The sequence below is a fragment of the Equus caballus genome, chromosome 1 (assembly GCF_041296265.1).
Source record: "Equus caballus isolate H_3958 breed thoroughbred chromosome 1, TB-T2T, whole genome shotgun sequence".
NCBI classification, from domain to species: domain Eukaryota; kingdom Metazoa; phylum Chordata; class Mammalia; order Perissodactyla; family Equidae; genus Equus; species Equus caballus.
The window spans coordinates 163,434,139-163,506,227 of record NC_091684.1 but is presented as its reverse complement, the minus strand read 5'-3'; positions in this window follow the sequence as shown (position 1 = coordinate 163,506,227).

The window sequence follows — 72,089 nt, the reverse complement described above, 5'->3', positions numbered from 1 at the left end:
AACTGGGCTGGCTTGCCTGGCCAGCAGTGGCAGAAGCAGGCCTTCTTGTGTTTTGGAAAAACAGCCATCTGCTCAGGTCTGGTTCAGGTAGCTAATCTATTTGTCAGGGCTCATTCCCAGTTTACTGTCACTGACATCTTCTCTTAAGATCAAGTGATGAACTTTCGGATGCCCAGCTGCTTGGGTATTTGGGCCTAACTGTTGAGGCTGAGCTGTCAGAAGTCTGATCAGGCCAAGCAAGAGGGCTTACGTGGGCCTCTTAGGTTTCGACTAAATAGTGGTAGGCCTTAACAGATAGTTTTTACTTTGGCAGCTCTCCCCATTTCCATCTTAATGACTTACAAAGGTGAGCTTATATTTATTTTTTGTATATTCTAACTCCAGTGTCTTTTTTGAATTATTAAATGATCCATAATTTGACACTTAATTCATACACATAAACAATATTTCCACAGTCCAACTGAGCAAGCCCTGGAGTGTGCTCACGGTTTCCTTTATACTGAGAGAGTTCTCAGAGTGGGTGAGGATTCTCTGTAGAAACCGTTCTCCTATACAGGCAGGAATTCCCAGTAGGAAAATCCCTGAAGCTCCTTCGAGACTACTCAGAGGTCCCCCTGTGCCCTTCGGGACGGCATTCCTTAACAGCACCCCCTATGGTCCTTCAGCTGCCGTGTAGCACCCCCCCAGGCCTGAGCCTTCTCTCCCCTGCTACCTACTCTCCACTGGTTCACATATCTCCCTCCCGTGATGGACTAAAGCCTCTCAGAACTAAGGGTCCACCTCATCTGTCAGAGAGTGGGTGCTCCGGGAATCTCCCTCCCGTGATGGACTAAAGCCTCTCAGAACTAAGGGTCCACCTCATCTGTCAGAGAGTGGGTGCTCCGGGAATGATGGGACATTGAGAAGTTGGCCCAGTCTAAAGATGTCAATGGTTGCTGACAAAAAAATGAAATGTTCTCCATTATTTGGCAGTTCTCCGACATACACCCCTAAGGCCATAGGACAGGTGAGATACATCCAGTGATTCTAAAACAGGTAAAAGGGTGAAAATCACTTGGTATGTTTTTTCCCCAAACTATATTCCAACCACCTCCCTCACCAACCCCTCTCCCATGTAAATCCAGACACGTGCTTGGAAAGGTTCAGAGGGACTAAACTACCAAAGGATCAGAACCTAACTGGCTGACAAGTGTTCAGGAAGCATCTTTTTTTAAAAATACTTCCTGTAGCTGTATGTAGGCCTCCCCAGAATGGACCTAAGTAAGTGGGTTATCTGAGGCCAGACCACTGGTCACGGAGTCATATCCATCCGTGTTTTAGATCAGTGGCTCTCAGAGTGTGGTCCCTGAAACAGCGGCATCAGCATCACTGGGAAATTGATAAAACTAGAAATATAAACCCTCAAGCTTCATCTCAGACCTGCTCAAGTGGAAACTCCGGGGAGCAGTCCCAGCAATCAGTATTTCGACACCCCCTCTCTCCCGGTGATCCTGATGCACAAGAACGCCTACATTCTGGAGATACGATCTCCCTGGCCTGTGTTCAGCCACGTGAAAGAACCACTTCTCAAGCTTGATTCTTCCTGCGAATCGTTTCACTAAAACACATTGCCCATTTTCCATGGTATGTTTGCTTTAATCGAATACTACAGGTGCATGAATGAAAAGTGCAAATGAGTTACACCGAAGAGTAAACCTAAAAAAAAGGAAATGACCAAAATTGAGACCATCTGCCCTGCTGCCGCCCCCACAGGATAAATGCACAGGCTGTTGTTAGCAAGACAGGTTTGCTCACACCACAACACCAGGCAAGGTATCCAAACAGTACCACTGTGTATTCAAACACAGAAGCTTCCGACGACTAAAGATACAAATGATATAAACTTACATGGTAAGTGATACATTTTCAAAACATATGTTGAGCTTAAAATAATTGATCTTGGTAAAAAAATATTAAGATGCTTACAGAAAGGATTCAACGATAGGATGATATTAATACCATCTGTGCAGTAGCCGTCATAAATGAATCAGCAATGCATATTTTTTAATTTTTTTAAAATCCTATAATGGATGCTCCTGAACAGCACTGTAATTTCCGTGAAAATGCTCTTGAAATTTACTATCATATTTTAAACACATTAATTCACTATAGTTTCGCCTATGTTTCCCCCTCCTTTTTCCTGGAAGGTAGTAAAACCACAAATCATGTATTTCTGATAAGTTTCATCTCTTTAAAGAGCGTTCTTCAGACGTATATGTTTTTCTAAATATATTACTGTTACTGATACATTTCACTATTTTGCTCCACATTGTACTAAACATTGTTTATCTTTAAAATGACACACACAAAAAGTTGCTATTCCCTGAAGCATTTTGAGCCCAAATCATTTCACAGATCGAATGCATTCAACTCTCGGCTCATTGCTCGAATTTCCTGTGTCTATTGAGAATTACTACCGGCCTTTGTGGTTTTGCTCCTAAAAAACTGTTAAAAGAATAAGAGATGGTAAAGGACTTAATTTTTTTCTCTATGAACAATTCTAGAACCTTGGAGAGCAGGCACTAAGCAGGGACAAACATCGTGAACAGAGAATTTAAATGAATATTAAAGTAAAGATATGTGAAAAATAGGTGGAATTAATCTATGCACTTAGAAGCCGAGGTCACAGCACCCTTGGCAGAGGGCTAGGTAGTGCCTGGAAGGGAACAACGGTGGGCTTCCTGGATGCCGGTATCCTTCTTTTTCTTGATCTGGGTGATGGTCGCACAGTTTTGTACAGTTGGTGAAAATCAGCACCATGCCTTATGCACTTTTCTAAAATATGATACTTCAATAAGACTTCAATTTTCAATAAAATTAGTGATACTTTAGTAAAAGTTTAAAATAATAAAGGCACAGGCCTGCGTAGTTTAGCCTCTGCTAAATTATGTGCTTCCAAGGAATATCCACAACAAAGCATCTGGCCAGAGGTAAGGCATGGGGTCACAACTTAAAAAATAAATAAATATTAGGAAATAAACTAGTAAACCTAGGCTGAGGCAATTACATAATTCCTCCTTTAGCAAAAGCTCCCTGGGTATTCCCTCCACGCCTGGCTTTATTCTGGGTGCTGTGAGGACAGAGGAGCAAGTCCCCGCCTTTGGTAGCTTATGTTCCCCTGGGGGAGGCCAGGCACCAGGCGATCCTCAGGTAAAACATAAATCCATGCTATGACATGAGGGAGAGACAAGTGCTGGGAAGAAGGAAAGGCAGGGTGAGAGAGCAGAGTGATGCGGTACGGTCAGGATGATCAGATAAGGCTACAAGGCCTCACGAGAGGAGGCCATCAGGCCTGAATGAAGAGAGGGAGCAAGCTGTGCATAGATCTGCGGGGAAACTATTTGGGCACAGGGAAACAAATGCAAAGGTTCGAGTGTTTCTCAAGTTGCTAGAACTTTCCTGAAGGCCAGAATGGCTAAAGCAAAGTGGACTGGGTAAGTGGTAGTTGATGAGCAGCCAAACCAAACAGCCGGTGGACAGCATCATAAAGAGCTTGGATTTTATTCTGAGTGTGCTGGGAAGCCATTGGAGAATTTTTAGCAGGAGAGTAGCATGATGTAATTAGAAGACAGAGGTTTCGCTTCTGCTCCCGGGCTGCAATGATATATAATTAAGGTTTACAATCTATCTCATCGTGCTTTATAAAACCATGTGGCTTGATCTGATTGGCTTCTTACCATCGACTATTTTTAGTTAGCTGGCTGAAAGAGCAGAAGGTTTTTTGAGTCCTGAGTTCAAATGTCAATTCCTCTGCCAATTCCTAAATTTTTAACCTTGGGCAAGAAATGCCGGGGGTGGGGGGCGGGGGGGGGGGGCGGGGAGGAAGCACTTGGTACACAGGTGCTAAACAAAAGGCAGCTAGTGCATTTTTTTTAAAGGTGAAAAGAAATCCAGAGGGAAGAAAGGACCTTTAAAACATACTCTTTTTAAAAAATTATGTCCTATAGCAGGAGAAGGACATAGAAATCACCAGAAAGCTTCTAACTAGGCTGTCTTAGTCCTTTTGGGATGCTATAACAAAACACCACAGACTAGAAAGCTTATAAACAGTGGAAATTTATTTCTCATAGTTCTAGAGGCTGAGAAGTCCAAGATCAAGGCTCCAGCATGGTCACATTCTGGTGAGGGCCTTCTCCCCGGTTCATAGCTGGCGTCTTCTTGCTGTGTCCCCACAGGGTGGAAGGGATAAGGGAGTTCTGTGGGTCTCTTTTATAAGAACACTAATCCCATCATGAGAGCTCCACTCTCATGACCTAAGCAACTCCCAAAGGCCCCACCTTCTAATACCAGCACCGTTAGGGGTCAGGATTTCAATATATGAATTTTGAGGTGACACAAATATTCAGACTACAGTGTAGGCCAATTCAGGCAGCTGTTCGCTGAGACATGCAGCACATAGTTATGATATTCTGATCCCACAGGTGGCGTGACTATACTTTATTCACTGGAAAAATAAAATAAAGGTTTTAGGGAAATCAGGGTTTCTATTAGCTCCTAAAAAACAAATTCTGTTTAGAAAATAAAAAGTCTATCCTGATAAACTTGGGAAACTAGTTGTCTTTCACTAGAAGAATGATCAAATAAATTAAGGAATTTATGCCTACAATGGAATACTATGCAGTGGTTAAAAGAACAAAGTCAATCTAGTGAGCTTGTAAAAACAACTTGCAGAACCATACGAACAACGTAAAACTATTTAAGTGAAAATCATTCGATATGCGTCTAAAGAGACACTTTGAAAAAAAAAGTCCATGATTTTTTCACCTTTTCTTTTCACCTTTTATACTGTTGTACTGTTTAAATACTTTTCAACTAACAAGTATCTAAAAGAAAAAAGCAACAAAACTTTAAACATTTTTAAGTATGTCATCAAGAAAAGTATAACTGGAGTTAAGAATCCAAGTCAAGTGAAATAATTTTTAAAAAAACAATATTTCAATATTCATTGAACACATGTGCCAGGCACTGTGCCAACTACTTTCTATGCATCACCTAATTTATTCCTCATAATAACACTCTAAAGTAGATACTATCCTGTAGACAGTGGAGCTGAGTCATGGAGCAATAAATAACTTGTCCAGATTCACATGCAGAGACTGACTTCTATCCAGGTCCATCTGTTTCCAAATAATATTCTTTAACCATAACTTCACTCATTCCAAACACAATGGAGATAAAGCCAACTTTCCAGGACCACTACCTTTGCAAATTCTCTGCTCTACCTAGCCTACTGGCTCTTCTGCACCCATATTAGTGACAACAATTGATTTGTTTTAGGTATCGGTATAAATTATGACCTGAAATTATGTCATTAGAGTTACTATCATCCTAAACTGTAACCCTACAGAGGGTAAGGATTGTATAGAATAGAAATAGATTTAAGTATTTCAGATGATGATTACAGTGTTGGTGAAATTAAATGAAATTTAAAACTGATCAACAGCAAATACAGCTTATAATATTTATACTAGGATTCAACAATTTTGCCAAACTAAGTGTAGTCTTTGTTTTAACTTGACCACTTACTTGTCGTTTAGAACATGTCATTCTGTCTTTCTGTCCTATGACAGGTCTTAGAGTATTTTACTGAATTTAAGCAAATAAAATGCCTTTAGCGAGCTTGGCGATTCAGTTCATCTTTACAAACAACATGGTGGCCAGGAACACTTTTCAAATAGGCACATCTTCTGTCCTGTTAAGAGACTGCCATGCAATGTGGTAGAGGATACAGAGAGAAAATGTCTTAGATGAAAGGGAAAGTTAGCATTTACATCTGAAAACTGTTTTCTTGCCATGTTGCTTGACAAGTGATGTGGATAATTTTATCCCCTAGTGAGGTTTACAATTTGCAGAACTAGTAGTTATGTTGATCTCATCAGAACCAAGTGAAAAAGAGTAGACATTACCTAAATATCATGCCTAAGTCGGAAATAATCTGTATGGCAAATGGGTTCCATTTTTTATCAGGAGATTTTTTTTACTCTGGAGGTTCTCTCCAGAGGAACTTGACTGATTCCTGGGATCCTCCCTACAGAAAGAAATCTCATTTTTTCTATTCATATAAATGTTTTCCCTTGATAATTCCAAATATTGTTTGGGTCATGGTTAGCTGGCTGGGAGGAAGGTGGTGTGGGCAATGACCCCATGTAGTATGTCAGACATTGTGTTAAGTATGCAACCCATTTTGCATACGTGTGTCTATGTTCCAAAGAAGAAATGTAGCCCCAAATCTTATACCTTAAAAATAAATTTGATACATAGCAATATTATTACATTTAAGATTGAGTCTATCATATAAAAACCACTTAGGAGGTTCATGGGAACGGGCACCTCCAGTTTAACTTTCACTGTTCTATTATCGTGTCACCTACTCCAGCCACCACCTTCAGCTGCAAGTCAGGACAGAAACCACATATCTCAGCAGCTTCAATTCATCATTCTTCCACCCAGTGACAGTACCCAACCTGACTATCATATAGTTCAGTTGACCTATTATGGTTCATGTTTCTCCTAATTAATATGCACAAAAACCTTCTGCATCCTTTTTCTCACTGTTAAACAAAACTTCTTGGAGCATCTTCATATGTGTGAGTGAGTAAGTATGTGTGTGTGTGTGTGTGTGTGTGCGCGCGCGCACGCGTGCATACTGTCAGGCGAATATTCTGCCAGCATCTTCTGCCATATTAATTAGTAACTTATCTGGGCATCACCAACTGTATCCTCTCACTTATGTAATAGAATCATTCTCATGTTTGTTTTTATTCCCCATGTTCTAAAATATTGAGTCATAGACAGATGCTACTACATCCTCGCTGGGTTCATACCAGTATTTTTCTAGACTACTCAAGTGCTTGTCTTAGAACATGAGTCAGCCACCTCTCATGAACCTTCCCTCCTTTTTCAGACCTTCCCTTCCTTAACCGCTGGACCAGACTCAGCAGACATTCATGCAATTGCTTCCCGTGAAGGGAATCAGATCATTTTTAAGCCAGAAAAAAATTATTTTTATTGTTAAAAAAAATTAAGTAAGTCAATCAATGGGAAATTACTGGTCACCTAACACTGTGGTTCTCAAACTTATAAGGAACAAAGCAGGGCTGCTTCGTTAGTTTCTTGGGACCCACAACCTGGAACTATGCTGACAATAGCCACGTGTGGCTACTGAACACTTGAATGTGGCTAGAACAACAACCAACTGAATTTTTAATTTTCTTTAACTTTAAATTTAAATGCCCCCACGTGGCTAGTGGCTACCATATGGGACAATATTGACATAAAATCATTTTCATCATCCCAGAAAGGGATATCTTGGAAATTTCAGTTCTGCAGGTCTAGCATCTGGCCCTGGAATCTATGTTTTTAGAAACTCCTTGGGTACTTCTGGAGTAGAGCCAGATTTGAGAACCATGGAAATATGTAGTGGAGACGCATAAACAGAATTGGAGGAAGTTGGGAAGGCATTTGAAAATGAAGTATCAGAATTGTACTTGTGCCGAGGGTACCAGGGCCAAATCCAGATGGAAGGGATATTTTCCCAAAGTAATCTAAAGTAGTGCAGCCACCTTGAGAGGAGCCAAGGTTTTTAACAGGCAATTAAAAGTACAGAGTGATTAAAAAGTAAGATCAAGAACAAGGAACTCAGCATGTAAGTTGTTCTGAAGTGAGAGAGTGTCAGATGCTAGGACTGGATGAATGGCGAGGGTCAGTGCTGGGGCTGTGAAGTATGGAGCACCCGGGTTACTTGACGCTTCCTTGAGGGAAAGAAGCAGGAAGCTGCAGGAGCCATGCAAGGTAGGCCATGGGTAAAGGGGAAGGAGGAGATTTTAAGTAAAATAGAAAGCAGAATATATATAGTAAAGAGAAGATCACTACCAATTGTCTGAGGTGCCACTTGGTATATATCACAGCCATGTGCTTATCCACCTTAGCTTACAATTTAACCAAGAAGATCCTCTTACTATATATGGCATCAACTGAATATGTTATTTTATTGGCCTGCAGTCTTTAGTCCACATGTTAATTTTCAATATAAAATATCTATTTTTGAGCCCAACAAAAAAGTACATATAGTGATAGCAAGTCATTGCTTTTCATAGTCACCACGTATCATAACAAGGGATACACAAGAGTCATAGCACCTCGACTTACTGGACCACTTCTTTGACCTCTCCCTTCCCACATCTCTTCCTTCCCCAGATGTCCAAATGGGATAGACGTAGATGATTAGAGACATAAAAACTGGGAGTTGCCAAAGTCCACTGTTTCCTCTATGGATAGTAGTTCTTAAGTGTGTCTCCTTGACTATCAGTTCCTAAATAATATTAACTACCTGCACCAGGATGAGGTATTAGTGCCTTCGCAATATGCTCCTATCAGCAAATATAAACGAAAAACTGCAGAAATGGAAACTCTGTTTGTCTTTTGAACTAGTAAATGAATTGCCCATCTAGCTCAGTGCCTAGTACATAGTAGACGCTCAAAAGCGTTTGATGGATGAGTGAGTAAACAAATGAATTTACTCCCAAGAGTATTGATTAGTGGTTATCAACCAAGAGATATAACCCAGAATCACACGGGAGTCTATTTTTGTTGTGTAAAGTATGCACACTCAAGTCTCTCTGAGATTCCCACACATCTTGGAGAGTGGAGGAAGGTGGCAGGTGAATCAGGATTAACAAGGGCATGTGTTTTTTGAAAAATCTTCCTGAGTCACTGTATGTCCTGTTCTCCCTGCCCCTTACCCTGTTGAGAGGCACAGTTGTCCACTATAACCAAAGTGACATGTTGTAGTAGTAATAACCACAGCAATAATATTGTTCATAAAATTTGATCTTACTGGGGCTGGCCCAGTGGCGCAGTGGTTAAGTGTGCATGTTCCTCTCAGCGGCCTGGGGTTTGCCGGTTCGGATTCCGGGTGCAGACATGGCACCGCTTGGCACGCCATGCTGTGGTAGGCGTCCCACATAGAAAGTAGAGGAAGATGGGCACGGATGTTAGCTCAGGGCCAGGCTTCCTCAGCAAAAAAGAGGAGGACGGGCAGTAGTTAGCTCAGGGTTAATCTTCCTCAAAAACAAAACAAAACTAAACAAACTTTGATCTTATTTATAACAATGCCTTGTATTTATAGCTTTGTTGAAAGACCATCACATATATCACCTCACTAGACAATCACAAAAGCTCCAATGACAGGATTAACATGATAAGTATGCAAAACTGATAATGTTTAGTGTTTTCACGGGAACTTTAACTTGTAATGCACAGAAAAATGAAAAAATAGAAAATTGGGTTTCTGAAAGAAAAACACATCCAAGGCAAGGCATTAAAAAAAAGGACCTTGAATAGTATCATATTACAATTTATAGTGTTTTTGCTACTTCCATCATTACTAACAATCTTTGCTGGTTAGCATTACTGACTTTCTCTTTCCAATGAAAACATCCCTGAATTAGATTTGAGAAATAAATTCTAGTCTTTATTCTGCCACTTATTATATGGAACTGTAAGAAAGAATACAATTCATTTTTTTGAGTGAAGCTAATATATAGAATTTTCCATCTAAAAACTAAGATGTTTAGTTCAGTCAATCTCTCTGGGCCTCAGTTTCCGGATTTATAAAATGGGAACAATTATATACCTGCCTAGCCATCCTCAAATAGTATTGGCATGATTAAATACAGTAGAAGTCATGTAATTAAATGCATTTTTATCCTATTTGAATTCAACTAAATGAGCTCAACTAAAGTTTAGAGACAGAGAGAACAATTTAAATTGTGCTGATGTTTTCATCTACTGTATCCTCCTAACTGTGACGTAGGGCCAGGAATTTGGGGCTCAGCTGGAGAGAGGGAAAACAAACTGTTTGGCCATTTCAAAAGAAAGTGTATTGGATTTTGGTACCAAATACTGGGCATGATAAAAATTCAATGTTGATGGTGTATCCCTCTGTTAACGATCTTGACATTTCATAATCATAGTTGTTAATCTATTTCTCAATCATAAACTCTTGACCAGTCTCCCCACACGTAGACACAGACGAATGCACATCTGCACAGTTTGCACACCATTCCATGAGGATTTTGAGTCTACTGAAGCCCATACTAAGGATACTCTAACTTCGAAGAAGCCACCCTTAGTCCTGTCCACAGCCCAAGACTCTGCTGATGGCTCGCTTGGAGTTGTCAACTATAATTCCAAGTGTAACAGCAAGAGATTGCCTAAGTAACTCTTCTCAGTCGAGGTATTTCTTGCCGTCTCCTAAGTAAAGCTTCAATGTCCCTGGTGATCTTTTACAAAAGCACACGCATATCGATCTCTGGTGTTTATTCATTACCAGGCAGGTGACAACACAGCTTTATTTCATTTTTCCCCTCTGATGCCAAAGCATAAACTATCTCTTTAATTCTGACATGTTTATCCATTCAGAAGAAGTATGAAAAACAGTTGAGGATCATCTAGCCATCTATCACTGTGGACTCTTCAAGCCAAGATGAGGTTGCTGTCCAATTTATAAGCCCAGGCAACAAGGGTGATCCCAGGTAGACAGCGAAAAAATGGAAAATCCAAACTATTCAACAGTGAAATCTGATGTTCTGCAATGCCACAGGCTGGGCCAGGAGACTTTCTTGCACAGGGCCACAGGAATCCAAGTGAAATAAAAGAGAGACCATAAGACAACTGAGGCCCACGTCTGTCTGAATGTGCTAAGAAATGACACAATCCAATGAAATATGGCTCAAAATGGAGCTGCGTGACTGTCTTTTCTATGTGAAAACTAAAATGTGTCTGTGCTTGCCCTAATTCATCTTTTTAAATCCCCATTAGCTTCTCTCAAGTCTATTCTTTGCTACCACAAAACAAACCATGTAACAGAATTCCAAATTGTCTTTATCCTTACCCATTTTCTTGGTAGCTTTCTCTACAATGATGTCTTCAGATGGGTCTGAGAAAACAGGTATGGGAGGATACACAGAGGGACACACCACCTCAAGGGGTGCCTAATATGAATGAATTCCATATTCCGGTACTTATTAGAGAATTGAAGGCACCTCTTAGAAGTTCATGTGATGATCCACTGAGGTTGATCTACTAATATAGTCATCTACTTAAGAGTGGCTACCTGATGACTATTACTTGAATTTTCAACATTGGAAAGCTCTTTAATATTCCACTCCCCATTCAATGAAAAAAGAATTTTCAACCAGTTTAGCAAGTCCTTTCTGCAAGACAAATGCACAGATCGTTAACTTTGAAATCTACCGGAAGCTAAAATATAGGTGCTCCTTGAACCCACGTGCAGGAAGCTTTCGATGAAATCACAATTAATTTTCCCCCCTGAAATACACAGTAGTCAGAAGCTGCTTTTTAATCATCGCTCTTTCTCTATTTTATATGAATACCAATGAATTGTGCAGTACTGTTTTAAAAAACATTTAGAAGGAAAACTCATCACCGGCTGCACATTATTTTTTTATAAATGTCATTCTACATTTATACCGGCAACTGCAGCAATCTATGCAAACCAGATTTGAATGGTTAGCAAAGCAGAGTATTTACAAACACCTTGGATACTTGAGCATTCACACTCTTTCTTCCTGCCACAGTGAATTTGAATTGGATACCACAGCTGCTGTCAGATCCAAACAGGAGTGCATCCTTCAGCTGCCGCCCCCTACCAAGAATGCCAGGCAAAATCTGCCCATCTTTTATCCACATCTCCTGCCCTGTAGCTCACAATTAGTATTTTCAGGGGAAAAGGAAAATCAAAAGACACCAGAAGTACAGCTTCTTCCCCATCACTGATGGACACAGAGCTGTCAGAAGCACCAACTGAACAAAATCCATCCTAAAATGCTCCTCCTGAACTAGCGCTTGTCTGCACCAACCACCACCACCATCATTTTAGTGTGCAATGTATATAATCAACAGAACCCATTGGGTGTTACTATGTTTCAAGGACTAGAACAATGCCTCGTAAGCCTTTGTTTGAAGCACTTTGCCCATCGGGCCTATAGCTAAACCCTCAAAGATCATGATATCACAGTGTGGCACTGTCGACGTTCTTTAAGAGCTACAAAGTAAAACAAAAGCCTATGTTCTGTTTTTCTTTCTACCCAGAGATCATAAAATTATTTGCCCTTACTAGTGAGAGATTCATGTATTACATTAGTCACCTTTGTATCTCCTGTACCTATTTTAATCTAAACCTGAGTGTTCAGGGAGCCTCTTAATAACTACCATTTTAGAGCAACTCATTATGGTACGGATTTTAATATCTCTTGTTGCCCATTTTTCTACCTGTAACAGGTAGTACTAGAGCTTCATGCACCAAAGTAGCATTTAATGAAACCTAATGTGCATCCCAATGAATCTCTCATGGCTAAAGAGGTAATACTGAAACACAAATATTTTCGTGTTTGGAGCAGATTCTCTAGAGAAAGGCACAAGCAATGCGAGTAATGAGTGACAGTTTCGTAAAGGTTAATATCTCCTTTAATCTATTTTTATAACAGAAAGGGAAAACACTGTATTAAGCATTGGGTATGCTTTGGGGATTACAGAAACAATTTCAACTATTATGTATATGTTAAGCCATAGGGAAAACAAGGAATCCTACGCATAGATTTTATTTCATAAAACACAGAAGTGTTTTAAATATATTTCTTCTTTCGTATTAAAGAAGTGCCTTAGGAATGCGTGAGCATGTGTATGTGTGTGCAAAAAAGAAGAGAAATAAAACTGCCCTTAATACTGGACCAGCAACTGTGATTGTCACGTCAGGTAATGAAACCATTAAATGCACGGTATTAAGAAGAGACAAGATGCAATTAGCCAAGAAATTACTCTGATCTTAGTGACATTTTCAAAAAATCATAATACAATATACATCGGAAGATGTGATTGACAGCCTAATCCAGTTTTGATGGGACGTAGTCCACACACTGTGAGTAAAGCAGTGCATGTCCAGATAAAGCTCACAGCTGCGAATCTCTGATATGTCCTCACAGTCTTGTCACCCAGGAAATTCCTCAGGTTTAAAAGATGATGAAAGTATCGACCATTAATGACAGGATCATCTCCTGCCCTGAAATAAAATGTACTAATCCCTTTTGCTAGGTCTATGAATTCCTAATATAAATTATATAAACTCTAGTAATTCATCTCTGTTAGCACAGTTGTGTTTGGAAATTGTACAGCAGTCTTTGCCCTATTTGAAATGCTAGATGAAAGCAAGACATGTTCGTTTAAGCTGCAGCATAAAGTAATTTAACAGAGGGGGCAGAATAACTTCTGTATAATGAGAACTACAGATGGAAAAGAAGGGAAGTTTAAAAGTTCTAAGGTGGCTCGATGGATTTATGCTTCATCGTTCAAAGAGACCAGAAACACAAATGTAAAATTTTTTAATTAAGCATAGGCCCTTTAACTTTGAATGGCTAAATAAATGACATCGAACAACTGTTGGTGACTAACAAATAATTATATGGAATTAACAATTATTAATCAGAGACCTTGCAATTCTCAAATAAACAGGGTATTAATGAATAGCTAAAGCAAGATGATTTTCACCAGTTTTATAACTGATGTTTGCATTGTGATTATGTTAATGAAACATTCCAGCGTAGACTTACATATATGTTCTGCATTAGATAGAGACAATGCATGCTATGAGATATCTACATATAAAAACACAGCAAGAAGAGTAAATAAAGCATGTTTGATCTTTGAAACTCTGCAATTATTCCATGGTAAGAAAGCTTTTAAAAGATAATGATGGTATTATCAATGTATTCATAATCTGGTTAATATTACTTTCATCATATTTCCTGGTTTTTTCTTTATTTTTAAATTTGACACTAAATATCACTTTAACTTACTATTGGAATTATTATTCAAGGAAAAGTGCAGACTGATGAAACTTTGCTTTCTGAAATGTAACTTGGAAGAAATGGAACACATACCTCAGGACATGACTAAATAGTAGAGTCTTTTTTTTAATAAATATACTAGATTTCATCTACGGGAAGAATAATTAAATGATAAAGAGACTGCCATTACTCAAAACACGTTGATAACTGCTCTTCGGAAACACCTTCAGAACACTTGGCAAATCACATGAATCTCTCCGATAATCATACTTTACTTTTAATAACAATCAATACTTTCACTCTTTATCTGTCTTATCTACTAGGCTTCAAATTACTTTGTTCTGTTCTCCAAACCCAAAGCCGTCTTTGATTGTTAAAGATTTACTATCACTAATATTCTTTAGTAAATTTGGATAACGCCATAATTTATGACCACCAAAAAGTAGACATAATCCAAATGTCTAGCAACCGGTGAACAGATAAAACTTGGCATATCTACCCATACAATGGAATACCACTCAGCAATAAAAAGGAATCGGCTACTGATAAACGCTACAACATGGAGGAATCTTGAAAACATTACACTAAATGAAAAAAGCAAGACATAAAAAAACACATATTATATGATTCTATTTATACAAAATGTCCAGCAAAGGAAAATCTATAGCAGCAGAGAGCAAATTAGAGGCTGCCTGGGGCAAGGGGTGGAAACAGAGATTGATTCCAAATGGGTACGAGGTTTCTTTTCGAGGTAATGAAAATATTTTAAAATTAGAATGTGGTGCTGGTTACACAACTCTGTAAACTTCCTAACCCTCATTAAATTGTACACTTAAAATGGTTGAATTTTATGGTATGTAAATTATGTCTCAATACAGCTCTTTTAAAAGGAGAGAGAAAAAAATTAAATGAGATATTATTTCCTTTAAAAAAAAGCAAGACTAAGACAGAATAGGAGGGTAAATTACAAAGAGGTCCTTTGAGAACTAGCATTAAGAGCACTTGCTAAGGTGATTGTTGATGGAGATGATGTTAATTTGAAATAATGGTCATTACGTTTTAGTCAGCCCTCACATGGATTGCTATATGGGTGCTTACTATTGCCTTGAATGGCTTACTAATGGTTACTATTGCCTTGAAATGAGGTCTCAACCCAGCAAAGAAACTGAACAGTTGGCAAATAAACTAACAATCCGATAGCTTTTTTGAAGAGGAAAGAAAAGACAACTGTTTCTCGCCAATAGCCTATCTATGTTGCCATGAAACTCCAGCAGCAATCACTAGCACACATACACATGTCTTTCTTCCAGCCATGAAAATTCACATCCACAAAACCCACCCCTGACTTCAGAGCTCACAGTATCCCCAACCCTATAGGAAAGAGAACAGAGTTAACCAATTTTTTTTAATGTCTGCCTAGTGAGAAAGTTATAGTCAAAACCATTGTCATAAGATCAAAAGCTAACAATGTACATAAATTCTTACCACTTCCAGGGATACAAGATACCCTACAGGTATGATGGGTTGCATCTCATTCAAGCCCCTCAGACTTCAGCAGGTTTTAGCAAACTTGAAATTTGAGGCAACCCACATTTTATGGAGGGTGAAGGGAGTGGAGGAAAGGGAAATGACCTATTGTACGTTAGTTATTTGAAATATTTAAATCTGTGCACAATAGTGTCAGGCCATAAAGTAGAAGCAAATCAACTTTAAAAGTCACATACAACGAGAGGGGGGTAGGTAATGGATTATGCCACTTATGACTCAGTTTGACAAAATACTGCAATTCCACTGCTCTAAATGGCTTTAAATTTATTCAAGGTGGGTAGAACCGTGGGTGTTAATATGCTCACCAACTTGCTAATGTTAAGAAGGTGCTTGTTCTAGAATCGTTACTTGCATCTGAGTGTTTAATCTATTGAATTTTAAATCCCTTGGTACTCTCTTTTTATTCTGCTCCAGCATCTTTTAAAATTACCTGCAAATTGTGTTCTGTTTACAAGTCTTGTGGCAACTTTTGTTGTAGTTTGAGATATCAACTTCTATTACTCTTGTTTTTTCCCCCTAGAAAAGCAGTTTTAAAGGAAAAACAAAGATTAAACTTTTTCGCGTTGTTAACAAGTTTAAATAGCAAAGAGAAGGAAAAAACTCTTATCCAGGGTAAAGAAAAAATATAGCCACAAAATAACATATAAAAATAAAGCTACTGTGAAACTACTGGTAACCAACGTTCTCAATTTTTTACCCCACTTGTTTATTTATAAACCTTGATCATAGAGTAAAGAGAAACCCTGGGAATGTATTAAAACTCTCCTTTTTTTTTTGTCTTCAGTTTGGAACAAAGTTCCTAGGCACCTTGACAATGAAAAAAGTATATATAATTTTCCTAAATTTTTATATGTGACTTTTTTTTCTCTTTGGAAAATCACAATTGTACTTTATGTGTGACTAAATATGATTGTTTCTTTATTTAAGGTAACTAAAGATCATTGACCTGAATTGTTTCAAATTGCTTTATATTATCCACACTTTAATCCATAAGAGCACAAATCATTGGAATTTAGATTTTCTCTTAAAATACAATCTTTACTGTATTTTGTGTTATTTAGAGAAATATAGTATAACTTGAAAAGATGACTCCAATTTAAAATGGGTCAAAAAGTAAACAAATATGCTTAAAATTGTGTGTTAAAATGCATAAAGATAGAACTAGCATTTGAGAACTTTTTTCAGGGGTTTTACCAATTTGTCATTTATATCCCATTTCTGGGCAATCAGCTACAATTTTGGCATTGTGTTCTAAAGCCGAAAACTGTCTACCTAAACGAAAAGTAACCTCATTGCCGCCCGCTCAGGTTGCTATTTCAGTCTACATAGTATGAGGGGTTAAACGGAGAAGAAGAATAAACTGTTTCAGGGCCATTAACATTTCTACCTTTAAAAAGGAGTGCCTTTCTGGTGCGTACCGATTATGAAATGCCTTCTGTTAAAAATACAGCACTCTAAGCAAAAACATTGCACGTTTACTCTTATTGTCATTAGACTTTAACGATTCATCTGACTTTTCTCTTTTAATGTAAAAATTCATTTGCAAAAGATATTTCCATAAGCAAAGACCAACTCCTGTATCTCCCTGTACCACAATCAAACCCAAAGAGAAATGAATAAAGTACAGGAAAATCTTTTGAAATAAATTTTGATTTTGGGAATAATGGGTCAGAATTCTTACACAGAAGATGCTTATCCCTTTTCTGTACATATCAGAAACAAAGGCATAGGAAATAGTTCTTTCACAAGGAACAAGTTCATCATTGGTGTTGCATTTCAAAGGGTTGTTTCATACAAATGCCATTCTGGGGACCTAGTTTAACATTTAAGGGGAAAAATCCAATACACAAGTAAATCACTATTTTAGTAGGAAGGAAGGAAGAAAGGAAGGAGAGAGGGAGGGAGGTCCCTCCGGTTACCATGTACTCAATCACTATTTCAATGACCAAAAGTCTACTGTACTTACTTCTTGAAATTATTTATATAGGGGCAAATTTTCCCACCTATGGCCTTTTTTTTTTAAACTGCCTCAACTATAGAAGCATCATACACTTAATATAAGTCAAAAGAACTGAAAATTAATTTAAATTCTATTTATGTAATTAAGAGAGATTGGTAATAGGAAAGCTTGCAGAAATAGAATTGCTTCTGAATTTTCTGAGCTAGAGGATTTTTGTTTTCCACTTAAAGCAAATGTTAAATTTTTTTTCTGTCAAAATCCTAAATAGCTTTTTGACAGGTCTGTTATGGTTAATTAATTACTTTCATTTGCACTAAGTTGTATACTTGAAGATGAATAGTACATGATAACAAGGCCAGCCTCCGTGAGGGAGACCTTTGGTGGTCTATGCAGTCTGCTGCCTCATTACAGAACTAGCTATCTGCAGGAAGCCTGACTTTGAAAGGTACAGCACGTCCCATAACACCCTCCCCTAACTGAGATGATTGTAGCTTCTTCCGAAAAGTGATGATTAGGAAAGAGAAAAGCAAAACGGAATGCTGTATGAATATTTCATGTAAATGAAAGCAGGCACTTAGCGACGTGCATCTTGATTGATGCTAGAGTGCCTCTAAACGTCTTGACATTGAAGGGTTCCGACTCGCCTTCCCTCGATGACTGCTTCAAGAGCGGCTGTTAATAGCGGAATATGGCCGCAGTTAGCTGAAGGGCTCTTTATTACCGGCTGATATTAAATAAGACCACAGGCCTCGGCTTAGTATAAGTGAATTCTAGATAAAAGAGACTTCAGAGGGAACCTAAATGAGATGTGATGGTTATGTTTTATTTGGGTTTTTATTTTTTCCCCTCCCTGGAGCATAATTGTTTATTTCACCTTAACCCCCCTCAAGAAAGAGCCAAAGGACTCAAATTGCTGTGCAGGAAGGGGCCCCATCAACAAAAACGAGATGGAGTCTGGAGGGATGCATGCCATCTCCAAACCATTTTAAGTAAATAATAGTAGTAGAAGTAGTAACAGTAAATGAGAGAAAAGCCCTCAACATGGGAGTTTTTAGAAATAGAATTATTTTAGAGATAAGCAGCAGTTTTCTAGATTTGTGCAATAAACCATCAGTCCCTTACCCTCCCTCCATAACTGCAAGGTTTATCTTCGTAACAAGGAAGGAGATCACTTAAACTCAAGCAACAGAATAAGTACAAAATGCAAATTCAACTGGTAGAGTTTAAAGCTTTAGAAATGCAGCTCAATGGCAGGGGTGAGAAGGATGACATAGGTTTGCGACACCACCACAACCCCCCTCCCCACAATGTCAGAGACTTGGGTCATTTTCCTCCAGAAAATGCTTGGGTCACTGCCATTTGCTTAGGTCAGGATTTCCGCCTCCAATGGCTCTTCACAAATCATCTGTCTTTGAAGGGTAGATAAAGTCTCCATGAGCTGTGACCACCAGAGAACTTTCTGTCCATGACTCAACCAGAACAAAGAGCCCAGAGAGTCACTGGCAATAGCCCAATAGGCCAGCAGCTCCCAGCCTCAAATGCCACTACTCTTCTGTGAAAGTCACCTCAAGACAGAAAGAAAAGGAAGAGAGAAAGCTCAGGAAATACTTCAAAAGCCCTGAGCTCCCTTAGAGAGTTCCAGTTGCGTTTAAAAAATTCAACTCTGCGAAATGATGGGCCACCGAAAACCCAATAACCTGTTTTGTACTTTCTCAATGTCCCTTCTCCTTGACTCCCACTCAGGAATCCTGAGGCTCCTTTAAGGGGAGACAATATTCCATGCCAGAACAAAATGCAACTCCGAGGGGTACAGAAACACATGCATACGGATTGAAGAACAGACAACTTGATATGCTTCTCAGTCTGCTCAGATCGGCGTCACTGAATCACAGAACTGGAAAAGCCTTTTCAAAATCACTTAGTCCTTTCTCCTGATCCAATGAGGCAAAGAGAGGGACTTGCCAAAATCACCCACTTAAGGAGTAGCAAAGCCAGCCCTAGGTTGTAGATCTCATGATTCTCAATCTTTCTTTCGTATGTCACCCAAATTATTCTATCATTAATGTACCATTTTTTTTTAATTAGCGTGGTGTCTTTCTTTCAGATACTCAATTTTTAATTGATAATAATTTGTCTCTTGTCTTATAGTATCCTGGACCCTCTTACACTTGTTTAAAACATTAATCCATGGGTAGCGATTTCATTAAAGAATTTAAAAAATCACATATATCTAAAAAGCACTTTCACTTTAATTATCCAATTCAGCCCATCCAGAAGTCTTAGAAAGTAGTTATTTTTTTCTGCTTTAGAGAGGAAGAAACTGAGACTGAGTGCCTTGCCTTCACTAAGGGAGATGGTGACTGACAGGGCAGAGCCTCATACCCACATCTTCTGCTTCCAAGGTCATTGCTTGTTATCACTTACTCTGTTATTTAACAAATATTCATTAGGCACCCACTATGTGCCAGGCTTCTGATTCTATCTCAAGATCATCTATTACTATTTAAAGACTGCTTCGCATTTTTCCTATATTGGAACCCAATCTTTCCATATTTGTCCGGTCAAGTTTTGTCTAATAGCCAGTTAGAGATAGAGTTGAAGAACTGGCCTGTGCTTGCTTAATTTTTATCTACCTCTGTTTTTTTCACAGATGCCCCGTATGGTAAACATACGGTTTCCAAGTGAGGTCCTAATGGAAAACTCTAGATATAAAGATGCACTGACTTTTCAAATGGCATTAGTAATGTAAGAGAGAACAAAGAAATCTGCAGTCCTGTCGGCTTTTAGTGAGTTACAAAGCCTGACAGTCACACACGCAGCTTTCAGGGCCATAGGAAGCAGGCAGGAAAAAAGCTGCACGCGGCGTTTAGAAAATGACAAGTTGTAGATCCTGGATGCCGTTATTATTATTAAAATTAAACAGAGACTTAATCTAACATGCCCTGGGCAGTCGTGCAAATGACTTTAATAAGTGTAAACCGAGGCATAGATCGCACTGCACTGAACCTATGCTTTAATTAAGTTTCGACGCAGCCAACGACAACAACCATGGTGCACACGGAGGCTAGAAGCTGCAGGCCGTTCTCTGCCTGCCTGAGCGCGGTCCCTGGGAACCAGGCAGGAGCAGCAGCCGCTGATGCCACAGTTAGATATTTATGAAAGAGATGCTCTGAATTTTATCGTAGCGTCATAGATCAATTTTCAGGACAGAGTCCTTAACAGTGTATTCGGAGGCTAGGTACAAAACCAATTTTATCTGCTTCAGTGATGTGTGAACTGTATGAGGAAAGACATCTCCCAACTCTCTGATAGCTTATCTTCCCTAGTGACCATTTATGCATGCTCTTGTAAATATACATATTTTACAAGGGAAGGGAGGGGGAGAGGAATGCTCTTTAAACTCTCCTTTGAGATGACCTTGAAGTAGAAGAATTTGAATCTTCCAGGAAATTAGCAGCCAAGCGTATTTCGATAATGATGGGTGGGTGGGAAGTGCCATTCAGAGAACTGGCAATACCCTGGGTTGTGGGCTCTTGACCAGAACGTCTTTCCCACTGAGGCCGTTTCTTCAAGGAAAACAGAAAAGCAGAGCCGCCTGGACCTGAAGTCAAGTCCTTCCCCTTACACTGGAGGGCTTAGCAGAGAAAGAGGTTATTACAAAGAAAGTAACAACAAAAGACATGTTGATTTGGTATTTTCTCAGGCATGTAAGTCTAATGAACATCAAGAGAGAAACGAACAAGCTCTTCTAAGCAACTGCACAGGTAATCAGTTGCTGTCACAGAAGAGCAAGGATGGCAGAACAACAGCCATGAAAATTAACCTTTGCTTTATGTTGTTTATATCAAGACTATGGAGTCTATCCATATGTAAGCTAGATTGATCGAAACGTGTTTTCCTTCTTTTCTGTTTCCAGACTGTCTGGATATAGGATGCCACTTTAAATCCTACACTTTCTTTTTTCAGCTGTGTCTCCCTTCCCCTACTTTTGGATAAACATCTGAAGAGTGATTCCTCTCATATTCCCAACACTTGGGCTCAAATATCTAGTGGGCAGATTTCATATGCATTGCCACATACCTTCAAATAAGCACCTCTTTATTGCCTAGGCCAGAGGTGGGCGAACTTTTCTATAAAGGGCCAGATAAGATACGTTTTAGGCCTCAAGAGCTATATGGTCTCTGTCACAACTACTCAACTCTACTATCATAGCATGAAAGTGGCCATAGACTATACACAATAAATTAACGCGACTGTGTTTCAATAAAAATGTATCTATGGACACTGAAAAATTAATTTCACATAATTTCCATAGTTCATAAAATATTATTATTGATTGTTTTGTTTTTTTTCAACCACTTAAAAATGGTTGAAAACCACTCTTGGTTCGCAGGTCATACAAAGAAAGCCAGCAGGTGGAATTCGGCCCGTGGGCTATAATTTGCCAAGCCTTGACCTAGAGAAAGCATAGACTGTCAGAATTATATATGCTGCTATAGTAAGACTATTAAAGATATTTTATACAGCTATTGTTTTCTAAAGCACGTGCACCATTTTACACCTATAACCTAAGCTATCTCTTACAACACCGTTAAGAGACAAACAACGGGCAAAGTATCCAGCCTGGCCTATGTTGGAACATTGCTATGTGAAACCCTAGGCACAAAGATAATCAAGTGAAATGACCAAGACTAGAAATGAGGACTTTTAATATATTGAGTCCACTTATCACATATAGCTCTGGTTACGTGCTGCTTTCATAACCCTTCAGTGGTACAACTCAATCTTTATATACTTTAACAGTCACACACACCTTCCACTTACATCCAGATATTTACATATTTCAGTCAGAGTAAATCATAACAAGTAACTGTGATGTTATTACTTCTCTCATCTGAAGATGTTTGAGTCCACCCACCATCAGTATCATTTCGTCTGGGAGGGGAGCAGATTGGGAGGAGTGGCTGTTATTTCTTTCAAGTCTTACATCAGAAGCAACACAGTACGGTAGATTTTAGTGTTAGGGAGACCTGGGTCTGAATCCTGGCCCCTCGAGCCTATTTACTTCTGTGAGCTCCAAAGCACTATGAATGGGAATTATAATATTTCATTTACGGGAGTTTTTGTGAGCTGAAAGACAACACACATAAAGCCTGGCTCTCAGTAGATGCTCGATCAGTCTTCATACTCATTCCCCTTTCCAAGGGCTCCTCAGAACACAAAAGGAAGGCCATTGTAAATTGGTGAGCTGGCATCCTTGCCTCTTTTCAGTTCAATTTATCCACAATGCTACAGTGCTACAGGTTTTTGAGGGGACATTTCTCCATTTATTCTTAGGTAGTCCGTAAAAGGAAACCTGGTACTAATGTGACTTGACTTCTCCTTTCATCCAGGTTCATTCCATAAAATTCCCAATATTTAACAAAAAAAGAGAGAAGAGTTTCCAAATGCAACACATTTTCTGTTTCATGAGTCCATTTGTCATATCAGCTTGGTGGTGCCAATTCCAGGATTAAGTCGCCAGTTCACAAGCAGGCATCATTATAGACTCAATGGTAATGGCATTTTCAGCTACATAGAGAGCCAGCAAACTGTGATTCCTCAACTGACCAATTTGAATAATGAGAAGAACCTCCATTCTGGCCAGGAACCTGAGACAGTCTATGACACTGTGGATTTTTTTCAGATGAACAGTGGCTGTAAATGCTCTTTCCATTACTTGCTTCAATCTACCTTTGTTATTCTGCCCAGACCCCATGCTCAGCCCTGGGAACATGAAAATCAGCAAGCCACAGTCCCTGTTCTCGCTCCCTCCCAGTCCAGCGTGGAGACAGATGCATACAGAGATGACAGCACAATGTGATAAGGCTGTGTGAGCACCTACAAGGGATGTGCAAAGCTGTCTGCCCACAGGAGTCAGACAAGACTTCTCCAAGGAGGTGAACTTGGATCTCAGCCTTAAGAGATGAGTAGAAGTTTGCCAAAGATGGAGAGCATCCCAAACAGAACAGAGATGACCAGGTCAAGAACTTCACGGTGGCAAGTCCCTGGATACCTGCTGGGCTGAGGTGAGTACACGCTCCTTCGAGCCACCACTGTAACTCGTTAAATCCTCCATTTCAGAATTAACAGCACAGCACTCCAGTTTTTTCCTCCCCACTAAGCTGTAGCATAGACTTCCCAAAGGCCATAGGTACCTATCTAACGAAAAAGAGATCATCAAGATAGTTTTAAGTAAAAAATGTAGAGAATGATATATTTTAACCTCAAATGTACTTCCAAAAAATTTTTATGGAGACAGATTGGTAACTTATAATGTATAAAATTTACTTATAGGTACTTGTGGGCCCTACTATAAGAATTGGTAAAAAGGGCACACAATAAATGATGAATCAAAATTTATGTGAATGAATGAGAAAAATCAGGTCAAAAACAAATCAGGTCTTTTCAAATATTGGGTCATATAAAAATAAGTAAAGCTACAAGATCTGACACTTTAAGAGGAAATCCGAAATTATGTCCTACAGCAGAAGGAAGCGTCTCCCACCCCCTGCCCTGCTCAACTTCAAGTACTGGGAACCCCCAGCAACAGCAGTCCCACTGGCAGGCAGTGTCTGGAATCAGTCCTGCTGACCCAAACCAGATGTGAGCCATATTTGGGGTAAGTCTGTCAAACTGCTGCCATCTCTTTCCAGAGCATGCTTACCCAGCGCTCATGACGGGGCTTCTACTCAGTACTCTGAGTCCCTGACTGGGATGATAGTACTGAACCAAGCTCGCTTAGCTAAAATCTCGACATCCTGCATAGTTCTCTCTAAAGGCCAGATTGTCTCTAAAAACCCCAGCTACACACAAACTATGGTCCTGGGCCAGCCTGCATGGACCACCCAGAATAACAGTGATGATAGCATCCTACCTCCTCATCTCCTTTGTCAGGAACCTCTTCCTGTTTCATTACATCAATTACTTCATCTCACCCTGTCTACACCTGCCAGCCAGCATTGACCCAGTGTTTGCCTCCCCTACATCCTGCTACAGACACTGATATTTGCATTGCTGTCTTCTCACTGTAATCGGAACAGTCCTGCCGTGGATTAGGGACCCAGGACCACACTCAGCATTACCCATCCTGCATCCCCAACACTGGACTCCTGCTGCCCAGAGGCAGGGCTCTCAGGGAATCTAGCCCATGGTAGAAGACTTATAGGCATGTTGCTTTCCACTGAAGCTCTGTTTAAAACACGAAGTATCTAGGGCGTTTTTTAAAAATAATAGGGGTGACAATTTCTGCTAATGTGAGCATGTCTTAAACTTCTGTAGACTAGCAGATGGTGAGTGTTGCCTCATTGTGGGACTGAGATTCAGGTTTCAGAGTCTATTGAATTATTACCTTCACAGTACAAGTCTTTGCTAACCTTCTGCACCCTGTGCAGGTTAGTTTATTTATTAATAATCACCATTTATTAGTGATATATAAATGGTGCATGAAGACATAAGCAAAGTGACTGCTATTTACATCCATGGTTTTAAAGTGTGTTCTCTCATCACCTCATTTTGTGTGTTCATTTCCCTACCTTTAGCAAAATCTATGCAGAAATCAGGTGAACAGCAAGTATACGAAAGAAAATAACCAAAAATGAACTGTAAAGAATATGTCCTCATATGTAAAGAGAAAATAGGTTTGAATATCAAGACATTTTCAGTATTCTAGAGTGAAGAGTTTGAGTCCCACTGTTAATTCTTTTCTTTTTTGATGGCATAATTCACAATTAGCAACCTTAAGTTTTCTTTCATTATGAATTATTATAACCCCCAAACCCAGCCAACTTTTTAGGTACACTGAACAATTGTTCTCAATTTAGATATCAAAATAAGTCTCATTAAAATTACAAGAGCTTTTCTAATCTTAAGAGCTGAGGTTTTAAAGCAAATCCTTAATGTGTTTAGATTGTCATTCACTTTTTGTACCCAATTTTCTGTCTTCACTGGTTAGACAATTAACCAGTATTCAAGTTTATGAAACACTGAGAAGCACGAAATTTACATAAATAAAATAAATTAACACAGTTAAACAATGCAATATTGCCTCCTGACATCTCCATTTTCAGATGTCATCAACAAATAATCAAGATATCAAGGCAGGGTAGGCATTGTTCCTTAATAATTGCTTAGATTATCATAGATTCATTAATCATTACAATATTATTCAGAAATTTGTTTTTAATCCAGTGAACATATTGCTAATGACTGAAACATCTAACAGCATCATCTTTTCTAACAGCAGCAAAATGCCAGGGAATTGATTTTAATTAGGTTTTAGAAAAAGAATTATGTGGAATTCAAATATGTCATTCAATTTATATGTCAAGGAGACTCTCGGAAAGGACTGTGTGGTTCACTGGACTTTGGGATAGATGGAGGACTGTGTTTGGAATTCTGCAATTCATTCTGAAAGCTCTCATACACACACACATAGTGCTGCTGAGTATCTTACTCCACTCTGCATTTTTCTACAAGTTTCCTTCTCTCTCCTTGTTCCATAGCAATAACTACCCAGGCAGATCACTGGGATGTCTCGCTATCAAGAAAAATGACCACTTTCCTATATCTTTCCTTATGTAACCACAGGGGGTTCTGGCTTTAATTTTGTAAGGCAGGGCAGAATTTTGAATTGAGAGTTTATTTAATGTGGTCTAGAATAAACAGGGCCTTCCAGGCAGGCAGAATAAAAGAGAAACCAGGAAAATACCACTACCATTAAAAATGGGCCATTTTGAGGGGGCTGGCCCCATGGCCAAGTTGTTAAGCTAGTGTGCTCCACTTTGGCAGCCTAGGGTTCATCAGTTGGGATCCTGGGCACGGACCTACACATCGTTCGTCAGGCCATGCTGCGGTGGCATCCCACATAGAAAAACTAGAATGAGTTACAACTAGGATATACAAGTATGTGCTGGGGCTTTGGAGGTGGGGAGAAAGAGGAATACTGGCAACAGATGTTAGCTCAGGGCCAATCTTCCTCACCAAAAAAAAAAAAAAAAACCTAAAAAAAATGGGTCATTTTGAGATGGTTAAATGGGGGTGAGGCAATTAGATACATCTTTATCCTCTTTGCAGTTACTACGTATGTGATATATACTACAAGACTTTAAAAATTAATGTCCAAAGTGGATAATGTGTACATAAAGAAAGGCTAAACCTCTCATTATTTATTCCTACTTTCCTCCATTCTTTTATCCACCCACTCATTCACTTAAGATTTATTGAACACCTACTATCCTACCTGTTCTGCTCTCCAGTACTAGAACAGTTCTGTCCTGCCCTCACACAAAGCCAAGATGCTCAGGCAGGAATCTTGCAACAGGGAAAACACCAACACAGCGAGAATCCAAAGCTCTAGAAAATGAGTGCCCTGTGATGCTAAAGAATAGTGACTATCACTGCTCTAGTCCAAACTGTAGTTCACACAGATTAACAAAAAGTCTCCATGGAAAGGTCTTGCTATTCCAAATTCACTTAAAGCCAACTCATATAATATGAGAAGTGTCTGAAATTGCGGTATGATGTGATACTCGACAGAGAGACGTACGAAGTGCATGTGACAAAAGGAAAGGAGTCGGGGAGTGAGAGATGGGGAGAGGGGTTGTGCTCATGAAAGATTCCACAGAGAAAATGCCCAAGTGAATTTTTTAAAAGATAAGTAGGAATCTACAAGAAGACCAGGAGGAGAGGGTATCCTGGTTGAATGAACCAGCAAGAGCGAAGGCTGGGAGGAAGTGCCACTATTTCCATACAGGTTCTAGCGGAGACGATAGAGCTGGAGGATGAGGAGGACCAGGTCAAGCCTTGTCTACCTTGCTAAGAAACATGGGTTTTATCCTGTAAGCCAGTGGTTCTCAAACATTTTGGTCTCAGAATTCCTTTTTTATGCTTAAAATTTATTGAAGACCCCAAAGATCTTCTGATGATGAGGTTATATTTATCAATATTTACCATCTCAAAACCAAAACTGAGAAAAGTTTAAAATATGTGCTTATTAACTGATTTTAAATGATCAAAAGCTCATTGAATGACAGTATAAATATTTTTATAGAAAAAAACTATATTTTCCTAAAAAATTTAGTTATTTATTTTTGCAAATCTTATTAATGTCTGGCTTAGTAAAAAGCAGCTGAATTCTGCTATTTCTTTCTTGTTTCTTTTTTGTTTTTTACAGATTGGCACCTGAGCTAACAACCGTTGCCAATCTTTTTTTTTCTTTTTCCTGCTTTTTCTCCCCCAATCACCCCAGTACATAGTTGTATATTTTAGTTGTGGGTCCTTCTAGTTGTAGCATGTGGGACACCGCCTCAACGTGGCCTTGACGACCGCTGTCATGTCCACGCCCAGGATCCGAACCAGCGAAACCCTGGGCCATGAAAGCGGAGCTCACGAACTTAACCACTCCGCCACGGGGCCGGCCCCTGCTCTCTATTTCTGCATTCAGTCTGTTGGTATACAGAGTGATAGCACAGAGCCACTGGAAAATTCCACTATACATTCAAGAGAGAATGAGAGTGAAAAAGATAAATAAAGTTCTAATATTATTATAAAATAGTTTGACCTTCCAGATCCCCTGAAGGAGGCTCAAGGACCCCCAAAGGTGTCCAGGCCACACTCTGGGGACACTAACTGTTATAGTTTGGGAATTGAAAGTTATATTTTAACAAGGAGCATAAACTGACCACATTTGCATTTTAGAAAATGATGTTTCAACTGATATAGATATGAAGACAACAAAGTTATTCTAGAAAATATACCCAAGTTTCAAAAATGGTACAGAAAATTTTTATGTTCTTTAAGCAATGGCTTTTCACTCCAGGGATTTTAATTTTGAGCACCATCAAGACAACATATACCTCTTCAAATATGTTCAATATTTGCTTGGTCCTATAATTGATATAATAAGAAAAGCAATCTGGATAACTTCATGCCAATTAACTTGAAAATTTAAACAAAATAGATACATAAAAAAATTTAATTTACAAAAATTTTCACTCAAAAAAACAGATACCCTGGACTAATATCAGGACTAATATTCATCTTGTAAGCACCAGTAGAGTCATAGCGTTTACTCGCAGATGATCAGTTTACATTTGACCAATCAGATGTCCCCTCTGGTTGGCCTATGCCTGTTCTAATGTTAAAGATAGAAGCTGCCACCCTGACCTCTATGCGTGACATGACTGAATCAAAATAACTTTCCTGCAAATAAAATTCCAAAGCCAAATGGCTTCACTTTGGAGATATGCCAAACAGTCCAGGAAAAGAATTATTTTAAATTTTGTTTTAAATAATTGAAAAGAATTATTTTAAATGGTTTTAAATAATTTAAAATTATTCCAGAGAAAAGGAAAAGAAAAACCACTTTCCAACTCATTTTAAGGGACTAACATAACCTTGATGACAAAAAGCATACAAGAAAGGAAAAGTAAAAGATAACCTTGGGACCAGCCCTGTGGCATAATTAAGTTCACCTGCTCTGCTTCGGTGGCCCAGGGTTTGCAGGTTTGGATCCCGCGAGCGCAGGCCCACATACCGCTCGTGGAGCCATGCTATGATGGCATCCCACATACAAAATAGAGGAGGATTGGCACATGTGTTCGCTCAGGGAAAATCTTCCTCACCAAACAAACAAATAAAAAAGACACCCTCATTCACAAACCTAGATTGAAAATTCCAAAATAAAATAAAAACAAATTGAATATACAAAAATAATAATACATCATGACTAAGTTAAGTTCATCTAAGTTATGTAAGGTTGCTGTAATATTAGAAAATCAGTTAATGTGATTTACCACATCCATAAATGAAAGGAAAAGAATGATATGACCATCTTAATAGATACAGAAAAGGCATTTGATAAAATTCCACACCTTTTATTCTCAGCATTGGTCTGGAAGTCCCATTTAGCACAATAAGCAGAGTGAAAAGTTATTATTTGAAGATATGACTGTATAAATCCAAAAAACTATGCACATAAGTGTTAGCATTAATTAGTTTAACAACTCGTCAGGATATAGGGTCAATATTAAAAAATCAATTATATTCTTATTATCAGAAACAAACAGAATATGAAATAAAATTTAAAATAGTGTCAAAAATATGAGATACTTAGGAATAAATGTAACAAAAGATTCCAAGAATTTCCCTTTTCCCTTAGGAAAGAGGGAAACAATAAAGTATATTAAGAAACTTTAAAGAAGACCTAAAGGAATGGAGAGAGCTTCAATATTTATGCATAGTCATGTGCCACATAAGAACGTTTCAGTCAACAACAGACCACACATATGACGGTGGTCCCATAAGATTAGTACCATATAGTTTCTGTGTGTAGCAAGCTCCACCATCTAGGTTTGTGTAAGTATACTCTGTGATGTTCACACAATGATGAAATCACCTACCAATGCATTACTCGGAACCTATCCCCATCAAGTGACGCATGATTGTATTAGAAGACTCAAAATTATAAATCTGTCAATTCTTCCAAATCAACTAATAAATTCAAAGCAAGCCCAATCAAAATCCCAATAGGTTTCTTGTGGGAAGTATCAATCTGATTCTAACATTTATACGAAAATTCACAGATAAAATAGCCAAAGCACTCTGGAAGATGTACAACATGAGAAGACGTGCTCTACCAGATATGAAGAGTTATTTTAAAATATACTAATTAACTGGAGCTGGCCTGGTGACCGAGTGGTTAAGTTCACACGCTCCCCTTCCGTGGCCCAGGGTTTCACCTGTTCAGATCCTGGGCGTGGACATGGCGCCACTCATCAGGCCATGCTGAGGCGGCGTCCCACACAGCACAACTAGAAGGACCCACAACTAGAACATACAACTATGTACTGGGGGGCTTTGGGGAGAAGAAGGAAAAAAAAGAGATTGGTAACGGATATTAGCTCAGGGCCAATCGAAAAAAAATAATTTATATATATAGTAATTAACATATTGCTGACTGTGAGATAAAAAAATTGCCCAAAGTAGAACAAAAAAATCCAGTCCTTTATGTGTATGGGGACTTGATTTATGACAGAAATGGTATTTCAAAGCATTGGGAAATAACTTTATTTTGTAAATAAAAATATGCTGTTAACATAGCATTTACATATAGGGATCCATATCTCACAGCGAGCACAAAAATCAACTCTAAGTGTCAACGATAAAACTCTAAAGTTTTTAGAAGGTTATATAAATTAATACCTTTAAATCCTCAGTTTGGGAGGGATTTCTCAACTAAGACACCAGAAAGTACTAACCTGAAAGGGAAAGATTGATATATTTGATTAATTAAAATTCAGATCTTTTCTTTGTGAAAAGATACAATTAAAAGTTAAAGTTAGCCCAGATATTAGGGAAAGTTATTTTCAAAACATCTACCTCAAAGACTAGTATCCAGAATACATAAAGAATTTCTACAAATAAATAAGACAGAGAGTTCAACAGAAAAATAGGCAAAAAAAAAAAAAAAAAAGGAATAGATACTTCACAAAAAAAGAAATCCAAATGGCCAATAAACATACGTGTACCTTATATGTACCATGTCAGATTCTTGGCCTAAAACTGTCTCTGCTGTCTCTGGACACTTGTTCCAGCCCGGGCCATCACCAAAGCTACCAACTCTGAGGGGACTCTGACCAACTTCATGCACATACAACCTACAAGCACCTTGCCTCAAGCCCAGGCCAAGCACCTCTCACCTCTTTCCCAGAGACTTCTTGGTTGATAGTTAGGATCTCAACACCCACACACAGAGTCCAGAAGTGTATGGGAATCAATGCCCCATGGGATCAAGCTTTGACTAGTAGGAGATAGGAGTCAAAGAATGAATTCTCCCTTTTTCCTGTCTTTCCTGCCTCCCCTCTTATTACCTACAGATTGTCATGAGAAACAATCCCTTACACGGCCTCTCAGAAAATAGTGCCATGAGAGTGACAATCATTTGCCCTTGATAGAAGAAGTGGCTAGTTCAAAATGCGTTCTTGCATTAGCCACTTCTCCATCTCTGCCTCACTCCCCAGCCCCTCAGTACTGCTCGCTGGGATTACAACTTTTGTTGAAGCAATAGCACAACAGCTTAACCTCAAGATCTGCTTTCTGGGGAACCCAAGCTAAGGCAATACGAAATGTTGCTCAACATCATTTGCAATCACTGAGTAACCACAATGGGATACCAAGCACATCCATCAGATTAGTAAAAACTTAAAATTCTAATAGTACCAAGTGTTAGCAAGAATGTGGAAAAACAGAAACTCGTATACTGTTAGTAGGAGTGCAAATTGCTGCAACCACTTTGGACCACTATTTGGCATTATCTACTAAAAGTGAATATTTGCGTATCTTAGAATTGAGTATTTCAACTCATGGTTGTATACCCTAGAGATATAGCAGATTTACCATGAAGCTAATCAAATTTAAGCTTCAAGGTCTCTCACTGGCATGAAGCCCCCTCCAAGTGCTGGCACTAATTTTGGGTGTGTGTGCGTGTATGTGTGTGTGTTTTAAAGTAAGTTCCCCAAATTTGATGAGCTTAAGGCTCCAAAAATCCTGGATCCAACCTTGCCTGGATAAAATTGCTCAGGATACAACTACAAGAAGTAAAATTGTTCCTAAAAGCCCCAAACTGGAAACAACCCAATGACCACCAACCATCAAATGATGTATCAGTCAAGGAACTCTGACTGGGAAAGGGGATTTATTATAGGAATTCAATCTTATATAATTGCAGGACAAGCTAGGGAAATAAAGGCCCAGAAGGGGGAGTTGGAGGATCAGAGAAGGAGTCACTAAGCAAACAATCTTAAAAGCCAAGCTGAAGTGGAAGGAGAAAGGGACAGCTTGTGAACACATCTCCGGTAAGCTGCTGCCTTGAGGTAACTATGATGTGTCTGAGTCCATAGCCAAGGGGGTGTGGAGACTCTCTGGTCAACATGGCCAACAGTCAGAAGAGATGGACAGCCTGGAATCCACTGGGCACCTCTGTGTCTGTCTCTCACCACATCTTCACTACCATGAAGATTTTCAGAAAATGATGGTTGCTGCTTATTTCTGCCTTCCAAGTATCATGCACATTCTCCTTTTAGCCAGCTTTAACTCAGAACCCACACAAGGAAGGGAATTTTGGGAAGTGAAGTTTATAGCTTACCCAAATTAACACATTGCAATTGAACATAAATTAATAAATTGTGGAATATGCATGCAAATGAATAAAGCTCCGCTCCACACACGACATGGATGAATCTTACAAACTCAACGTCAAGAGAAAGAAGTAAGACACACGGCAAGCTTCATTCAAGCAAGAATTCATTGTGTGTGATTCCACTTATACAAGGTTCAAAAAGAAGCTAAACTAAACCGCATTGATACAAGATGCATACCTAGGTAATAAAACTAAAGAGAAAAGCAAGGAATCAATTACCATGAAAGTCAGGATAATGATTATCTCTAGGAGGAAGGGGAGGTTGTCATCTAGAAGGGCTTCTGGAAAGCTGGCATTATTCTATTTTCCACTATGGTGTTTGTTACACAGTTTTTGCTTTGTACTTATTCATTACTTTTGCATTTCTATTTTATACATTTTTCTGCATATATATTTCATAAAATTAAGGAAAAAAACAATATTTAATAAACTGATGTTTGCCACTCTCTCTTTCAGTCTCTGTGGGACCAGGCTACCACACATCACACTGAGTCCTCGAGGAATATGGAGAGAGGAGAGGGAGTGCTCCCTCTCTCAGAAGTTTCAGCAGTGGGGTCCTCACCCATGAGTCTGCTTTCAGCAATTATGATGAATTCCAGGCAGGTTACTATGTCTGGATCTGTAGACTTATGAACATTATCTATTACTAAGCCTATAGATTGAATGTTTGCGTCCCCCAAAATTCACATGTTGAAACCTAATCCCCATTGTGATGGTATTCAGAGGTGGGGCCTTTGGGAGATTAGATTATGAGGGTGAACCCTCATGAATGAAATTAGTGCCATTATAAAAGAGACCTCAGAGAGCTCTCTCACTCCTTCTGCCACATGAAGACACAGAAGAAGACAGCAGTCTATAAACCAGGAAGCAGGCTCTCACCGGACACCAAACCTGCCAGTGCCTTGATCTTGAACTTTCCAGCCTCCAGGAATGTGAGAAATAAATTTCTGTAATTTATAAGCCACCCAGTCTATGGTATTTTGCTATTGCAGCCTGCGCTAAGACACTAACTAAATCATCCTTCAAAACATAAGAGCAGTTAAAATGCTTCCTGCAAAAAAAGCAAGGATTGAAGAAGATAAAATAATATAGGCACAAGTGAACAATGAGAAAATAGCAGAGCTGATGCTTCTTCTCCTAGTGTAAAACGTTTTGCAGCCTCAATATAAGGTAAAATCAATAAAGATCAGCCCTAAGAGTTAGCAAAGTTATCAAGAATTTAATCTGATGAAGATTTAAATTAACAATTGTTTACAATGAAATTTGTCCTAAGAGTATATTATGTGTGAATAAAAAACTTAGAACACTAGCACTTTCTGTTGATGTTGAGCATTTTATTTAACCACCCTAAGGCCTGAGCACCCTATAAAATTAGTGATAAAAAGAGTACCTATACCCCATGGGAGGATTAGATGGGATAATCTGTGTAAAATGTTTCGGATAGCATTCAGTATACCAGATATCTTTCTTAACTTCTTTTTGGTTTTTGGGGTTGTTTTTATTCAAGACGTCCATAAACACCCTGAAGAATGTATAGAATATGGAATAAAATCTCAAATGGCCATAGAAAAAAGGAAGAAATTTAAATCGGATCTTTATTTTCTGAGAAACTACAAAATCTACATGAAGGAAATCAAGTGCTACAATCATTTAAACCTGAAACAGGAAGAATTAAAAAAGAGCAGCTCTCCAGCAGATACTCAGCACAGGCATCTGGTTTTAAAAGCACAAAATATTGTTTATATAAGGCCTTCAAATACAATGGTAGCAAACTTTACATGATACACATACGGATAAAACCATTTGTCTTCACAATATTCTCTGAAATTAACCCTATTTGCTTTCAGCTTGAAGGTCCTATTTTTTTAAAAGCAAGAGTAAATTTTATTTGTGTCAGAATACTAAAAGAATTTTCTTTTATTTACAAGATAAAAAACAAAACATTTCAATAACTAAAAGGTAAAACACCCAATTTAGCAACGAAATAGTCTTCAGTGAAGAAACACGCTCTTCAATGGGACAAAAAATACTGATTTGAATTCCATTGAACTGGCTTCAAATTGTATCACCAGGAAGTGAAAAATATTGGGAAAGTAATATTATTGACTTGAGTAGACATTTTGCCAGTTTTGTCATAGCCAATGCTTGAGCTATAATTCCTGTGCACAAACCGCAAGCGTCTCAAAGCAAGTCGAGGAGACACTACCGCAATCTCTGCTTGGAGCTTTTAGGAAGGGAGAGAAAAGCCTTCTCTCAATGCTCAGAATCCCACTTTTTTGAGAATATATTAGGGAAAGATCCACAAGGGTCTCAGAACAATTTTTCTCAAGGTCTGTGACTAATGTACAGTATGACTTAGTGACGCCTCGCATATCTGTGCTTCGTTAACATATAGCCAAATAGCTCAAAATATTTTTCAACAATTTCTTAAATTAAAATACAGACAAAATTAAATTAAAGACAAATAACCCCATCAGGGTAAAAAAATAAGATAAAAGATATGAACAGACAATTCACAGCACAGCAACCTAAATGCCCTACAAGATATGCTGAAAAGACATTGAAACTCACTAGCGGTGAGAGAACTGTTTTAACAAGAGACGTCAGTGTACAAGAACGAGACTGGCAAAAATATAAAAAAGCACTAACGTCTATTTTAGGTTGAATGTGAGGAAAGGGACACTTGCATCCATTGCTGGTGGGACTAAATGAAGTGCTCCAGCCAAATGAGTGAGTAAGTGAAATTACACAAAACCTAGGCTGACGTCAAATTTTACCACCCTAGATCTGGTCATGGACTCTTTTAAAGGATATGGCAAAATCCACACTGATGGTGATTTCAAGGAGCAGAAGGCAGCTTTCAATGTGGACAGATTCTTCCCATTGCCAAACAGGATAGAAAAACTATAACCAGGTGACTAGTAGATTTCACTCAAAAAAAATCACTGTGTGTGTCAGAGGTACAGAAGAAAATTAAGGGTTTTAGAGTCCAAAAGCCCTAAACTTAGCAACTCATTGGCTGCTTAACTTGGAAGTTTTTTAACCCCTGTAAATCTTAGTTTCCTCAGCTCCAGAATACTATAGCCCTAACTTTGGGTTATTGTGCTTATTACCTATCACAGTATGGCACCCTGTGACTGCTCGATACATGCCATCTTTCCCAAGGCCAGAGGGTGCTGACTCCTTTTTATTCTTTCTAGCTAGCAATTAGGTCTCATATCGCTTGAATGAAGAGCTAAGGTTATTTTAGGTCATTTCTGATCCCAAACCTGAAGAAGTAAATCTATTCTTTCATTGATACACATGGATAACTCACAGTGATTCACATTAGAGTGCGTTAAATGTCCCATCTTCTCCCTAGGACCTGCACAATATCCTGTCTTTACACTGGCCGTTTTCCTCCAGAACAGAGACTATTCAACCCCTACCAATTCAGGGAATTTAACCACCCTTGACGTTCAATAATAAAACTAAAAATAATTGATCTATAATTTCAGTTTAAATGATCTGACATAGCCAGGCTACTTTTAAATGACAGCAAATGGGATTTTTTAATGGAAATATTGATAGGCCCTTAAGCGTATTGGGGAGCCGAGGACAATGACAATGATATTGCACTAATAAACTTAATGCCATGGAGATTGTCTTTTTTAAAAATGTGTCTTTTCTTTATCACAGCATAATACCTAGCTTGACAACAGAAATGTCAACAGTTAGGGCTCTATTCTTCAAACCGTCATGCTCTATTAATGCTGTTTTTCACTGGGATTTACTTTGTCAAGGAAGGAAGGACCAAAGAGGAAAGTCTATGGTCTTCCTATTCACCAAATCCCTCTTCTCAGTGATGCACAGATGACTAACTACTCCCGATGCCACAGGAAGAATGAGAGTTGAACACGGGCCAAAATCATCGAGGGAGCAGGCAGAAAAAGCTAGCTTTGTATAAGCAGAATCATGCTTAGACAGGAAGAAAAAGAAAACGGAGTAGGGGAGAGGAATGCCAAGGGGTGCTCCCTGTGCTGTGTTTGTGCTCTTTCAGTTGGGGTAGCAGCAGAGAAAGGCTGCGCCACGCAAATATAACCGAGCACTATCGGCTGGGGCTGAGAATAGTGGCTTAACTGGGGTCCAAAAAAGCCCGTACAGCTTAACCCCTTTAATCCAAACAGGAGGAGGAAAATAGACTACTTGGCTGGCAGAGACACAGAGCGATGCAAAGTAGGGCTAAGGAGGGGTTAAAAGGATTACAGCTGGGGACTGTTCACTGTAATCAGGGGGCATCGAGAGCAATAGGACAGCAGGAAGGAGGCAGAATGGAGCTTTGTTTAGCTGGGAGTTAGTTGTGAAATTCGGGTGCAGAAGAGATTTTGGCTTACCCTTTGCATTCAGAGAAGTAAATATTCCGATAAACTTTGATACGGAATAGACGGATAAACAAGTTCTAAAGAAGAATCCTGAGCTCAGAAATAACTTGAAACTTTGAAGATCTGAGTCAAAGAATCTGCTGTGTCATCCGTCTATATCGTAGCTTCTTGTCCCCAGACTACGTTTGTGCACACCATCTTTTTCAATTTTCACAAACCTCCCATGAGATAAGCACAGCGGGGTTTAGCCTCTCCATTTTACACATGATGACAACTGAGGGTCACTGAGGGTAGAGAGTTCCCCAGAGTGACACAACCAGAAAGTACTTCCTGTGATCGCCTGTTGTCAGGCTCTATATCTACGCCTAAGAATCTCCCTACAGGAGACATTGCCTTGCAAAAAGTGTTTAACAATTATTTAGCAAAGAAAAATTCAGATGCCAAGGCAGAAAACACCCCAATTAATTTTTAATTTGGACACGTAGCAATCTTCTGCCCTAATTCTAGAAGTTCTTTCCCAGGTAACGCTTGTAAGAAATTAACATAAAAACTAGAATTTTTTTTTTCATAGAAAATTGCTGTGGAAACGTGAAATTATCCCTGTGTTAACCTTATTCTGTCTTCTTTTTCTGTAAATGATTGGGAAAATTATGCTGCTTACCTACCTTCCATTTATGACTGAGAATAAGGAAACGTCTAGAAAGCATGTGAATTATTGCTGAGACAGCCAAACCCCAATATCTGTGTTTTTGAACATGCACTTATGAACAACTTCATTAGAACTGAAAATCACAGGATACGTGACCTTTCTGGATGTTTTTCAACATTCTACAGCAAAGGTTATGTTCCTAAAATAAAAGGCCCTGAGGCTTTCACTTCCAGCTAAGATCAGACAGCTGATGAGGCAACCAGGACTTGAGAGACCATAATCCTGCAGAGAAGAAAATTTCACTCAGGTAAATTCATGTTCTACATGCTTCTTTTCTCCTTTAAGAGTTTGCCAATTCTTTGCCCAGAGATAGGATAAGAAGTTAGACAGAAGATCCACTGCCTAGGGACCGGCCCTGTGGCCAAGTGGTTAGATTAGAGCGCTTTGCTTTGGCGGCCCAAGGTTTCGCCAGTTTGGATCCCGGGCAAGGACATGGCACCCCTCATTAGGCCACGCTTAGGCGGCATCCCACATGCCACAACTAGAAGGACCCACAATTAAAATATATAACTATGTACTGGGAGGATTTGGGGAGAAAAAGCAGAAAAGATAAAAAAAATTGGCAACAGTTGTTAGCTCAGGTGCCAATCTTTAAAAAAAAAAAGAAGTCAGATAGAAGATCCACTGCTTAGCAGCAGAGAAGCCAGCAGAGTTTTGGGCAATCTCATGAGGCTGGGGAGACAATAACTGGGCTTGATGAAAGGCTAAATCCCAGAGATAAGGGAGGCCCAAAGAACTAAGCCCAACACTCTGCACAGGTTTGACCTCTCCCCTCTCCCACCCCTGCCCCTAGGCATTTGTTCATCAAATGGGAAAACAAGAAACTAAGAAGCCAAAGAGAAAACAACAGAAACACAGAGCGAAATTTGTGGAAATTTCATAGTATACAGGAGACAATAGTAGGAAATCAAGACTCAGCAATGAGAAAGGACCCCAGTAAAGACCCTGGGTTCTCAGTTGCTACATCCTACGAGTCAGTGTGAACCGAAGCAAACCAAGCCTTAGAAAGACTGAAAATTATGCTTGACTTACATCTGCCCATCATTGGATTGAAATGATTGGCTTTCACTTTTGCTGTCTGCCAGGGTACAGGATGGATGTACTGTAGAGAAAGAAAACATTCAGTGCCTCTAAAAGTTTTCATTCAAAATGTCCAGCATTCCATCAAAAATAACCAAGCCTGCTAAGAAATAGGATGATGGGAGGAAAAAAACCCTGACAATAAAAATTGACCCGCAGGTGATCCAAATATTATCAAACAAAGATTTTTATATAACTGTGATTAATTTAGTCAAGAAAATAGATAACAAAAATAGAGACTTTTCACTAACGAACTGGAATCTTTTAAATAATATAATGGAATTTCTAGGACCAGAAAATATAATAACTAAAAATAAGAATTCAACAGATGGATTTAAAAGCATGTTGGACTCAGCTAAGGAGTGAATGAATGAACCAGAAGATAAGTCAGTAGCATGGAGAACAAAAAGTACAGAAAATACAGGAAACACTAAAAGAGACACAAACATGTGGGACACTGTGGGGGAAAGCTAACAAATGTACAATTGAAACTTAAGAAATAGAAGAAAGGTAGAATGGCCTAAAGCTAGAAGTCCAAAGCTAAAAAAAGTAACTATAAAATCTCCAATTATTTATAAATTAAGCAATATATTTCTAAATCGTTCATGGTCAAAGAAGAAATCACAGTAGAAATTAGAAAATTATCTGAACTGAATGAACTTGGACAAGGCTAAGGCTATACTGAGGAAAATTTACAGCTTTACAATGTATATTTTTAAAAAGAAGGAAGGCTGATAACAATGCTCTAAGTATACAACTCTAAAAGAGATCAGCAAGTTAAACCAAACGATAAAAGCAGATATTAATAAAGTTGGAAATAAACTTAAAATACAGAAAAATCAATAAATCCAACATTTGATTCTTTGAAGATAAAAATTGTTAAACCACCTAATAACACTAATCAAGAAAAGAGGCAATGCACTTTTCATGAGTCATATACTCAAAAGAGGATGCCACTACTTAACTAGGATATTGAAAAAATATATAAATAATATTCTGAACTGTTCTGTGTCAATAAATTTGACTATTTGAAAGAAATGGGCAAACACAGAAAAACACACTTATCAAAAATGTCACAGGAAAAAAATATGAAAAATAAAATTTTCTGTGTCTAAAAAAATTAAGTTAAATCTTTAATTAAACACATACCTACAAAGAAAATCCCAGACTGCTCTCGTGAATTCTATCAAACATTTAAAGATAAAATAATACCAAATTTACACAAAGACTTCCATAGATGAAGCAAACAGGTGACATTTCCTAACTCTTTTTATCAGCCCAGAGTAACCTTGATAGAAAAGTCTCACAAAGACATTACAAAAAAGGAAAATTATAAAACACTTTCAATAATATGTGTAAACTTTAAAAAACTCAACAAAACATTAGCAAAATGAATCCAGTAAGATTTTTTAAAATTTCATGACTGAGTAGGGTTTATTCTAGAAATGTAATGTTAGTTTTCATTTTAAAAAATCAATGTAGTAAACCAAAATGAATAAAGAATAAAAGAGAAAAATTTTATCATCTCTCAACAACATTTGATAAAGATTTACCGACCATTCATGATAACATGTCACACAAAACTTTTTTTTCCTTAAAGATTGGCACCTGCACTAACATCTGTTGCCAATCTTTTTTTTCTTCTTTTTCTCCCCAAAGCCCCCTAGTACATAGTTGTATATTCTAGTTGTGAGTGCCTCTGGTTGTGGCATGTTGGACGCCACCTCAGCATGGTTTGATGAGCAGTGCCATGTCCACACCCAGGATCCAAACCAGCGAAACCCTGGGCCGCCAAAGTGGATCACGCAAACTTAACCGCTCGGCCATGGGGCCGGCCCCACATAAAACTTTTAAATTTTATGAAAAGTCATGAAAGGAAACTTTTTTTTACTATTAAAAAGTTTATTTTAAAATTTACCATTAAAATTGTCACCTGGACCAGATGACTTCTAACTTTATATTTACATGTATATTTTTAATAGACTTTATTTTTTAGAGCAGTTTTATGTTCACTGCAAAGTTGAGCAGAAAGTACAGAGTTCCCATATACACTCTGCCCCCACACATGCACAGCCTCCCCCACTATCAACATCCAGCACCAGAGTGGTACATTTGTTACCACTGATGAACCTATATGGGCACACAATTATCACCTGAAGTCAGTAGTTTACATTAGGCTTCACTCTTGGTGCTGTACATTCTATGGATTTTGACAAAAGTATATGACATGTATCCACCACTATAATATCATACAAAATAGTTTCATTGCCCTAAAAATCCTCTGTGCTTTGCCTGCTCATTTCTCCCTCCCCACTAACCCCCGGAAAACACTGATCTTTTCACTGTGTCCATGGTTTTGCCTTTTCCATAATGTCATATACTTGGAATTGTACAGTATGTAGCCTTTTCAGATTGATTTCTTTCACTTAGGAATAGGCATTTAAGGTTCTCCCATGTCTTTTCATGGCTTGACAGCCCATTTCTTTTTAGCACAGAATAATTATTCATTGTCTGGATGTACCACAGTTTATTTATTCATTTACCAATGAAGGACATCTTGGTTGTTCCAAAGTTTCAAATTATTAACAAATCTGCTATAAACATCTTTTGCATACTTTTGTCTAGATGTAAGTTTTTAATTCCTTTGGGTAAATACCAAAGAACATGATTTCTGGGTTGTATGGTAAGAGTATGTTTAGTTTTGTAAGAAACTGTCTTCCAAGGTGATTGCACCATATTGTATTCCCACCAGCAATGAATTAAAAATCCTCTTGCTCCACATCCTCACTAGCATTTGATCTTTCAATGTTTTGGATTTTCACCATTTAATAGGCGTGTAGTGGTATCTAATTGTTGTTTTGTTAATTTGTAATTCCCTAATGACATATGATTTTGAGCATAAAATGGAATTTTTAATATTATAAAAGGTATCTACAAAAACCATACAGCAAATGTAACAATGGCAAACTATTGAAATCTTCCCTCATAATACTGAGAACAAGATGAAGATGTCTGCTATCACTAATTCTTTTCAAAATTTTACTAAAAATTCCAGGAGTCAATATGGCAAGAAAAAGCAAGAAATAGAAATGGAAAGAAAGAAATAAAATTGTAATTATTTAAAAACAACAATAAATTCCAGAAAAATCTACATATAAACTATCAGAATTACCCAATGAATTTAGCAAGAGCCCTAATTCAATGTCAACATACAAATATTAATTATATTTCCTTATATTAGTAATAAAGCACGGAAGAATTACTGAAAGAATTTTACAAAACATGTAAATAATTAAGAAGATATACCATATTGAGAAACTGAAAGACTCAGTACTAGAGAAAGAAGAATTGATCTGTAAAGCTATGGTCATCGCAAACAACTCCTAACAGATTTCTGTGCAGGTGGAGGGGGGGGGTATGCTGTGTGTGTGTGTGTATATAACTTGATAAGTTGATTCTAAAATGAATATAGACATACAAAGGACCAAGAATAGCAAAAAAATAAAATAAAATAAAAGCAAAACTGAAGGACTTATATTAAGATATATCAAAAATTATTGTAAAACTATAGTAATTAAGAATTGTGATATTGGCTCAAAGAAATATAAATAGACCAGTGGGACATAACAAAGTCTGGAAACAAATCCATGCATACAAAATCATTTGATTTATACCAAAGATTACATTGAAGGCAATGGAGAAATGATGGTCTTTTGAATAAGTGTCGTTGGGTCAACTGAATGTCCACAGAGAAAAAAAATATTGATCCTTACCTCACACTATACATAAAAATAAATTCTAGATGAACAGTAGATTTAAATATGAAAGTAAAAAACATAAATCTTCTGGAAGAAAACAGGATATCTTAGAGATGGCAAATATTTTTAATAGTACACAAAATACTAAAAATAAGAGAAAAAATTGACAAATTGGACTACATTAAAAATAAGAATTTTTGTTCATCAAAAGACACCATTTTAAGGAGACAAGTCACAGAGTAGGAGAAGAACTTGCAATATATATCAGATAAAGAACTGTATCTAACACATAAAAACAACTCCAACAAATTGATCAGAAAATAAAGCCAACAGAAAAATAGGCAAAAGACTTAACAGGGACTTCACAAAATACCAAAATGGCCAGTTAATCTATAAATCTATTAGCTCAGGGCCAATCTTCCTCACCAAAAAGAATAAACCAACTATTGCTACTCCAAACCACATGGGTGTAGCAATATTATATCTCTCAGATATAATGTTAAGAGAAAGAAACCAGATTGACAATAGCACATACTGTATAATTCCATTTATATACAGTTATACACATTTATATACAATTAAAAATTAATTATGACATCAGAAAGCTTCTGTGTACCTTTAGGAGTATGTAGTGAGGATGGAGGGAATGAGGAGAATTTTGAGAAGTGCTAATAACTGTTTCTTGAACTAGGTGATGATTACATGAGTCTGTTCTCTTTGTGACAATTTGTCACTCGGTAATTTCCCTGTATGTGTGTTACACTTCAGTAAAAACTTTACTTAAAAAAAGTCATAATGGGCTTAAAGGAACATTTAGTTATAAGTAGGAAGCTAACAAATTATAAAGGGGAGGGATAAATAAGTTCTTCTTTAGATGGGTAAGTTTAAGCTCTGAAAATTCCTAAGGATCAAAGCCAAGGCATGTTTATAAATAATCTAGATGAGGGAGTATCTAACGAAATCCTCGTGCTTGCAGACAATACTGATATCTTTCAGGTTGTAGAAAACCCAGTCAACGGGGATACACTGCAGGAAGATTGAAAAGGCTTTGAAAGTGAGTTGAATAGTGGTAAACGTGTTTCTCTGTGGTCAACTAAATAGTAATGCAGGAAATAAAAAGAATATAAAGATGTCTTAGTCAACTTTATATATGCATCAGAACATATAGGACAGAGCACTTACACACAGTCGGTACTAAAAATCATTGTTGATGAAAGAAGGATTAAATGAATGAATAAATAATGGGCTCAGACTGAGCTATCAGTCTGAACTCAGGAAAATGTCAAGGCTCGGAGTTATTACAGACTATTCCCTGAAGAAACAGCCCTAATGCGCTAGTGAATTTTGAGTAATATTCCCAACAGCAAGAAAGATTTTAAATGCAAAATAGAAAACATTGTTCAGCTAATGAATAGGACCTCCAAAATATAGGAATAGGACCTCCAAGAGGAAAGTGCGTAGAAAGATCTGGCCTACAAAGATGAAGGTAGGTCAAGAATATAACCAAAGGCCATAAAATTATCACCACTCTAATTGTACATGGATATTAATGCCTCTGATGGTCAGTTTCATGTGTCAACTTGGCTAGGCTATGGTGCCCAGTTATTTAATCAAAGGCTGATCTAGGGGTTGCTGTGAGGGTATTTTGTAGACATGGTTAACATCTAGACTCAGCTAACTTTAAGTAAAGATCATTACCCTCGATAATGGGGTTGTGCCTCGTCCAATCTGTTGGAAGGCCTTAAAAGGAAAAACAGGGTTCCTGGAGAAAAAATTCTTCCCGAAAATCAACTCCTGCTGAGTTTCCAGCCTGCTGGACTGCCCTGCAGGTTTCAGACTGGCCATCTCCCACAATTGCAAGAGCCAATTCCTTAAAATAAATCTCTATATGTATGTGTGTGTATGTCTGTATTGGTAGATAAATATAGACATAGATACAGCTATAGATATATAGATATAGATATCTCCTATTCGTTCTGTTTCTCTGGAGAATCCTGACTGATACAATGCCCAAAGTACATCCTTTGAAATGAGAGAAATAAAACCAAAGAGTAGGAAAATTAACTGTAAGCAGGGAGAACAATACATAAAAGAATCTGAGAATAGAAGGAACGTGGTTCATTTATGATCTTAAATAAGGCTACTATGAGAGGAATGAAAGAACAAGAGAGAGAAGAGGGTAAAATGAGTGTAGAGAGGTAGACAGAAGTCAGGCTTGCCTAGAGCTCCATGGGACAGTCTAACTCCTGTTCATCCTTCAGATCTCCATTCAAACATCACCTCCTCCAGGAAGCTTGCCTGACTGACTCAGCCCACGTCAATTCCCCTATTCTGCTCTCTGATAGCACTCAATTCTTTCTCCTTCACGGCAGTTATCACAGTTTATTATGACATGTGGATTAGTGGGAGGATCTCCCTATCTAAACTATAAGGTTCATGAGAGCTTGATATATGAATGCTTTGTTCAGAGCCTGAAATTTAGTACTTCTCAAAAAATACCTGTTGCATGAATTAATAGATATTCCTATTTTGTAACATCTGCCTCATTCAATTTATGTGTAAGATTCAAGGTGTGTTGTTATCACAGAGAATAAGGCAATACTAAAATTTTTAGTTAAAGTTCTTGAGTGAAATCAATACCAAGTACTGGCATAGCTCATTTTATTGTGCTTCACACTTTATTGTGCTTTGCAGATACTGTGTTTTGTACAAGATCTCCCACCAGCAAAACATTATGACTCACTGAAGGCTCAGAGGATGGTTAGCATTTTTTAGCAATGAAGTATTTTTTAATTAAGGTATGTGCATTGGTTTTTTAGACATAATGCTATTGCACACTAACAGACTATAATATAGTGTAAACATAACTGTTACGTGCACTGAGAAACCAAAAACTTCATGTGACGTGCTTTATTGTGATAGTCACTTTGTTACAGCAGTCTGGAACCGAACCCGCAACATCTCCGAGGTATGTCTACATAATCTCGTTAGATAGAATGCACACTGAGCTGCCACTTTATGCTATAAATTATATGACTATGAAAACTCAAATGAACTTTAGATAAGTTCCTGATCTCAAGAAGATTATAATGGCAATATCTAGCCCATTTATGAAAACCTTGGAATACTGAGAAAATAATATTTAAATCAGTAGAAAACAAAGCTCATATATCATGAAAGGATCACAGATTGGACCCAGACATAAAGACATAAAGAACAGACTTTGGAACTAAACAGCTTGGCTTTGAAGCTCTGCCACTTCTTAGCCATGAGAACCTTGACCTCATATTTCTCATCCACCAAATGGAAAAACCATATTACTTATTTGACATAATTGTAAAGATTAAATAAGTCGATATATGTAATGCTCTCAGAACATCACCTGATACTTAATGATTTTGTAAACATGGTTGTGTAGATGCGGTTGAGGCTGTTATTACTGATGTAGGAACTGGACTGAAAGAATCATCAGAATGTTGTAAGGTAAATCAAGAAAAACTTTTTAAAAATTGTGAATTGTTTTTTTTTTTTTTTGAGGAAGATTAGCACTTAGCTAACATTTGCTGCCAATCCTCTTTGTGCTGAGGAAGACTGGCCCTGAACTAACATTCATGCCCATCTTCCTCTACTTTATATGTGGGATGCATGCCACAGCATGGCTTGCCAAGCAGTGCCATGTCCTCACCCGGGATCCGAACCGGCAAACCTCAGGCCACTGAAGCAGAACATGCGAACTTAACTGCTGCACCACCAGGCCAGCCCCAAAATTGTGAATTTTTAAGTCATGATTTGGGAGGGTTAGTTAAGAATTAGAAATGAAATGGTGAATTCTTCCTGATGGATAGAAAATGGATAATGATGGTGATTTAAAAATATTAAAAAATACTAAATTTAAAATATTTCCCTTTGACATTGTTGATTTGGCAAACTCTGCCCCATAAGGCCTGGACATCCATCTGCCTTGGGAAGATTAGAAATGATACATAAGAAATGCAGAGAGAAAGGTAATTAGCTACCTCTGATAAGCAGAGGATTATGTAACAAAACAGTAGGCTGCAGGCCAGTTTTCTGTCTTTTTTTTGGTGGGGGGGGAGCAAGGAAAGATTCACCTTGAGCTAACATCTGTTGCCAAACTTCTGCTGTTTCTTTTTTTTTCCTCCCCAAAGTCCCCAGTGCATGGTTGTATATCCTAGTTTTAAGCGGTTCTATTCTTTTGTGTTAGTCACCACCACAGCATGGCAACTGACAGCCAAGTGGTGTGGTTCCATGAGTGGGAAACTAACCCGGGCTGCTGAAGAGGTGAGAATGCCATATTTTAACTACTAGGCCACCAGGGCTGGCTCTAGTCTACTGTCTTAAAAGTTTTTTCCTCAAATTATGTAATTCCCCCTTGAGCTGACCTATAATTCTGTCACAGACAAACCCCACAGATCCTCCTCTTCCCTGGTCCCTTGGCCTGCCACTGAGTTTTAGGGACCTGCTCTCTAACACAGAGAAGAGTCCTCTCTCAAATTTTCCTCCCTCGGGGGTGCCAGGGTCTTCACACTCCTGTCCACCAAAAGAAATCCCAAGTTCCCTCATTAAAAAAAAATCTTTGCCAAGAACCATGAGACTCTCACTTAAATTGTTGAAGAGAAGTCAACATTGCAGTCTGAAGTACTGGCCTTCAGATTTTTTTCAACCAATGGCAGAAACAGTCAATGTCAAGTTCATGACTTAGAGGTTGGTGGCTAGGACAAGAGAGTTCTCCAAGGCAACCCCTTTCAGAATCAAGAAAGCCTCTCCCCAAAGATCGATTCCTGCTCTGCTCTTGGAACCACTGGAAGCTGGTTCCTGGAGTGTAGGAAGAGCTACTTCATCTCCTTGGGTAGCCATCAAAGGTTTTGGAAGAGTCAGCTCAGGTCTGGTAATTAATGAGTCCTTAAAGAAACAAGTTTCCAGAAATTATAAAGATCTAGCTGCCGTCAGGCAAGTTCTTTTGTGTGTGTGTGAGGAAGACCAGCCCTGAGCTAACATCTGTTGCCAATCCTCCTCTTTTTGCTTGAGGAAGATTGTCAATGAGCTGACATCTGAGTCAATCTTCCTCCACTTTATGTGGGATGCCACCACAGCTTGGCTTGACAAGAGGTGCTGGATCTGTGCCCAGGATCTGAATCTGTGAACCGCAGGCCACCAAAGAGGAGCACATGAACTTAACCACTACGTTACTGGGCTGGCCCAACAAGTTCTTTTTTTTCTGAAGCCTATATATACAAAATTATGCTTTGCCTACAAGGCTGTTAACTCCAAAATAAGGCAAGCATCTCAGGGCCTTTCAAAGGACTGAATCAGGGAGGTCCTGACACTAAGAATGTTGGTGTGTTCTTACTGCTGAAGGAAGGAAAGGATGGAAACAAACCCTTTCATAATTATGGGTGAGCTTTGCCCATTTCTCCTCAGGTTCTCCCAGAATTGTTCAGGATTTGAATCACTGAGATCTCGTTTTTGTCAACTGATGAATGGTTTGAGTACTGCCTGAATGTTGCTATTGGCTAAAGTGAAATTTCTGAGTCAGTCTTTCAAAAATACAATGTAATGAAGAAATTCTTCATCTACCTGTCCCACCACCTTTCTCATTGTTTTCCAATTGTGCTGGGGCGACAACCCTGGATTAAATTACCTCCCTCCAGCAGCAGTCTTCATATTTCGCTCTCCATCTCCCAAGTCCAGGCAGACATACCAAGGGGCAGTTCAGTGCCAAAAATTTCACTTATTCTCCCACTGTGGACGTGCGGATTATGAAGTCGGCAAGAAAATAGGCATCAGATACAGAACTTGGATATATATGGGAAACAGGTCGAATACTCACTTGGAAAAAATATTTGCAAATATAAATTGAATAGACAGCAGTTCGATTACATGAAAATCTAAATAAAGGACTCTATCCATCGATCAATCAAGAAGCATTCCTTGTGTAACCCACTAATGTTCGTAGTGGATTGCAGCATATGCTGTCGGGGCATAAAACTAATGCTTACAGAGCTAACATTTGAAATAAGTGCTCAGTTATGTAGCTGACTATGCTGAACAAGATTTCAAAGACAACGAAAAGGCTATTGTCTCTCTCAGCTACCTCCCTTTAATTACCCACCCCCAGCCCAGCAGAGAGTGCTGGCGATGTATAAAGTGTTGCAGCAAATACTTTAACTTGCACGTCCTTAGCTCCCTCTTTTTGGGCACCCGTCTCAGCTTGCCCATCACTTGCTGTTGCTCGTTCTCTAGAGCCTCTGCTGCCCAGGTCTTCCAGCTTGTTGACATCACCGGGTCTCTACCTCCATTTTTGGATTCTGATTCTATTCTCTCCTCTGGTGAGCATTCCTTGGACACATAACTCAGTAAACAGCCTCACGCGCCCCTATCTGTTCGAATTCCTGTGCTGTCCTCACTCATTCTGGTTATGACTCAACCCTATGGTTGGGTACCAGATTCTATTCCATTAGCCTCTCACCCCTGGGGCACACAGAACAGTGGAGTGTAGAGGTCTGTGAGAGTGCTGAACGCCTCTGTTTTCTGGATTAAGGCCCTGTCAGAGATGCCGTCCTCTGGCTGAAAACAGACTCCTTTCAGGACACCTGGGGCACATTCGGTGTGGTTGACAGATATATCACACACAACTCACCCTGGCTAATGAGGCACAATGCCACATTTGACCACACTCCCAACAACTACACCTAAACCATTTTTAGAAAACCTATGTGTGCTGCCTTCGTTTCTAATTTGTTAGGACAATTTTATGATTGGCTCAGTTCCTAACCGAGCGAGAACAAGAAGCATTTTTGATCATCTGAACATGGCCTAAATGTAGTGAAGTGCTAGATGGGTACCTACTCCTTCACACACACAACCTGCTGCAGCAGCTCAAGGGGTCAGGCCTTGATGAGGCTGTGTCTCCAAGGGGCATAACATCCACTCCCATAGGAGGATGATGAATGCAAGGCCAAATGGTACTTGGACCCAATTGTTATATTCACCCTCTAGCTTCCCCAGTGTCCAAACAATGCTCCAGCACCTAATGGAGAACAGCCTTTGCAACCTCTTGCAAAGAGGGTGAGGAATGAGATGTAGTTCCTGGATCTGGGTTTTATACCCATCTATTCATTCCCAGGACCTGATGTCCAGAAACCTTCAGTACTGATGGACGTAAGTCAACAGCAACATGTTATCCTGGTGTAAAATCAAATTATTTCAACTTTGAATGACCCAAAGGTGTATTCTTGGGCTATCACCCTTTTCCCTTAGGAGATGTGGATGATTCCAGCAAAAGAATCAATAGTGTAGGGGCTGGGGCTCAGATTACCTTCCCACACATAACCCACTTCCATCCCTTAGGTAACAAGGTATTGAGTCCAGTGGCTCTACTCTACTCACTTCTGGTAAGAGGTGATGGGGCCAGAGAATTCTTTGGTCCATGTCTCCACAGCTCAAATGATAGCCAGAAAGCTCAAGAACTCTAAAGCTTCAATTATAGAACAAATAGGGAAGTGATTGACAGGAACAGAAGTTGAGAAAGAATCAGGCCCCTTCATGGTCACTTGCCAGTTAAAGTTTAATAGAATTTACAAGGAAGAGGAAAAAATATACAGATTAGTGAAAAAGAATAAGGTTACTGTAGGTGGGAGGGAAAGACACAGACCCAAGTCAGGTTCAGTCACGCTGGTGGTGGAACACCAGAGTAAATACCAAGTACCCTTGTTACTGGGATCCCCATAGCCTCCTGGAAGCCAGGACCACATCCATTAGATCCTCCATTCTCATATTTCTGTGAGATGGATATCTGTTCTTTATATAAAGAAACCCAACATACAGGCCATGTTTTTGAAATGATGGGTCCCTAAGCTATTATATATCTCCCTTGGCTTCATGCTTCAAAGCTTTCTTATACCTATTTATGATATATGTTGCAACTCTGGCCCTCCTGCTGACAATTCACCTGTGCTAGTCTGCTAGGGCTGCCCGAACAAAATACCACACGCTGGTATTAAGTAACAGAAACTTATTTCCTCACAGTTCTGGAGGCTAGAAGTCCAAGATCAAGGTGCTGGTAGGTTTGGTTTCTCCTGAGGCCTCTCTCCTTGACTTGCAGATGGCCCCTTCTCCCTGTGTCCTCACATGGCCTTTCTTCTGTGTGTGTGCACTCCTGATGTCACCTCTTCTTATAAGGAGACCAGTCCTATTAGATTTGGGCGCTAACCTTAAGACCTCGTCTAACCTTAATTACCTCCTTATAGGCCCTGTCTCCAAATACAGTCTCATTAGGGATTGGGGCTTCAACATGTGAATGTATGGGGGACACAATTCACTCTGTAATACCACCTATGGGAAAACCCTGGGTTCGACTGGATCAGGAATGGCAGAAGTGCTTAAGAAGCTGAAGGTGCTATGCATCTTTAAACTGGTCCAAGCTCTCCAGTATCTGAAATCAATTTAAAGTAGACTTATGCTTCCAAAGTTAGAGTGGCAACCGTTTCACCTCAGAAAGTTCCCAGACAGGGGTCTTACTGCAACATGCTTATTTTTGGCTATCAATGTGATTCTGGAAGACTGAAGGCACTACCTAGAAATTTTCTGGCCAAACCACTGGAATCCAAGTATCCATGGGCTTCCTAGGAGTTTATGGGGCCTGCACCCTCTAGTACTTGGCTGATAGTTCTTGTATGTTCTTGGGATCCAGAGCACTGTCCCAGCCCCTTGTCCAGAAGACCCAGTGTGGGAGGCCATACTCCCTATGGAGCCCCCTGTCAGGAGAATTTCACAGTCCTGCCAGCCCAGCCAGATCTGCTAAGTCTCATCTGATATACTCAACAAAGTCCTGACACCTACAGTCAGCAATAGTCAGTGGAGTTTCAGGACAATGCCTGGCACATTGCAAGCACTCAGTGCATTCTTGAACGAATAAATGAGTGAATAAACCTAATCCAGTGGGATGTCTGGTGGCACGCTATCAAAGTAAAGTGCTGTACACATACCGCTACATCTGTGGCTTATAGTTGGTGTCCATTCTGATTGGTGGACTCAGGGCCAATATGTTGGTAAATACTTCTAATACCACTTTGCTTATTCCTGGGGAAAAGAATGGGGGTATCTTTGGTGAGCTCGAGGATTTCAGGGCTCATCGAAAACAGACAGGACTATAAGATGGCAGTATTGCACAACAAGCTTCGTCAGGCCGTGCTTGGAGAGGGTTGCACGAGAGAAGCCCTCTTCCCTCCAAGAGGAGTAGAAGACTTTCCAGAGACAGCAGCACAGGGCCAACATCCAGGAGGAGAAGACAGGGATGGGACTCCTGGGGTAGAAGGAAGTCAGAGATGGGCTGATGTGTCTGGGCAAGGTCACTCTGCAGTCTCTGGGTCAGAGAGCTCTAAAGGACAGCAGTGGTTTGGGGTCTTTTATAGCTACAGGGTTTGTCTTATCTACAGGTGGCAGATATTAGATGCAACTTTGTGGGGGGTGTGTTCTAAATTGACTAAAATACACTTATTTGGGTAATATTTAAAGCAACTAGGATAAGTAAGAATTTGAGTTTGGCACGAGCAGGCTTTGAGCTAACTCTCCCAAGGCTGCTACAAAGAAATAAACAACATAGGGGCTAATATCTAGGGGGCATCTTTCACCCATTTGTATAACAGCGTCCTATAAAACTAAAAAAAATTGTTTCACTAGGTTCCTCAGATCCTTTGCAGAGATCTGTCCCCCACTCTCCAAAAAGAGTTAGACAGTAAGGAGGATAGGGTTTCTCTACGAGCTAGAGAGACAAGTCCTGGTGATCAGTGGAGATGGTGAGGAGCGTCTGATGGCTGTAGCAGAGAGAACTCGGACTCTCTGGATCATCCCATTCCTGTGTGAAATGTACTGGTCCTATGATGTGTTTTAACCATGGACCTCTGTTTCTATCTTGGTTTGGATGGGCTGCCTTAGAACACTTTAGGACAAGAACTACCTCTTCCTTGAATACCACCAATGCCAGACTGAGAACCAGATGAAATGTGTGAACTGTGCATTGCAAAAGCATCTCGATGCACCTTTTCTCCTTCTTACAAAAGTTTCCTCAAGCCAGGGTTAATCCAATCATTCATGACTCTACTTAGAATATTTCATTTTATTTCATACACACACACACACACACCCCATTACTTTCCTGCTCTCATCCACCACTCCCATTTCAAATCCAGAACACCTCAGGAAGCCTCAGTCTACAGAGAATTTTCTTCTGATAAGTTACATAGATTTCAAGTTTATATATATCAAGCTTCACACTCTATGGAAAGTCATTCACATAGCAGCTTATCACATTGATACCGCCAAAGTTCATCAACTTGAAATAGAGCAAGCCAGGGAATCTAGCTGCTCCTTCCCTACTATCTTTCACCCACCCACGCCTGGATCCTATTGCTCCCTGCTACACTCAGCCTGGAAGGAAATATCTTTGCTCATCATGGATCTGGGGTCTGTCCCAGCGATGAGGGAGGGGGAGCCAAAATACTCATTGTAGGCCATCCCATATTCTTAGCTTAGTGACAATTCATTGGTATGTTCATAACAGAATCTTCCTTCTTTTGAGGAACTAGCCACAGGAATTCTTTGTTTGGTAAATCAATAAATTCCGATTAGTTTAAGGAAGTTTGATGTTTCCGTTACTTACAACTAAGACTCATGACTAATTTACCCAGATACAGAGAGGACTATAGCTTGTAGAATGAGTGATATGTGAACCAGCAGAGAATATGTGGAAGTCTCCACCCATCATAAATATATCCTCAACTAATTGCAACATAGCCTTTCATTACAACCTAAGAAAACCTTAGTCTGGCCTTGTTGGCAAGAGGAGATAAGTTAGTAAACAATCTTTTGAGGTCCCCCCCCCTTAGTTCCACATGGGACACTAAACTACAGGCAAAAGGGATATCCCAGCAGATACTTAGCAATGATGACATTATCCCCCATTTTGCCCACATACTACTTTCTCTTTTTTGGTTTATACTTTAGCAATTCTCTCTCATTTTCTTATATTTCTGACTGGTCACCTCTCAGCTTTCAAAGTCTGGCTCCATTTCCCAGACCCCTCTGTAAATAATTATTCCATCTTTACCCCCATTCCTTGGACCTCCTACATGAGATTTATAATTTATTGGGTAACAGATATAGAGCATAATTCAGTCCCAAGGGTAGCCACTAGAAGTTTTTTTGCCTTTAGTAATAAGATAAGGCTTAGTAGCAGAGTTAGGTTGGAGCTGGTTCTTAAAGAATGGGTAAATCAAAGATAGGAGAGGAGGAAGAAGGAAGAGAACCCCAGGTTAGGAAACAGTATGAACAAAGGCTCTAAGCTCAGAATGACCTGCTCAACTGGATCAGAGACTGTATCTAATGAAAGCAGTTTGCACAGAGACAGACTAATTATAGAGAAACATAGAGGCAAAGAAGTTTGGACTTAATTCAGGAGACATTGAAAGCTCTTGTTCTAGAAATATTCTGGTAAGCCCTTTTGGGCACAGAACCATGAATAAAGGGCATAACATACGGCTACCTTGACCTCTAGAAAATGCTCTATAAATTAAAATTATGCCCAGGTACACACACACACTAAAATAAGCAAAAGCCTGAGCCCAAGTACAAACGTGCTTAGCTCCAGAGGCCTTTCTTAACTTAAGAAAGTTGCTTGGGAATGCATTACCCCTGAGAGAGTATTACCCCTGACAAAGAACTGAAGCTTGGGAAAGTTCGAGCTATCCTTTGCATTGCATCAGCCAATTTTTTAAGCTCTTAAAGTTAGTATAACTTCAATACCAAAAATTTAGATGATATTTGGAAAATTATATTTAGGGCTCAGCAATCCCTCGACCACTTCTCAGATGCTTTCAAATTAAAGATCAGTCAAAAACCACAGTCATACATTCAAATTTTGGTGATCTAATGGGCCATGGGCAAAGCAATATGTCTTCAGTTTTACAGTGATCGAAAAGAAACAGACATTTTGAAGCCCTTTCATTTTCTTCCTTTAAACTGTTTCTCTAGAACTGGACATTTGTAAATTCCAAAATTGCCAGGGATTTGACTCTTCTTTTCAAATACACGGACAGAATATTGAGATATAACATTTTTTGGTGTCAGCACTTCCTGGATTCTTATTACACACAAGGAGAGATCAAGTATACACATTGTGTGAGAATGTTACAGAGAAAAATCACTGAGGACAGAGAAAAAGAATGCTCACCTTATATGAACATAAATACCACCCAAGACCCTGCATAAGTGGAAAATAATTAGTATAAAGGGTCAAGAGGAGAACAAAAGGACAAAAATTAATGAAGTTTTACTGAAAATAAAATTCTGAACAAAGAGGAACCATTAGTCTCTTTAGTCAGAATAAGTTGGGATATGCCATGAAAAAAAAAATAACTCCAAAATCCCAAAGGCTTAACTCAACTTAATGCTTTCCTTATGGAAAATCCACTACAGGTATTGATGCCTCTCCAAAGCATCTCCAAATGATTGACTTCATAGTTTTAATAGCACTCTCACAACTCAAGGCCTCCTCCACAATTGACAAGGCAATAGAAGTGGCTAGAGGGCCACGTGATAGCTTTTCAATTCTTCAACCCAGAAGTGACACACTTCACTTCTGTCCACATTCCACTAGCCAGAACTAGTCACAAAGCTCTGTCCAACTGCCAGGAGGCCTGGAAACACAGGGCACCGACATGGTGCAAATAAGAGAGCAGTCAGTGGACAACCAAAGACAGAAGGAAGACGAGGAAATGTAGGAAAAATTGGGAAAGAAATCTAACTTAATAGAAGGAGGAGGAGGACATGATATAATTCCCACAGATTTAGAGCCCAAAATCTCTAAATTCTGAGTTCTAATCTCAACTCTACGCCAGTCTTGTACAATATTTGGTTTCTCCAAGCCTTAGGACCTTTAGGCATGTAAAGAATTTCTTGAGATGGATGTGAAAAGCAACTTGGAAAAATAACTATTCTAGAGAGTAAAGTTGTCTGAAAAGAGGAGTTGGTTATAGAAACATAAGAGGTAGAAGCTAAAAACCTTATAGAAATGCAGAATGCTTCATATTTTATAGAGAGAGAAAATATAAAGACACTTGAAAACGCCACCTAAATTTCCACCGATAGGCACCAAAACATTCAAATAAACACTCTAAGGAACTTCTCTGCTTAAGAAAGCACAGATTGGACAGAGACATCCTGGTGAAGGAGCCCGGAGTCAATGTGAGGACTGAAGTTTGCAAGTCTGTGATAGTAACCAAGTCCTAGCACTAAAATCGACAGCTCTTTTACTCAGTTTTCTCAGGTATAAAATAGAACATGTGCCAGCGTCATTCACTTGCAATAAGAAAGTTTTGTGAAAGGCTGAGTGCACTATAAAATAAGCACTAACCAGAAAGTGGCCATAACCCCAAGGGGGCAGTGGTACCTAGAGGTTCCTTCAAAGAGCACCCTTGCTTCTAGGAGAATTTCTTAGGTCACGTGGTCACAAAGCCATTTAACTTTTTGGTATGATTGCCTAAGTGGGAACAATCTGATAATATTATGTATGCCCTATTGAAAACACACTATATATCCTTGGAGAGGATTTCTGTTTTACTAAAGTCCAAGGTTATCTTGCTTAAAGACAAACATATATATATATGTGTGTTTATACACATGCTTATGCATTTATTTGCATACATAAATACAAACATTCATTGTTGGTGCGTGTGCTTATATGTGTATACTTTTCTCTGTGCCTCCCTCCCTGCCCCCATTTGCTTCTTCACTAGAATCCAGCCTAGAAAGCACGCGAAACGAACACCGGCCATCTGAATTCAGCAAGCTCATGTATTTGGATGCTCAAAAGCAGCAGTCATCTATCAAAGGAAGTGTATTGGACTAAATGGAGAGATTTTTAATAAGAGGCAAGGGGGTGCACTTTCCCTAATAAAAAGAGCAGAGAGAGACCCTGGCTGTGGCTAATGTGCATAAAAAATTCAGCCTGTCAGATCCTCACTTTTCTAATTCAGTAATCTAAATAATTTATTTGACATTTTAGCTCAAGATGACCTTTCTTAGGAAAAAATTACTGTTTTAAACTTTTAGCAAGTGCAACCCCAGCCACAGAATCCCTATTGAAGTCTGCATTTTCCCAAATGAGCAAAGGTTAATCTCAGAGCGCTCAAACACATTGCTGACCCTTTTAAACAGCTCACAAAATGTCATTTAATTTTTTAATCTAATTTCAATTATATTGTAATATTTGGGTTGAGCAATATTTGGTGGGGATGGGGGTGGGGATGTGAGATTCCAGTCAGGTTCTACTCAGAGAAGTTTAAGCAGATGATCTGTTTTAAATATGTATAAAATAAAATCATGCACAATCTGTAATAGTATCATGCACAGTTCCCCTGAAGGATTAACAAGTAGGGATTAAGGTGGTTGATTCCTGAGAGAAACAATATGAGAATCCAAGGTTCTTAAAGGTGCTGTGCGATTGAGGCAATTAGCCTTTAAGCCAAGCTACTCAAAGGAAACTCATGCCCGACGCCACACAATGTCCAATTTATCCTCAGATTCCATTCTAGGACAGTTCTGAATCAACCCAGGAGATCAGTAGGGTGACAGATGTCATAGACACATCACCCTCTCATCTATTCCACAAGCAGTTCGTGAAATCCCAACCTATTCTCTGAAAAGCCATTCCTTAGCTTGCTAGCAGGTCAGGAAAACAAAAAGGTAAAATTGCTGATATGATGATAATTGGATCTTCCACTCTTCGCAATAAGCTATCATTTCATCATTCCATCCTAGAAAGCTTATTTAGGAGATTTAGAAATTTAGTAACACTTTGTTACCCAGCCTATCTTCCTACCCACACCAAAGGATAACAGAATTTGATCCTCTAATTTGACAAACATCCCATTTGCTGCAAAATTGTTCACTGTCATTTTTTAAGCAATGTCCTCATAGGACCACTGGCGACTTGAGTTTCTCTGTTATTTGTGAATCCAAAATATCATCACTGGTACCTGTGCCACTGATCTGAGTAGAATGAGCTGATGTGAACATCAAGCCGAGAAGCGAAAGCTCAGCTCCATCACTTCCTTCTCATTATCACCTCTCTTGATATAGCATCCCCCAGAGATTTGGCTGCTCCTTATTTTCCTTACCCTGAAATATCATGTTTCCCTTACTCAGAAGTGCCTCTAAACCACACTTTTATAGAAGTTGCCTCAAAAAAGGAGTTTCGTACCTAAGCACCTATATGAAGATGAGCCAGTCTCCTGCCTCTCCCCTCACTTTACCACTGATGCCAAATTTGCCTCCAAAGGCATGTTTAGATGATAAGAGTCACAGACACAAAGAAGGATCTTTGCTAAACATTTTACTTTAAAATGTACATTCTTACAGGCACTATCATCAATGAGAACTGTGTGAAGTCTAGCATACCATGCTGTTTCATAAATGAAAAATAATCCATTTCTGTTATTTTAATTATATTCATCCCAAGGGTTCTCAGCTCAAGGTGTGTATCAGAATCACCCCGAGAGCACTGTGAAAAAACAGAAGCTGAGGGACCCCTCCCACATCCCGCCCAATGAGAATGCGTGGGTGTGGGCCCAGTCGCATATATTTTTAAATAGTGACACAGAATTTTTTATGCTTATCTATTCTTAGCTGAAAATCAGTAACCAGGTAAGTTTTCACATGGGTTATCTACTGAACAGTAATAGTGAGTGAGTATGTGCCCTGAAGAAGAGAATTCCAACCACGTCTTTGTTAAGAGAGAATCACTAAGAATATCTGAATGATTTAAATCATGTACAATACAAAAGTCCTCTGTAAAAATATATCTATAACAACACTTTCTTATGATTTATTTCAGTTACTATCATAAAATATGCCATATCTCTGGCCCTGATCATTGTTTGGAGTATTGGCTATACAAATTGCTGTTGCCAGAAATTGCTGGCATTGATTTAATAAAAACAAACAGCCAGCCTCTGGTATAAAAAACTACATGGTACCACATTGCCATACCACTCATAGAAGAGTAACATAGGGAATTTTGCCTGGGACTTACCACTGAATTCACCCACTCTAAATTTCCTGATTCTGATTAAAATGCAAATAGAATAGATTGCGATCATGTTGGAGAAAAAGCACAGAACAACAAAAACTAGTTCTTAAAATCTCTTGTCTTTATCTTCTCTCACTCCTCTAGAAGATTCTAGAGGATTCTTTCCCCTTCAGCATCTCAGATCCCAAGAGTCCTGGCTGTCCCATGTTTTCCTAGAAACAAGTTTCCCAAAGCTGGATCCATGGAACACAAGTTCTGCAATATTTTGGAACAAAATATTCTAGGATCGAATAACTTTGGAGATCCAAATGCATGTTAGCATAGCAAGGCTCTGGGAAACTTACTACAAACGTGAAACCTCTTTCCAGGCTTTCCCAGCCTGTGAAATAGGGATCCTTCTTTCATATGGTGCATTAACACCCAATGAGAAGCTTGGCCAAACACATCTGAGAAACACAGTAACAGATGTGAATCAATCCCGATTCCTGTCTTTTCTACCTCTGCGAATCTTTCTTAGAATTAAAATAGGCAGCAAAGTTGGTAGCAAATAGATGTATTTGTATCTTCCTTTAGAATGTTAAAAGACAGCTTGAAGACAGAAGGAACGGAATTGGAGGAAGAGAAAGAGGGGGGAGAATATGTGCCTGAACAAGATATGCTGTAGATTGAGAGTACAAATCCAGGAATCCTTTTGCTTTTGAAAGCTCAGCAGCATTCTAATGTAATTAACTCATGCTCCTTTCTTCTTAACTTTGAGTAAACCTGCTTACTGTGCTTAAGAGTAATATGGGAAACAATTTAATTACAATGTCCAAGTTCCCCCAACTTTAACCTATGACATAAACACAGCCATTAACGTTAACATTCAGATCTCAGTATCTCCAAGCTCCATTTATTCAGGTCTGACCCCAAAATGCCAATAACAAAATGTTACAATTTTCAGTGAGCTACTCATTATTGAGGGCTTTATTGCCAGCTGCTGGGCTAAAATCTTTACCTACAGGATCTGAAAGATTTAAAATAAGTCCTCAGAACTGCCCAATAAGGTAGATGTTATATAACTGTCATTTTTCAGATGCGACACTGAGGTTTAGGGAAGTTCAATAACTTGCCCACTACATGGGAGAGCTATGACTGGAATTCAGGACTGTATGCCTTTTAAATACCCCACTGCACAGCTTAAGAAGCATAATGCTGGTTCTCAGTATTTTCATGGATTGGCCCTGGCAAACCAAACCTGGAGTTCTGACTGCAATACTGAAAACTGGCACTTCACTGCCAGCCCCTCCAATAAAGCTGCCACGGCCATCACCAACACTGCCACCACCCACAGTCACCACTGCCTGTGTGCTGATTCCTGCCGAGTGGCCAATGATGCTTTTGCAGAATAAAAACACTGTCTCCTTTGTTGCTTCTGTGCGATCGTGAGTTGGAGCTTCATCAGAGCCCCAGAGTGTTCCAGATCTCTATGAGACAGATTTTTTTTTTCTCTCAGACAAGCCTTGCCATTCCTACCACCAGCTAAGCTGCAGCTGCTGCCTTACCGTCCATCAGAATGGACTCCCACCAAAGGACAGAGGAGAAACCACACCACTGTCCCTTTGGTGTTGGTGAAAAGAAGGGAGAATGAAGACAATTTCCCTATCTCTGTGTATGGGTAGCTCCAGAAAGAGGCTAAGTAGCTTGGTCCCAAAATATTTTGGTATTTTGAGAAAGAGCTCTTTCCACACGCACACACATCCCTGTATCCATCAGTGCACACATAGCTGATGGGAGGATGGGTTACAAAAATTCCACGAGAGCTGCGACACCGCCCCCTAAATTGCATTGAGTCCTGAGCGCCTGCTGCTACTGTAGGCTGTGTCAGACCCCATCTCCCACTCTGAGAGCAGTCCGTTTCTGTTCTCCCACCTTTCCCCTAAAACATGACTTCCATTCAGTCCCTCTCCGTATCCCTACCCTCCACCATCGGAACATACTTCCCCTTTAACATGACTTCCAAACAGTCCCTTCCCACCTCACTGCGAGGCTCTATCACTCAAGTCTTCCCCAGACCCCTTCCAGGACGCTCCACAAACCCCCAGATAAGTCACTGACTACAAAGAGATACTCTGAGGGAAAGATGTCACCTCTATTCATGTGCCCGCGGAAGCTGAGTCATGACTGAGGCCGCCTCACCACACGTGCTCTTGATTCCATCCAGTCCCAACTCCTTCCCTGGGAACTCGTTCCATGTCTTCAACCTGGTCCTCTTTCCTGGCTCCTTCTCATCAGCCTACTGAGGTTCATGAAGCCCTTGGTCTTTTACCTAGGTCTTGTGAACGCCTTCTCTCTCCCTCTCCTTTCATTTTCAAACTCCACTCTCCATCTTTCCTCCTAACCATTCAGTCACTCACGCAGCTCCTACAATTGGGCTTATTAGTCTTATTCCAATCCCCATTCTTTTTTTTTAATTGAAGAATAATTGACATACAATAGCCTATTAGTTTCAGGTGTATAACATAATGATTCAATATTTATATACGTTACGAAATGAGCACCACGAGAAGTCTAGTTACCATCTGTCATCAAAGTTATTACAATATTATTGACTACACTCATGCTTAATATTTGGTATACCCAAAGGCTACTTTTCAGTCCTTAACGATGTTGACCTCTGAGCAACACTGCTGACCACTCCCTCTGTATTGACCTTCCTCCCTCATATCCCTTCTATGCCATAAACCTTTTTGCCTGATTATTTTTTTTGCTCCTCTTGCAAAGGCTCCCTCTGTTTTACTTGCAGCCTTCTCATACTCTGCCTATTCCTGAAGCACTGGGACTCTACCCTCTTATCACTCTATACACTCTCCTTGAAAAGATCTCACCTATTTCATGGTTTCATTTGCCACCTATCTGCTGAAGATGCCCACATCTTCATCTCCCACTCAATTGTCTCCACCGAACTCCACACCCATATTTCCAATAATCAGCTGGACAAGTGCACCTGGGTGCCCAAAAGACACTTAAACTCTACTTGTTTAAGTAGAATTATCTTCTCTATCTACTCTGCTATGCGTATTTCTTATTTTAGTGAAAAGTACCATCATATACCCAGTCACCCAAGAAAGAAAACTGGGAGTCCCTCTTCCTCGTCTCCCATGCCACCAGCTTCTGTCAATCTCATTCCTAACTCAAATCTGTTCTCTCTCTGCCATTCTTACTGCCACAGTTCTGGCACTCATAATTTCCTATCTGGCCCATACTTCGCACTTAAACAGCATCCAACTGAATGTTCAGTGCAATATATTTATTCTGAACTGAATTCAGTTCCTCAATGTATCGTTCTCTTTAACACTCCCATGACTGCATCCATTCTGTCCTTCTGTTAAAATAACTTCCTTCTCCTCCTTCACCTGGTAAAATCCCATTTATCCCTAAAGACTTCAAACTTCAAACATAAGTGACTTCAAACCTGACTTTCCCATGAAGAGTTCTGTCTTCCTCCTTCATGGTGCCATCGCACACTAGATTCATATTTCCAGCGTTGTCCTCACCCATTTGTAACTCTCTCCTTACATCTCTACCCCTATAGAGAGTAAGTGTTTCAAGGGTAGAGAGACATTGTGTTCATCTTCACATCTCTAAAATTTAACACACCACTCGTCTCACAATGGGTTTTTAATGATTGCTGAATGAATGAATTTGTCTGTTGTGCTTTAAAAAAAGTGATGGAAATCAATGCTAAGAGAGATGGCAGGGCTTTCTAGTTGGGGGAGCAGCAGGAAAACAGTATGGAGAGAATTCTGGACAGGCAAACCGTGTGACCTAGATTAAGTCAATTACGGCCTCAGAATCTTGATTTAATCATCTGAAAAATGAAATAAAGACACAACTCGGTGACACCTCTCATTTCTGAGTCTTTAAATACAAGCAAGAGTTAGCCAGAAAAGAAGGAGAAACTGAAAGACTGTCTAGCATAACACTCAGGGCTGGGTTCAAAGCCTGGCTCTGCCAATTACTACCAGCTGTAGCCTTAAGTAGACTATCTAAATTCTCTAAGAATCAGTTATTTTACCTATAAGATACAAATAATAAATTTCTTCCATCACGGAATTATGGGGGAATTAGAACAGTTGATCCATGTACAGCATTTAGAACAGCACCCAACACATGCAAAGCACTCCCCAAATAAAAGACAGACCAAGAATGAACCTAAATTTGACTAATCAGCTTGTTACTTAAATGCTGACTAGCTGTGCCCGTGGGACTCCCTACATCCTATAAGTCAATACACTTGTGAGTACTGGCATGGTCTCTGTTTTATGTCTTTGACCTGCTGTTTCTGTCAAAAGGACCAACCATTCTTCCATACTGCTGACACAAAGAAATCTGGCATCACATGAAACTGGCAGGCAGGATACTGAGCCTTTGTAAGTCCATCTTGATGTTTATCCTCCACCAACCCCAGTGAAGCTCTGGAACAATCCATCATCAGTTTCCCTTGGTTCTGCGGAAAGGAGTGAGAGGATCAGAGGGCACTGGGGAAAGGAGTCGGTGCCTTCTGACCTCTTCTCAGAGACGAGCCAGATCTCACATACTCCTGATTCTTACCAGGAGCCAAGAGTGAAAAGAAAGGAATGACTCCAAAAAACCAAATTTCCTTTCATTTTGAGACCATCATTTTGATTACGGATACCATCTTCTCAATCAGCTTCCTTCCCTTCTCCCAAACCATGCTCTTTTGGTGAGCTCTCTAAGAAGGACCTTGTTTCAGTCTTAACAGACCAACAGGTAACAGAAGTGAGTGGGCTGGCAACTTTGATGTCCCTCTTGCTGGATAACTCCCAGATTGAGAGGCTTAGTAATGATAGCTTCTCACTCCCATTAAAGGGCTAACTCACCCTTCAGAGAGACCGAAATTATCCACCATCTCTCATACATCAGATTCTACACTTAACCCTTTCATTTGATGAGCAGCACAACAGATAAAGGAGAAACACAGCACTCTGTTCAGGATGTCTTGAGAACAAGCCAAGCCATCCAGCTGGCCATGGGACCCCTTAAACATTGCTAGGAAAAAGAGCAGATGGGCCTCTTGACATGTGTGAGCCCTGGCTACATTGTTATAGCCACTGACAAAGAAAAGGTAGGATGGGAGATTTTGGCTACAGGTTGCCACTCATCAAAATTAGTACTGAAAAACTTGGAAGACATTGGAGCAATGCCATTAGTCCTAGCTGCCCTCATTATTTTTAATATACCTTTGTTCATCTTCATTCCCTTTAAGAACGAGGAAAGCCTGTGTAAGAATTCATGATTTCCTATCCTCATCTGCCTGTCTATAAAGCAGTGCACCTGAAATGGCACCATCTTACAAGACACTTGGCTTTCTGTGCTCGCAGACCCTGCCAGGTGGGCCGCTCCTCCTCCGAGTCCAACAGGAACAGTGGGAGTGGGCTAAGAGATGGCGGCTCTCACCTGACCACAATGGAGCAACCTTTAAAAGGAGAGGCCAGCAGCCTAATTTCTTTTCTTCCTCAAGGCGATGGTGAGGGGTTTTGATCTTTTCTGGGTTTGTTTCTCAGCCAGCCCTCTTCTTTTGTCTCGCCCCTTTCAAGGAGGTTCTGCAGTTCTATTTTTTCTAACCAGAAAATGTAGTGTGATTCTGTAAATGTTTTCTTGCTGTTGTACTTTTCAGACTATTTTCTTCCTTGTTTTTTGGGTGCCTGAATCTGCCTTTGGTCACACTATCTGCTCCTCTATGGTCACCTCGGAGAAGATTAACCCTTTCATTAAAAAAGCCTGGCCAGGGTCAAACTACCGCCTGGCTAGGGACTCTTACATCCCTTTGATCTCCCAGCTATGGAGAAATTATTAGCAAATTCTAAGCCTTCCCATGTGATTTGTTTTTGTAAATTTGTAGAAATTATTCCTAATCCTATTACGTGGCCTAGGGCAAACCTGCATTAAATATAGGAGACTTTTTGTTATGTGGCAGATGGATAATAAAGGAATGCTGAATGCAGCTCCATTCCAAGTTATGGGAATCTGGACACTTCATCAGCATTCTCTTAATCCTCTGCCATGGCTCCGCCTTTGATGAATGCTCTCATTTATGACCACTGATGCCGCTCACTTAATTTCAGAGAAGAAAAATAATACCTAGCTGTTAATGTGAATATTTGAGTTTATGGCTGTACAATGAATAATTGTGACATTATCAAAGGAACATCTCCTTATACATTATTCAGTTGTATAGACCACATTAACCAGAGATTGGAAACTTGCAGTTTTGCATCTTCCGTCTTCTTTGGAACGGAGACACCACGCAGACAAAAAGTCAGTGTCTCAAACCAAATTCTACCTGACAATGCGTATCAGCCCGCACTATATTTTGCTCATTGTGGTGCCAATCTCCTATCTTACCAATGACATTTTTTCAAAGAAAGAGGGGATTTCCTAGAGACTCGACCCCATGCAACTTCCATAGCTTATTATCGAATAGGTAAATGTAGTCCTGGTTCCTGCTTTAATACTGATGCCATGGAGGATGTCTGGAGGGTTAGACTGAAAATTAAGACAGCACACCTTTGCTGCTTATACTTTATATATAAACCAAGGGTCTTTTTCAATGTATGTTTTTGACTTAGAAAGCAGACGAGAATATTTGGAAGTCATCCATGAATCACCGGGTCTTTGCTGGGTTCAGCCAGGCAGAGATTGTGCTGGTACCATTAGGGACAGTCACGCAGAATCACTCGCTTCTCTGTTACAGAGATAGATGTGCCTTGGCTGCTTCAGCATTTACGCCTTTGTTTCTGGGGAGGTAGGGAGTGAGGCGCCAGAGAAAAGAGGGAAAGAGGAGGATGGAACATTTTCATTGTAACAACTCGTTGAATAGTGTTTTTAACTAAGATATGTATATGAGAGGTGCACAAACACCAGGACTGTTTTATAAAAGAGCACATTTCATTTTATAAGACAGAGAATACCTGTATCAGATTAGGAATGGCACCATTGGGCTATTGACTTTTTAAAAATACTTCTATTTTAATTTAATTTCAATAATGTTTGGTAAAGAGACTTTGGGATTAAGATCAGATTTCCCTCAAGATGCTGTTCTGAGTCGCTCTTTGGGTAATCCTCGTGAGATCAGTATTATTCATTGACGGCCAAATGTCTGCAAATAGGTCTGTGAGGTTTGGGAGGTGTGCTCAGGTAAAGGAAATCAGCAGTAGATGTCATTTTTCCAGTTTTAGTGAGCCATAAACTGAACATTTTCATATTCGGCTGGTTTCCACATAATAGTCCATGTATTGGCACAAACCATTTACTGGAAGATTATAGAAAGGAAGTAGTTTAGCCCATTTTCAGAAAATTCATTATAGAAGTACACTGTAGCGTTTATGACCATTCAATGCCAGAAGCCGGTGTAAACAGGGCATGAATAGTCCCATTCAAACTGCGTACGATTTCGTAATGCACAGTGTAAGCATTACACAAGACTTCTAGGCGGTTCCAAAAGGGGCTCTAGTTGGTCTTCACTTTACTATGATATGAAATTATGAACTGAATAGCAAATTTGAACTTACTGGGAAAACAGGCTTTCTCACCCAGGCCTCCTAAGTCTGATATTGACAAGTAGACTCTCAGAACCTTTGAGAATGATGCAAATTGAACAAATACCTCTGCTGAGGAAACTGCAAAGTTACTTCTGTAGTGGGTGAGTCGCAAATGCCCTCAACCCACAGGTTGCCATCTTGCTTGTGGTTGTTTTTATCTTCGACAAACAAAATGCCTCTAAGAATAGTTCTGCCAGCCATTCTTCCAGCATTTATCAGTGGCCATTCTGGCTTATCCATCCCAGGAAAATGGATGGAAAAAAAAAAAGGAAACTTAGATGGAACAGCATATCAACAATATGAAGGACCAATAAATACTGCGTCTGGTCCCAACTTTACACAAATGTCTTCTGTCTTTTCAGAACTGTCTTATTACTAACTGAGACAGGGAGAGGAACGCTTTATGCCAGTGGCTTTTAATGCTGGGCATCAGAAACCTGTGGTATTGCAAAAAATACTGATGCCAGTTTCCCAGCCTACATCTACTAAATTAGATTTTCAGGAGTAGAAACCAAGCATTGGCATTTTTTTTAAAGTTCCACAGGGGTGATTCTGATTTGCAGCCATGGTTGATAACTGCTCCTCTATGATAGTAAATGCCACATCTAGCTTGGCTTTAAATGCTTTGTGGGAGAGGGAAAAGGGCATCAGCTTTGAAGCCAGACAACCCTAGTTTCATTTCATGGCATGCCTCTCACTGGCTGTGTCCTCTTGAATAAGTTATTTTAGTTCTTTAAGACTCAGTTTCCCCTCTGTAAAGTGGGGATAAACCCCCTTAGCACACAGAGCTACTGTAAAGTTCCTACTACAGGTCTGCAACACAGTAGGCACGCAATCATTGTGGCTTTTATGTGAAGTCAAACTAACTCCCCATTGTTCAAGGAGGAGGAGGAGGAGGAGGAAGGTGAGGAGCAGGAAGAGAAAAGGCGAGGACGGGGACCAAGTCTGCCAAGCCTTCCCTTACTGAAAACAAACAGGCTTTACTGTCCAAACCACTGTTAACTTGTATTCTGAAAACAGAACAGCTTTCCAAAATAGTCCCAACTCTTTTGTCTTCCAAAAAACAACAGCTTAAAACAAAACTAGCTAAAGTAGAATTTGTTTTCATTGTCACTTAAAGCAGGCAGGGAAGAGAGAAACCATCTTAACACTTTAAGACCTTTATCTCTCTTCGAGGAAAATTAACAACAACAACAAAAAACACAAAGCCAAATGAGACATCAGAGGTGAAGGCTGTGTATATATTGCTTCATATGGGAAATGAAAGAAGAAAATGCAGTGCAAAGTGGAATTGGGGTTCATGCCACAATCAAAGGAGCCTGCCTGGGCAAAAATATGTACATACAAACAAACATGGCCCACTAACAGAGAAAAGTACGCTGTTCCCCTAACCGTGCTAGCGCTTGCATTACTTGGGACCCTGACATCGAGTAATGCCAATAATCTCTTGGCCTCACTGATGTTTTTATAAAGGCAGAGCAGCCACTACAAGGCTCCAGACCCACACACCAAAATGTTCTGCTCTAATCCAATATGCCGAGTGTCAGTTTCCTTTTGTGCAAACACATCTATGACAAATGGGTTGGGAAGCTCCCCGTCTATATCATGTGCAATAAATTATACTTTCCTGAAATGTTGCCTCGCTAAAATATGCTAAGAAAGCTGTGAACAATATTTACAAATAGTTCAGATGTCACAACAAAACACCCACCACTCATGCATTCTTCCATCCTGCTATAAGTGTGGTAATAGAGGATACCACTCTTAAACATTAGAACTGTAGTCTTTATGGAGACATGATTGGGAGAAATTCTTTAAATTTATAGGGAAATTCTTTTTTTTTTTCCTTCCTGAAGAATCTGCTCTCTCAACTGTCAAGGCAGCAGCCTCAATTTCGCATGCTTCCAGCATCTCATCACACAGCAGGCTGTTCGTACTTATTTTTATTTTGGTACATTCTTAATTTCCTGACAAAGCAGAAAACTTTGTTTTCTGCTATTATATACTACTGACGTTTTTAAATATTGATGTAAACTAACAAATGCTATGTCATCTCAGCGAAGGAGAAAAGAGTTGCTTTGCATATAAACCAAGGGACCTGATTGTATTTTAATCTGGGAAGCAAGTGTCAAGGCAGGTTCACTGGAAAAGGCTGGATACGGGGGAGTTAAGTGTGTCTGAAGGCCTATGACAAGTAAGGAGAAGAGCTCGTGTAATAACTCAGTCTACCTACCCCTAGAACCCATATTATTTCAAAACGAGACAAGCATAAGAAAGAGCTTTCAAAGCAAAATGCAGGATACTAGTGTGAGATGCTATTTTGAGAAAAGTAGAAACAACCTACAATGTGAAAGATGACAAAAATAAAATATTTGAATATTAGGCGTTTTTACAGTGAAAGACATCCTTCTACAATATGAGAGCGAGACCAGGAAAAAGTCCTACATCTAAGGCGTACAAAAAGTTTTCCAGTTTTGATTTTGCTCATATTCTTGATTTTGTTCATAAATTAACACTGAATTTCGATATAGCGGTGCTTACAAAAATTTGTGGTCCAGCTGCTTATACAGTCTTTCTCTAATACCGACAATCAGCCACATGTTACGTTAATAGTTTTGTATAGAGTCATGATGAACTTATAAAGAGAATCGCTTTTTTAATCAAGGAAATCAAATATTTTTTAAATAAAGCATCTGGTTCACTGGTTCATTTGCAGCTGCTTTGCTATTTAAGGATAAAAATCTCTCTTCTTTACTCTTGGGTCTGTTTTCTAAACTCCACCATTGGGTTTTTGTCGCTTAATTAAATTAACCCTGGATTCGCGTTCTAAAGGTGGTACTGGAGAAAGAAAACCCTCAGTTCTTAATTCCGCCTGATGCAAGCACCATGCTCTCAGCTGCCCTTTTGGGGCAGTAAGTACAGAAAACAGAATCGGGTGAAAAATAAATGTGTTTACCTACCATCAAAACACCTTTCAAGTCCAATACACATTTTTGTTCTATTAATGCCAACACGAATATGCAGGCGCTGTGGCACCGGGTGCTTTAAAATATAGCTAGACAGACCGATTAAAACACGCTGCTTTCTCTCTGCCAAATTCCTGCCTATGGGGAGCAATTAAATGTGCCGTCCGCGCATTCAAATACTGAATAAGAAGTGAATCTTGTATCTCTGCCACTTAGACAAGTATAATTCCAATGGAAAGATTTATCAACAACTCGCAGGCAGTTTGGGGTTGGGTTTTGTTTGTCAAACAGCACAAGCCCTCACGCTGCATCTGGACTCTGTTACAGAGTCACACGGGGACAGGAACCCCAGGAGAAGGGCTCTCATACTGGCCGATGAACAAGCAAATAAACCCTAACGTCAAGGAGGCAGCTTTGAACAAATAAGCCACTCTGTGCCAGACTGAACACACATAACATTACCCAGGAATACAACCAAACAGCACAAGAGCTACTTCATCGTGGCTTCTTTGCAGTTAGAGAAGTCAAATGTAATTGCAGAAGCCCATAATTGAAATTTTTAAACGCGAATTTATTCCACCAACGCCGTATGAAATCACCAAAGGTTTCCTGAATGTCGGGAAGTCCCCAGCATGTAAAGAATATTTGAAAATAATAATAGGATTACAAATTAGTCAGAAAACAAACTGATTTTAAGAGATTCGATGCTGACATTTTTATTTTTAGCTTTTACATTTTTTTCTGCTCCATCGATTATTTCATGTGTGTAGGTTTGTGATTGCCAGAGAGATAAACGGTTGACGGCTGTTATTACACTGCCCCAGTTACGACACTTCCACCCCGACTGGCTGGCTTCAGTGATCTTTTGGGTATGACATTTCAGCTTTGGCCTGGGTCCGCATCACCCTCTGAGGCAGAGACCACGCAATGATCTTTCTGGGACCTGACTAAATGCCTAGTTAACTACAAGGTTACTCACACTGGAACAGGTCACAAAGAAACACTCAAGCCCCCAGATGTCTTTCTTCTTGCCTCAAACAAAGCAGATGTCTTAGATTTTGCAAGGCTGTGTGTAATCTATTTTGGCTTTGCAATTAAGAAACTATATATTTACCATGTCTTTGGACATTTTGTCCTCATTTCAAGGGGAATCTTTCTTTCAACTGCATAAAAATCAGATAACATTTGAAACTTTGCAAGTAACGGATGCTTCTTCATATAGATTTAGGATAAAATGTGAGAGGGAAAACTGTGTTTTTAATTTACTTATCAGTTAGATCTCAGATATCACAAGATTATCGAGTGTTGTGTTTTAATAAAAGGCGAATCTGTTAATACTACTGAAATCATTACTGAGCATTTCTATTTTGATATCTACTTTCAAGACTTACAAGCAGATGAATTCACACTAGGCTGAGAACTGGCAGACAGATTAATATGCCAGAGCTTTGTTCTTAATGAATTTTGATGTTTCTGTTTCAATATATAAAAACATTTTCACATGATCTTAAAAGAAACATCTTCATTTCCTGGGAATAAAGAAAAACGAACGATAAATAGGTGAGTACCTTAATTGACACTAAGAATATTTGAATAAAACTCAGTACTTGTACCGGTGTTATGTATATACATACATATATATAACAAATATATATATATGCATATCACATTCTAAAAGTAGCTATATCAATTCAACTAATTTCAGACATTTCTTCACAGAATCTATCCAAAACCCACTTAGAAGTTTTTCTAAATATGTTTTTTCCTTTCATTCTTTATTGGCTCTGAACACAGCCTAGCCGTTAAGTAACCACTGTCTTTAAAGCATTATAAATATTCATTTTTAGACAATAAAGTCTTTAAAAATCCTCTCAAAGAATTTCAAGCTATTGCAAATGGATAAATCTCCACACACCTCAGACTGTATTTGCATAGTTAAATTATGTATTGTAAGTGTGGAGTCTTTTCCTTTTATTATATCAAGGCACACACTGGGATGTTTCCATGAATCTTTTCTTTAGGGGCTGCAGTATCATCATCATAAAGTCAAATTTCCCATCTGCTACGATAGGTGCTCAGTTTTCACCTGGGAGGGACTCAGATAAAAAAGCAGACTGTCCCAGCCCTGGAGTCTGAATTCCTTTCGCTTCGGCGGCTTATGTCATCTTCTTTGTGGTAATTGAATTGTTCTTGTTCTGTGCATTAATTCTAGCAGACTTTTCTTATTTGCATAAAGGCAAAATTAAAAGCATTTTGAAATCAACTTTACATATATTAGGTTACCATCTTTTTTTTTTTTTAGTTTTGTTTCTCTTTTTTCTCTAAAAGTGCACCAAAGTGCTTCAAGCTTTTTCTAGACCATAAATTCTGGGATAAAGTTTTAATAAGGAGAAGTTATGTCATCCTGATGTGTCAACCACCATGGCTACAGTCCTTTAAATTTAAAACACTGCTAAAACACAGATTATTCGAAGTTAACACTTTAGCCAGTTTTTATGAATTCATGTATATTTATGAGATTTGTTTTTGTGGGTGGGTTTACCTTTACTCTGATGCAATCACTAAAAGCATCAATTGAGGTCTGTGTTTGTCTTCATAAATGTCTAATACCACAATAGGCTGCTGGGAGAAACAAAATTTCCACTTAAAGAAAACTCTACTTGTATAAAATACCAAATTTCTAAAATTTAAAATAATGCACAGAACATAGTTGTCCTTTAACATAGCATATTTGAATCTTTGTTAAATTACTTGCGTGGAAGAGTTTTTCTCTTTTTTTGTATTTATCACTTCTTTGTTTTTGTTTTATTTGGTTCCTGGTTTTGTTTTTGCTTTTACTTTGTCTTTAAGTAAATG